Source organism: Arvicola amphibius, chromosome X (genome assembly GCF_903992535.2).
Source record: "Arvicola amphibius chromosome X, mArvAmp1.2, whole genome shotgun sequence".
Lineage (NCBI taxonomy): Eukaryota > Metazoa > Chordata > Mammalia > Rodentia > Cricetidae > Arvicola > Arvicola amphibius.
Window position 1 is genome coordinate 1,224,161 of NC_052065.1, and position 72,089 is coordinate 1,296,249.

General features: G+C 40.2%; 1 protein-coding gene and 1 pseudogene across 1 annotated transcript; both read right to left on the reverse strand.

Moving 5' to 3' along the window:
• Positions 1 to 3,843: 3,843 nt before the first annotated feature.
• LOC119805514 lies at positions 3,844 to 4,348 on the reverse strand (annotated as a pseudogene).
• Positions 4,349 to 24,409: 20,061 nt separating this feature from the next.
• LOC119804147 (claudin-34-like) lies at positions 24,410 to 25,039 on the reverse strand. The gene has a single exon (XM_038315654.1). It carries the CDS (start codon positions 25,037 to 25,039, stop codon positions 24,410 to 24,412), a length of 630 nt encoding a protein of 209 aa, XP_038171582.1.
• Positions 25,040 to 72,089: the final 47,050 nt, after the last annotated feature.

Sequence of the window (72,089 nt, forward strand, 5' to 3'; positions counted from 1 at the left end):
GCCTCTGCGTACAGCCTCGGCCTACATCCTCTGCCTAGAGCCTCTGCCTATTGCTTCTGCCTCTGCCTACTACCTCTGGATACAGCCTCTGCCTCTGCCTACCACCTCTGGATACAGCCTCTGCCACTGCCTACAACCTCTGTCTCTGAATACTGACTCTGCCTCTGCCTACAGACTCTGGCGTGGTCTAAAGCCTCTACCTACAGCCTCAGCCTCTTCCTCTGCCTACAGCCTCTGCCTATGGCCTCTGCCATCAGACTCTGCCTCTGCCTACACCCTCTGCCCACAGCCTGTGCCTCTGCCTTCAGCCTCATCCTACAGCCTTTCCCTCTGCATACAGCCCCTGGCTCTGCCTACAGCCTCTGCCTCTGCCTACAGCTTCTGACTACAATCTCTGCCTCTGCCTCTGCCTCTGCCTCTGACTACAGCCTCTGCCTTTAGCCTCTGCCTACAGCCAATGCCTACAGACTCTGCCTTCAGCCTCTCCCCCTGCCTCTGCCTACAGCCTCTGCCTACAGCCTCTGCCTCTGCCTACATCCTCTGCCTAATTACTCTGCTTCGGCCTATAGCCGCTGACTCTGCCTACAGCCTCTGCGGCTGCCAACAACCTCTGCCTCTGCCTAGAGAATCTGCCTAGAACCTCTGCCTTTTCCTACAGCCTCTGACTCTGCCTATAGCCTCTGTCTCTATCTATAGCCTCTGCCTACAGCCTCCACCTCTGCCTCTGCCTACAGCCTCTGCCTTGACTATAGAATCTTCCTTTGATTATAGGCTCAGAGGACTGCCTCTTCCTGTTCTTACAACCTCTGCCTATAGCATCTGGCTCTGGGTACAGCCTCTACTTCTGCATACAGCCTCTGACTACAGCCTCTGTCTCTTTACAGCATCAAGCTAGAGACCCAGCCTACAGCCTCTGCCTCTGCCTACAGCCTCTGCTTACAGCATCTGCCTCTGGCTACAGCCTCTGCCTACAGAATCTGCCTCTGCCTACAGCCACTGCCTACAGCCTCTGCCTCTGCCGTCAGCCTCATCCTACAGGCTCTCCCTCTGCCTACAGCCCCTGGCTCTGGCTACAGTCTCTGCCTCTGTCTACAGCTTCTGACTACAGTCTCTGCCTCTGCATCTGACTGCAGCCTCAGCCTATAGCCTCTGCCTATACCCACTGCCTACACCCTCTGCCTACAGCCTCTCCCTCTGCCTACAGCCTCTAACACTGCCTACAGCCTCTGCCTCTGCCTACATCTTCTGCCTAATTACTCTGCCTCTGCCTATAGCCGCTGCCGCTGCCTACAGGCTAGGCGGCTGCCAAGAGCCTCTGCCTCTGCCTACAGCCTCTGCCTAGAACCTCTGCCTCTTTCTACAGCCTCTGACTCTGCCTATAGCCTCAGTCTCTATCTATAACCTCTGCCTACAGCCTACACCTCTGCCTCTGCCTACAGCCTCTGTCTGCAGCCTCTGCCTCTGCCTACGGCCTCTGCCTAGAGGCTCTGCTTCTGCACACAGCCTTTGACTACAGCCTATTCCTCTGCCTACAGACCCTGCTTACAGTCTGTGCCGCTGCCTACAGCCCCTGCCTAAAGCCTCTCTCTCCTACTCTGCCTACTGCCTCTGCCTACATCCTCTGCCTACCACCTCTGCCTCTGCCTATACCCTCTGCCTACAGCCTCTGCCTACATCCTCTGTCTAAAGCCTCTGCATCTGCCTACAGCCTCTGACTACAGCCTGTGCCTCTGCATACAGCCTCTGCATACAGCCCCTGACTCTGCCCTAAGCCTCTGCCTCTGCCTACAACCTCTGCCTACAGCTACATCCTCTGCCTACCACCTCTGCCTCTGCATATAACCTCTTCCTCTGCCTACAGCCTCTGCCTACAGCCTCTGCCTCTGCCTACAGCCTGTGCCTCTAACCTGAGCCTCTGCCTCTGCCTACAGCCTCTGCCTCTTCCTAGAACCTCTACCTCTCCCAACAGCCTCTGACTCTGCCTACAGCCGCTGACTTTCCCTACAGCCTTTGCTTCTACCTATACCCTCTTCCTAAAGCCTCCACCTCTGCCTCTACCTACAGCCTTTGCCTTGACTACAGACTCTTCCTTTGACTATAGCCTCTAACGACAGCCTTTTCCTGTTCCTACAGCCTCTGTCCAAAGCATCTGCCTCTGCCTACAGCCTCTGCCTACAGCCTGTGCATCTGCTTACAGCCTCTGCCTACAGCCTATGCCTCTGCATCTGCCTACATCCTCTGCATACAGCCACTGCCTACAGCCTCTGCCTATGCCTACAGCCTTTGCATACAGACTCTGCCTCTGCCTACAGCCTCTGACTACAACCTCTGCCTCTGCCTCCAGCCTCTGCCTCCAGCCCCTGCCTCTGCCTATAGCCTGTGTTTACAACCTCCGCCTCTGCCTACAGCCTTGCCTCTGCCTACAGCCTCTGACTCTGGCTACAGCCTCTGCCTACAGCCTCTGCCTCTGCTTACTGCCTCTGCCTCTGCCTACAGCCTCTGCCTCTGCCCACAGCCTCTATCTACATCCTCTGCCTCTGCCTCTGCCTCTGCCTCTGCCTCTGCGTCTGCCTACAGTCTCTGCCTCTTCCTCTGCCTACAGTCTCTGCCTCTTCCTCTGCCTCTGCCTCTGCCTACAGCCTTTGCCTCTGTCTCTGCCTATCGCCTCTTCCTTCTCCGCTGGCAACTGAACTAATAACCTCTGGAAGTGCAGTCAGGGCACTTTACTGCTGAGCCATTCTCAAGTGCTCTTGGCTCACCCATTGAATGCCTAGTTAATCGCGGCAGCAGCAGCAGGTGTGACTTGTGGAATCTAGAAGCCTTCCATCTGAATCTGCGGTACTCAGCTTTGTTTCTCTGTTTTTTTCATCCAGGCCACAAACCCATGCAAGGATGACATGCTCCTCTTGGATGGGTTGTCCCTCCTCTGCTAACTCTACCTAGATACTTTCTTAAAGACACAGCCAGGGTCTTTTCTCCTAGGTCATGTCAAGTTGAGAATGCATACTATCAGAAGAATTTGCCTTGTAGGAACAAGGAGTCCTAGTTAGGGTCTCTACTGCTGTGACAAAAGACCATGACCAAAAGGCAAGTTGGGGAGGAAAGTGTTTATTTGGCTTACACTTTTGTACCGCTGCTCATCACTGGAGGAAGGCAGGACAGGAACTCAAATGGGGCAGGAACCTGGAAGCAGGAGTTGATGCAGAGGCCATGGAGGAGTCTGCTTACATGCTTGCTCCCAAGGCTTGCTCAGTCTGCTCTCTCTCTCTCTCTCTCTCTCTCTCTCTCTCTCTCTCTCTCTCTCTCTCTCTCTCTCTCTCTCTCTTCTTTCTTTATTTCTTTCTCTTTTTTGCCTTTATAGGAGGAAGTTTTATTGTTAATTATGTAGTTTAATAGTCTCTGAAAGAAAAACTGATTAGCTTAATCCAACATGATTTGTAGTTGGCAAAGTGTATTCTGACTGCTAAGGATTTCACTTGGGAATACTTAACCACCTAACACTTGGAACATAATCCAGAACAATGTATCACCCCTCCTTTTCACTTTAATGCCACACCTACATCCCTTCATTATTGAAATATCTTCATTAAATATGATTCCCTGAAGACAGGTTCCTTGGAGCATATAGCATGAGGTCAATGCACAAAAAGAAAACTAAAAATAAAACTCTGTATGATAATTTACTAATCTAAAGAAACCAAGCCTTCCAATATATTAAGAAATAAATCCAGTTCCAAATGCACTAGTAGGTCTATGTGAAGAGGCTCTGGTGGAGTAACTGAAAACAGCCAGTTATTCCAAGATACACAAGCAGGAACGGTGCACCGAGCCCAGCAGTGGCACTCAGAGTCCAAAAGTGTTCTCTCCGCTGTAGGCCACACACAAGAATCCATCTTCATCCTTTTTCTTCTGGTAAAGCTGCCCCATAGTTAGGCTGGACTTTGGGACTGTCTTGTCCACAAACAGGAAGATCGTCTTCTCAGAAGGAAGCTGAATCCTTTTCCTGATGATGCACATGAACTGAGCCATGGTGATGTCAGATGGAACCAAGTACCTCCTTTTGTCAGTGTCAACAATCTGAGTGCCCGAGACCTTTTCCACCATCACCGGAATCCCGTTGGGGTACTTCGCTCTGATCTTCGCAGATTCCACGCGTCTATGTTCCAGTGAGTAGTCCTCCTTAAACATCTACTTCATGGCGGTGGGAGGCATTGGGGGACCGGAGCTGTCGACTTTGGAGAAGCATCACAACAACAACAACGGAGGCGGCGACTGCAGGGAAGACTACTCAGCAGGCGGGACTTCCGCCGTCCTCCGCCTGCTTTCTTATAGAACCCAGGACCACCAGCCCAGGAACTGCACCACCACCATAGACTGGGCCCTCCTCCATTGACCACTAAATGAGACAATGCCTTCCAGCTGGATCGCAAGAGGGCATTTCCTCGGCTGAGGCTCCTTCCTCTGATGACTTTAGCTTGTCTTGTGCTGACACAAAAGAAACAAGAAGGGCAATGGTAAGAGATTAGTTACTTGTCCTGTTTGCTGCAACAAAATAGCCCATGAGAGCGCCTGAAGGAAAGGGTTACTTTAGTATACTGCTCCAGTAAACTGAGGCACATTAGGACAAAAAAGCAGGAAGTGGCTGTTCACACTGAGTCCAAACCATGAAGCAAAGAACATGGATGCATGTTGGCAGAGACTGCTCGTTTGTTCCTGGCTGCCCAGACTCAAAATACCACACAGAAATCTGTATCAATTGCAATATTGTTTGGCCAATAGCTGAAGCATATTTCTGGCTAACTCTTATATTTTAAATGAACCCATTTCCATTAATCTGTGTATTGCCACGTGGCTCTTGCTTACCGGCAAGATTCTGGTGTGTCTGTCTCCTGTGGGCAGCTACTTGGCTTCCCACTGACTCTGCCTACTTTCTCTCTATATAACTCTTCCACCCTGGCTACATTCTGTTAAGCTGCTGGCTGAAAGCAACCTCTTTATTAACCAATAAAAGCAACACATATACAGAAGGACTTCCCACACCAGATTGACTCTCTCTTTTAAGTCAGTCCAGGACCCTAGCCCATGCGATGAACCATTTCTACTTAGGGGAGTCTTCTACCTCAATAACCTAGTTTAGAAAATCCCTCATAAACGAAAGTGACCAAAGACTTGTGACCTTGATAAAACTGACAATATCAACCAGCAGAGAGGGAAACTTTAAAACCTGAGCATGACACTGGGGATCCTTGCAAACACTACTCTAAGGGAAGTAAGCCAGGCACATAGAGACTACGTTTTTTGTGGTGATTCCACTTACACTAGGTACCATCTGTCAAATCCATAGAATAAGGAAGTAGGACAGAATTTGCCCCAGGCAAGCAGAAGGAGAGGCCAGGGTATCAGTGTCTACTGAAAGCAAGGCCCCTGTCTGTGATGATGACTGCTTGGGAAATGACCAGTGGTTAACAACAATTGTATGGATGGCTGCAATGCTGCTTAGATATGCACTTAACAAGACACCAAAATGTTAAGTTTTTTACATATTTTTTGTTACATATACACAAAAAAGTATTCAAAATTTCAGTTGTCTTTTAATATAGATTAAACCACTAATAGATAAGTTTGACCTAAAAATATACCTGACTGAAGAGGCCATGACTTTGGTCTGGTCTGCCTGCAGGTCCATCACATAGTCTATAAACCATTGTATGGTGTTGTTTGGGCTCACAATTTCGCAATTACTTTCCTTTTAATACATGTCATTATCTGTGGTGGGTACACTATATATCAGTGAAAAGGCCTATCACGATTTATTTACCACCCCTCTGTTGTCTTTTTTTGTTAGAGACTCATTGTATTATGAAACACAACTGTAAACTTATTTTTCCATGAATCTTACTTTTTTTTTTTTTAATCTCATGAACTTTTACAGAAGGATCCAGATTTCATGGAGTAGAGGAGTCTGGGAAATAGTGGGGGAAGGAGACTCGCTGAAGGTTGCAAGGAATGGCACTAGAAATATAGCCAGGATGTTTCCTGGGAAAGGGGGATGCTTCATGGGAAAGGAGATGCAGATGGAAAGTATCGGGGAGGTGGGGTGATTATGGAGGACAGGAGTGGACTGTGGAGTTTGAGTAGGGGACAGGCACTGAAAGAAAGTACACCCAGTGGTGGCCGTAGTCACAGAAAGGTAACTGATGAGGGTCATGGGAAGGTCTGGGAATCAAGTGGCAAGTAGAGCGGGTTCTAAGCCCCCAAAGCAGCAGCGGTGGCACATTTGATGCCAGAGTGTGAACAGAGTGGTAGATGACCAGCCAGCAAGTGCCTGTGACCTGCATTCACCCTCAGCATCCCGGAAGAGGACTGGGCAAAGCAGGCCAAAGGGAAGACCACAGGCTGGGGACAAGCCTTGTGGGCTTGGTGGGAAGCAATACCCCCCTCTGCTCCCTTTGCTAGAGTTGCCCATTCCATACCTAATCAATGCTGCTGCCATCCTGATGGCTTTGTCATTGGTTAAACACTGGTAAATGTCACCATCACCACCACTTGGGGGAACAATCCTTACCAGTTCACCATGTGCCAACGAGTACTGTCAATGCTCTCGGGTTCTTCTGGCCTAATTTTTACAGCCGCCCTCATGGGCCTCCTCCCCTGTCGGCTGGTGATGGCTCAAGAGGGCACAGTCCCAAGGTTACACAGAGCGACCACACCTCTGTAGCCTGGGTTACACTGCTCCTTGGAAGTCTGTACCCCAAACAGCGCCACAACTCCTACGCCCCAGACCCAACTTGGGCAGCTTACTTCAACCTGAGCAACACACCCCATTTCTTCGGGGGTTTTATTCCTCTATCGTTACACAAGGAAGCCGAGCTGTGTGGTCTCCAATTTTCTCTCTGGGGTTAGGAAAAGGATCTGCAAGTGAGAAACTAGAATTCAGTGGGACTAGAAAGCAAAGTATGAGCTGGCCGGGGAAGGAGGAGAGGGTGTTAGGAGGAATTGCCAGCTAAGGTGTGGGGCAAAGATGCGTTCACTAGGTCCAAAAGCACAAGGTCCTGGATTCTCCCCTTTGGAGAAGGCACAGGCTGAGCCACGTGCGGCACTATACTCCATGTCCAGCAGATGGCAGTGTCCTCACTAATGCCGCTAGCCAGCATGAGCCCCCAGTCATAACATGCATTAATTTCTTTATTTACAGTGTATTTTCAAAATTGTATTTGGTAATTCTTTATTTAACCATTTAAATAATTGCACACATAATAAATGCTTTCAAAAGCAGTTTCAGAGGTTTATGATCTCACCAGCCACCAGAAATACACAGAGATTCTAATCCCTCCATATCCTAGCCACTTTCAATATTTTCAATATTTTCCTACCCCCAACTCCTCCCAGATCTTCCCCCTTTCCCACCCACCCTACTCCACACCTTCCTTCTCTATCTTAGAAAACAAACAGTAAAAAGAAAACACATTTTGAAATTTTGGTTTTGAAAAAGAAAAATTACAAAGCAAGCACAAGAAACACGCACACGAGTCATACACACACATGCATGAGTCACAAACACAAGTCACACACACACATGCACATATATTTATACATGAGTCTCACATACAATCACACACACATGCACACACACACATGCATGAGACACACACAGCAAGTCACACACAGGAGTGTCACACACACGAGTCTCTCTCACACACACAGGAGTTGCACACACATGCATACATAAAACAAAAACCTTGACAAATATAAAATTGGAAGTCATAATATACAAGTCACAGATCAGTAAGACAAAAAAAATGCTCAAACAAAGCAATTTGAGACAAAAAGTCTACAAAATTACCATGGAGTTCATTTTGTGCTGATATCCACTGTTGGCCATGCCCACCCTTAAATGTTGAGCCATCCAGCAGGCCAGGTTATTCATGGGTCTCGAGGAGGCATCACCTAGGAATAATGGGGGAAAAGGGAAAGGGAAAGGGAACCAAGCGCGTAAGGAAAGACAGAATCAGTCTGAGATGCGTCAAGGTTCCGTTTATTGCAAGCAGGGTTTTGTTTTTTATAGGGTAGATCTAGTAGGGAAAGGTAAGGTTAGAGGGGGGTGGAAAACTACTGAGCCCTAGGCCAAAGGGGAAGTAGGCTGAAAATACCATCAGAGGGAGGATCCGTCAGTTGCGTGGTTGACCGCAAGATGTGCTTAAGATAAGTACGTGCTGTTAACTCATGCAGGCTATCCCAAGCGGAAAGGCGCGGGGGATGAATCAGCCTGCTTGACCCGAGGGTCCTTTTCGGTCCCTCACAAAATGTAGTTAATAAACCCAATGAGGCTCCACTGGGGAAAACTAAGTTTTCCTTTCCAATGGATGTCAACTGGAGGTAGCTTCTTGGCGGTGGATGGGAGGTCCTGTTCACTCTTATCTCTCAGTGCTGGGACCCTGTGTGGCTTGACCCTGTGCAGTGCTGTGCATGCTGCCCCAGTCTCTGGGTTTGTCTGTGCTCAATCCTGCTGTGCCCTGAAGATGCTCTTTCCTCAGAGTCATCCATCCCCTCTGGCTCTTAGAATCTTTCTGTCTCCTCTTCTGCAGAGCTCCCTGAACACTCAGAGAAGGGTTTCAATTTATTTTATTTTATCTTGTATTTTGATTTCACAACAAATATTTTAATGTTAGTTTCCTTTGAAAATAGATTTTTCCCCTACGTAATGTATCCTGACTACAGTTTCCCCTCTACTCCTTCCAATTCCAACCCTCCCCTCCCATCCACATCCACCGCCTTTCTGTCTCTCAGTAGAGAACAAACAGGCTTCTAAGGGATAATAATAAACTATAATAAGACCAAACAAAAACTAACATCAGAAAAGGACAAACAAGCAGAAGGAAAAGATTCCAGGAAAAGACACAAGAAACAGATACAGACACGGTGACCCCCACTCGCACACTCAGGAACCCCAGAAAAAACACTGAACTGGAAGCCATGACATATACACAAAGCATCTGTAGGGTAAAAAGAGAAAGAGAGAATACACATAAAAAATAAGATTAAAGAAAAGCTCCAAGACAGCATTATGAGACAGGGAACCTCTGAAGACATTATTGAGGTAGTTTTCTGTTGGCATCTCCTGCTGGGCACGCAGCCTGCCCTTAAGAGTGGTTTGTTTCCCCAGTGAGACTCCCTTGGAGAAAACTAAATTTCCATTTGCAAATGGTTATCAATTGGAGATGGCTTCTGGGTTGGGATGTGGGCCTGTGTCCACTTCTCCTTTCAGCTCTGGGACCCCATCTGATGCAGACCTCTGCAGTCCCTGTGCCTGCTACCTTGTCTCTGTGAGTTCATGTGTGCATTGGTCTTGCTGATTTCCAGACTCTTCTTTCCTTCACCCCTCTGGCTCTTACCTTTCTTCTGCCTCCTCTTCCACAGGGTTCCCTGAGCCTCAAGGAGAGAGAGTTGATGGCGACACCCTGTTTAGAGCTGGTACCCTCCCCTTTATTAACTTCTCAGAAAGGTAGCAGCTGCCAGCCTTGAGCCAGCGGCATTCTTTTTTCCCACCACTAGAGGTGCTAAGTCAGATGGCACCTTTGGGTAGTGGCATTCTACCCTGCCTGGCTCCAATCAGGTGCCTCCTTTTGTCTTCACTCTGTCTCTTGTGGAGCTGCCCATCTCCATGACTGGGGATGTCTCCACAACTCGGGAAGAGATGCAGGGAGGACCAGTAAGGAAATGGCGAGGAAGCTGCTGTTTGCTTCCTTCTCATGTTCAAATAAAAGAAAAGTTTTATCTTTAAGATTAGTGTTTTGGGGGCTTGGGGAGATGACTCAGCGGTTAAGAGCACTGGCTGCTCTTCCAGAGGTCCTGAGTTCAATTCCTAGCCATTGTATAGTGGCTCACACCACCTGTGATGAGATCTTGTGCCTCTTCTGGTCTGCAGTGCAAACATATATGCAGGCTGAACTCTGTATACAAAATACATAAATAAATCTTGGGGCTGTATCTCTTTAAATGTGGGGTTTTTGTTGTTGTTGCTGTTGTTTTTTTTTTAGTTATCACTCTGAGAATTATATACATTTTCTAACTTTTGTAATTTAGATTTAACGCTGTAGCAGTCCATATAAAATATAGAAGTCTGTATGCTCTACAACTTTCTATAACTTCCATACCTTCCACGTATGTTCCGTGTATGTTCACATCTTACTTTCCACATACATAGATGCTTAAAAAGAAAAAGTTGGCCGGGCGGTGGTGGCGCACGCCTTTAATCCCAGCACTCGGGAGGCAGAGGCAGGCGGATCTCTGTGAGTTCGAGGCCAGCCTGGTCTACAAGAGCTAGTTCCAGGACAGGCTCTAAAAAAGCTGCAGAGAAACCCTGTCTCGAAAAAAACAAAAAGAAAAAAGAAAAAGAAAAAGTCGCTTTCTGCATCTCTGCACATTGATATCAACAGGCAGTTATCATTTCTACTGACTTTCTCCACTCTCAGAGAACAAACTTCCCTGGGGTAGGTTAGTTAGTTAGTTAGATAGTTAGTTAGTTAGTTAGTTAGTTAGTTAGATCAGCTATCAGATCAAGAACAGATTGGCTGCAGACAAATCCCTGAAGTTTCCTTCTTCCAAGATTCGATTTCACCTTTTTTCTTGGAAGTTCTTTTTCAGTTTATATCAATATAAAATTCTGGGTAGAATCTTTTCTTTAACCCTCTTAAAGTATGCCCTTGTTCTGGTGTCTTTTAGACTCTGTTGTGAAAATCCATGATGCTATCTCTACATAGAATGCCTTATTTTTTACTAGTTAACTTTATGACTTTTGTGTGTATTTGGTTTCAGATATTTAGTTATAAAGTGTCTAGGAACTTTTTGAAAAAAAAAATCCTTATTTTGCTTGGGAATGGCTGAGTATCTTAAATCTATACACACAGGTTTTTCAGCAAATTTGCCAAGTTTTCATCCTTTATTTCTTCAAATACCTTTTCTTCTCAATTTTTTCTTAGTCTTGGGTTCTAATTGTATGCCTTTTTGACCTTGACATTTTGGTAGTCTTATTATTAGTCAGAGCTCACCAGAGAAACAAAACAATAGGATCTGTCTAATCTATCTCTCTATCTCTATCTATCTATCTATCTATCTATCTATCTATCTATCTATCTATCTATCTATCATTTATCTGTTTGTCTGTCTATCTATCATTTGTCTTTCTGTCAATTTGAGAGAACTGCTTAAGGGTTGAAGGTCTCCCTGGCTCACAATTTGGAGGTCTCTTCTCCTGGTAGCCACCTCCATTGCGTCTCAACCTGTGGTGAAGTAAACATGTCATCATGGAATGCCATGGAATGCATAGTTCTTCAACTCTTAGCAAGGAAGCAGAGCTGTAACAAGAAGGGGTCAGAGCAAGAGACTGCTGACACACCACCAATTACCTTCTTCCTCTACCGAGACCTCACCTCCACCACTTTCCAACTGTCCATTTAAACTCTGAATCCATCAATGAATCAAACCATTAATTAGGTGATCTTTGGGAAAATCCACAGACATGCCCTGAAGTGTGCTTTACTTGGTAATATCCACCTTGTAACTGAACGGTGATTAACAATCAATCCAGGGCAGACACTAAAAGGACTTAACTTTGAATCCATGCCCCAAGAACCACAAGCCACGCCTAGAAGCCATGCCAGGAAGCAGAATATGAATGTCAGCTTAATAGGGTGCTCCTGGGAAGCTTTGCTTTTCTGCAGTGCTATGAATCAAACCCAAGGGTTTGGCACATAATAGACAAATACTCTACCACCTGGTTACACTTCCTAGCCATCAAACAGGAAGCAAATTTTCCCGTCTACACTTTTGTTCTCTGTGGTGTCTCAGTGGGTTGAATGGGACGCCCCCAATTGGCCAGGGCAATTTTCACATTCTTCCAACTAGAATGTTTTTCTCTTCCAGAAACACACCTCCACAGCACACTCAGAAACACTCCAGCAGGCCTTCTGGGGATGCATTTTTCTTAGGAGCATGGCTGGTGCCTGTGAGTTTCCTGCAAAAACACAGAAGTGTGCTGTGATATTTGCAAAGTATTTGTTAGAAAATAATAAGAAGCTGCTTAGTTTTCAGTATTTCTATCAAAGAAAAAGAAGTCTACTGTCCTTGTGTCAGAGGGTTAGGATTGGATGACTATTTTTGTTTGCATTTTCTGCCTCAAACAGAACAGTAAAAAGAGTCAAAATATTTCCTACCCTTTGGAGCAGTCTCTTGCTCACATTGGAGAAGTTGGGTGCCTGGGCTGAAGACATCCATACCCTTGCCACTTGGCCTGTAGGTTTGGCTTCTGGAGCTCTGGTCTCTTTTGTATTTTTTCATAAATAATAATGACAGGGATACAGTGGAGTTAATGGGGTTGGGTAGGCAACAAGGTTGGATCCAAGCTCTGTCCTGGGAAAAGGCAGCATCTCCAGCCTTGGCAAGTCATAGAATGAAGTCTAGGTTGTAGTCATGTGGCAGCGGGCTGTCCGCTTCCCACCACCTGGCTAGCTTTACACCCGAAATAATTACATGGAAACTGTATTCTTTTAAACACTGCTTGGCCCATTAGCTCTAGCCTCTTACTAGCTAATTCTCACGTCTTGATTAATTCATTTCTAATAATGTGTGTAGCACCATGAGGTGGTGGCTTACCGTGAAAGATTCAGCATATCTGACCTGGTGGCTGGCTTCATGGCGACTCTCCCAGAGAGGAGAGGCATGGTGATTGCCTCACTTCCCTCTTCCTCCCAGAATTCTGTTCTGTCTACTCCACCAACCTAAGGGCTGTCCTATCAAATGGCCCAAGGCAGTTTCTTTGTTAACCAATGAAATCAACACACACAGAAGACCCACCCACATCATTAAGGCAACATGGTAGCTTCAGTTTTCTACTCAGCTAATTCTATTTATTTTCTACAGATGAACTCACTCTTAAGAAAAGATTATGACTGAAAATAATGACAAAACTTTCATATAACTGGCCCTTGACAAGTAAGGTTTTCTTTTATCAGTAATTTTTGGATCCAGAGAGCCCTTTGCTGCTAACATTTTAAGGACATTTTGTAGGAAGATCTTTCATGATATCAAGCCATACACTTTTCTTCCTGTAACAGACACCTAGGACTAGCACAGTTCACTCTGTGGTAGAAGTGCCACTTCAGCTGTAAAAGTCAACATGTAAACAGCACCACCTGACAAAATGAGAACTCTCCAAGTCCATAGTACCGGAAAAGACTCTAAATACACTAACCTTGGTTTTTGGCTTCTGTAGTTCTGCTCCTGATCACATTGGGATTCCAAATACCCAGTGTATTTTCAGGCTGCCTAATAAAGGCTTTATATTGGCATAAACCCATGTCCAAACTGTCTTCTCTCATGGATACTCCAAAGCACTCGATCTAAAAGTCTGCAATGCGGTGAACATAAACCATACTATCATCAAGTCTCATGGGAAATGTTCTGTGTTGATAAACACTGTGCTCTATAGAAATAACATGAAAGATTTAGTAGGCAAAGGGAGTACAGGGCTTCCTTAACATTGGAAGCTGGAGGGGCTTCCTCAAATCACCTTTTCCCTTCACTTTGGAAGTCTCCATGGCCTCAGCATGCAGACATCTTTCTTATGCTTCTACAGGTGTTTTGTCTTTGTTCCCTGCTAGGTCAGCACTACTGCTGGGTTTTCATTCACTGACCCTTGTTTCTTTCTTCTTTCTGTCTTTCTTCCTTTTTGTTTTTTTTCTTTTTCTTTTTTGGTTTTGGAGACAGGGTTTCTCTGTGTAGTCCTGGCTGTCCTGAAACTAGCTCTGTAGACCAGACTGGTCTTGAACTCAGAGATTTGCCTGCCTCTTTCTCTGAAGTGCTGGAAATGAAAGGCATGTGCCATCACTGCCTGGCAACTGACCACTGTTTTTTATCCCAATCCTTAAGATCCCCTCTCTTTTGTGCTAAACCCTCTTCATCTGCCAGTTTAACTTTTCTCCATAGCTGATGTTCCTCCTGAATGAATTTGAATGGAATGGATGGATGATGTGATTTAAACATGGGCTGAAACTCAGGTAGAAATGTCACCTGCACTGTGAGACCTTAGTCAGACAGAACTTTAATTTGACATATTTATGAGGTGAAGAGGATTGAAATCTTCAGGGCAGAGCATCCATGATTAAGTACAGATGACTTTATAAAAGCAAAAGAGGCCCAAACATTGACATGGACCCCTGCCTCTCACCAAGATGTCCTGCCCTGGTTTGGAACTAGGCCAGCAGGGAGACCATTACTGGATTTAGTTTCCTGACTTTGAGCCCAAACAACCCTCTTTCTTTTATAATATACCCAGTCTGTGATATTATGTTTTCAGCAACAGAAAAAAAGATTAGGGCAATGAATAACATCTAAATCTTTTAAGTGATTACTTTCTCTCGTCCCATCCCATGCCCTCAACCCTATGCTACTGCATACCCTGTAGCTGTTCTTGTAGGATCATCACCTTACTCAGAACAGAACTTTAAAACACTCTCAAGAAGCCATGTAGCCCCGTCGGAGCCAGATGAATCTTTAACCAGTAAGCCACAACCATGTGGTGATACACAGATTAATAAAAATGGGTTAAATTAATATGTAAGAGTTAACCAATAAGAAGCTAGAGTTAATGGGCCAACAAGTAATTTTGTTAATACAGTTTATGTGTGATTATTCTGGGTCTGAGCTTCTGAGAAGCCGGAAACCAACGAACAGTCCTCCCTCCAATGCTACCCTCTGTCCTCCTTTGGCTTCCTGAATCCCAAAGCCAAGTAGCCATTGTCCCAAGGGAAAGTAATTCTTCCCATAAACTGTGGTCATTCCTCCTCTAGTCTCTGAGACTTGCTTATAATCCTTGGATTTGCCTTAGACTAGGCAAGGAGCTTTCAATACTAATTCTTTAAAACACTGCTTTCCATAGAATTAAATAAGACATCCTCTAGCTTTAAATGCTCACAGGGAATAAATACAGCATCTTTTTGGACAGACAATCGAGATTCCAACCCCACCCCATCCAAAGCAATGGAATATGTATTAGGTTTTGTTGATACTAGGAACTTTGTAGCCATTACTAGGATGATAAGACATAAATCCTAACTGTGTGAAGAAACTCTGGGTGTGCAGAGATATTTATTTGCTGACTGACAAATGACAGTGTGTCTATGAGCATAGGGATGGCTCAGCAGAAGGAAATATTCAGCCATGGGAGATGATTGGCACCTCCTTTTCTATATTTAGACTATGCCTTAGAGTTCATAGAAATGTATTACTTGTACTCCCCCCTTAGATCATTTCTCTCTCTCCCTTTCTCCATGCTCTACTCATTTATGTTTATGAATAAGAGCCACATGTGATTCATTCCTCAAGCTTAAGACTTATTTCTCATAACTTACACAAACACAAATCCCATTTTTAACTCATTAAGTTAAAGCGAGAGAGAGTGAGTTTGGAGGGGAAAAAGTAGAGCTTTTGTTTACATTTTTGATCCAGGGAATAATTTAAGCTATTAAACTAAATTGTACAAAAACATGAACAATCTTAGAGTTATTCAGAGATCCTGCACTTTGGAACAGAGGGGTGGACCAAAGTGCATACAGCTTTGGAGGGAGTTAAGAAGGGAAATATATGTTCAGAGTTCCTTGGTTAACACTGTCATTTTGGATGCTGAGTACCTGTCATCCTGTTCCAGGGGAGTCCTTCATCTCTTCTCCACTGGTGAAGAGTCCCCTCTCATGTGGAGTCCACAAAACTTTGACAGACACTCAGGCACCATGAATTCCAGAGACCATTTCTTTAGAAGAGCCAAAGAACCATCATGAAAGGAGGAAACAGGACAGTAACTGTGGGGAAGAAGCCTCATGTGAATCAGGTCAACTTTCAGGTCTCAGTTTCTTTGTACCTTTCCTTCCTGAGTGTCAACAGCTAAAATCCTACAGTTAAGAGTATCGCCAATGGCAACAGGTATTTCATTTTCTGTTTGTTATACAGTGAGTGGGATTTTAGAAGCAACTTCCCACAAAGATGGTTTGGTTTTTTGTTATCCTTGTTGCCTTGTTTTGTTTTGTTTTCTTTAACTTCCAAAAGTAAAATATTTAGAATTTTGTTGTTAGCTAAAATTCTTGGAACTGGAGCCACCAACCAGGAAATGCTTATTCATACTTGTAGGAAAGTCACATGTAGTGGCATTTCATTTGTATTTTAATTAATAAAGCTTGCCTGAGGATCAGAAAAGTAAAACAGTCACACTGGCCAGCCTTACAGACTGGGCAGCAATGGCACACATTTTTAATCCCAGTAGCCACACTAGCTTGCATAGAAACCAGGCGGTAGTGGTGCATGCCCTTAATCCCAGACCTAGAGGGGATTATAAATTGGGAGGAGATGGCTCTCTGTCTCAGTCTCATTCTGAGGTTAACTGGAGGCAGGATTGCTATTGTTGAACTGAGGTAAAGGTAAGAGCCAGTGGCTGATTGTTTTGCTTTTCTGGTCTTCAGGTTGAACCCAATATCTGTCTCTGAGTTTATATTAATTATGCTTCATTTTGGTATGCAAGTTTTGAGGTAAAAATGTATTAAAAAAGCCTTTTGCCTGAGACTTTTTAGCCACTGGCACAGGCCAGAGCTGGCATTGGAATTTCAGCTCTAGGAATTGGAACTCAAACCTAGCCACCTGGATCTGGGAGAAACATTTGTACTCCCAACTCCCATCAGTGCTGTGGGATAAAGCTCTTGTACCCTGTAAAGATTTGTCACTCATATTGGTTTAAGAAAACACTGACTGGCTAATAGCCAGGCAGGAAAAAATGATATCAAGCCATGTGGCTAAACATAGATAAGAACTATGGGTTAATTTAAATTGTAAGACCTAGTTAATAATAAGCCTAAGCTAATAAATCAAAAGGTTTATAATTAAAAAATAAATAAAACACTCTCAATACTCCTTATTCATGGTGATCTTATTCTTGCAATGACCACATATCTTTTCTTCTCCATTTCCTTGACCACCACCCAGTCCAGGCCCTCAACCCATGCCCTGGTGCCTGGTTTCCTGTGTCCTCCTTGCCTCTTGTCCCAAATTCTTGACTAAAGATGTTTAACCAACACACACAATGCTACCCTTCCTTAACTATACCTTTTTCTTTAGCAAGTTGTGATTTAGAAACCCAGAATTTAGAAAACGAAGGTCCTGGGTCCTGAAGGCCCTTATGGACAGATGATGATCAGATCTGGAATGACCAGCTTGGCTGTCATCCCTGCCCAGATCCAACACTCCCAGTTGGTTCACCCCAAAATCTGGGCATTGCAATGCTACTTCAATGAAGACATATTCCATGGAGAGGTAGGACGTACGGCAGAGGGATGCAGAACTAGAGATGCCATGGCAGTGACAGGTGTGGAGGAAGGATGCAATGAACAGGGGGTGTGGCTTTGATAAGCAGGACCTTTATTGTAGCATACAGCAGCCTGGAGCTAGCACAGGCTCTGCCCCAGAACATGCTGTCCAGCCACTCAGTCGCCCTGACTCAGAACAGTAGAAGGATGTCCAAGACAGAGAATTGTCTATTTTCTCGATTGAGCCTCCTTGAAAGCCCTCCCCAGTCTGTACTGCACCTGGAGGCCATGTTGGTATTCAAGATCCACACAAAAGCCCATGGCTCCTGCTGTCATCCTAAGAAGTGTTGATGCCCAGGATCTGTGTGGATGGTCATAGTCTGTGAATAATATGGAATCCTGAGCACAGGAAAATGGAGCTGTCTGTCTGGCATTTAGATCCATATTTGTTTGTTTGTTTGTTTTACAGTGAAATTATGAAAATATTCTTGATATAAGAAAAAGCAATGAAAATATGTTTATAAAAGAGTGTGTGTGTGCGTGTGTGTGTGTGTGTGTGTGTGTGTGTGTGTGTGTGAGTGTGTGTGTGCATGCCCACCCCTGCATGCTTGTGGAGGTTAGAGATGACTGGTGGGAGCAGTTCTCTCCACCATGGTGGTTACAGGGATTGTGTTCGCTTCAGCAAGCTTAGTAGCAAAAGCCTTTACCCTTATCAGCTGTGCCATCTTACCGGCTTCCTCCCCTCTTCCTCTACCCTTACCAGCTGTACCACCTTCCTGGCTTTCTCCCCCTCTTCGCATGAGAAGAAGGAATGAGATTCAGAGAATGAGATTCAAGGCCAGTACACTCTATGTTTACATTTGCCGTTTCCATCTTGTGTGTCTGTATTTGCAGGTGAACACATACCTAGGTGCACATTGGAGCTCAGAGGAGAACTTGAGGCAGTAGGTTTTCTCCTTCCACTGTGCAGGCTCCAGGATTTAAACCCAGGTCATCAGGCTTGGCAGCAAGTGCCCTTATCACCGAATCATCTCTCTGGCCCATGGCCAGTGAGGTGACCAGTATTTAAAATAGCACTTCTCAACTTTGGCATCATTGGCAGTTTAGGCCAAAAATTGTGGGGGGAGAGCATGGTAGGATGCTCAACAACATCCACCTTTATGCCTCTCCCTCCAGTTCTTGTAACCCAAAATGCCTCCTGTGGGGGACAAAAATGATCTTAGGTACATAAATACTTTTTAAATCTCACGTTTTTGACTCCAAAACCCTTGATCATCCACAATTGTTTTGCCGTCCACATACACCATATGATTTCTTTAAACATAAATGCAGAGGTGTGGTGGGCGGGGCCATGTGTGGCAGGTGAAGCTCAGTACAGAGTGTGGGGTCAGTACCCACTCCACCCAGATTAAGATAAGAAAGAACTGTAAGCAAGCTTTCTCTTTTTTATTTTAAATATTGTCTCCTTTCTCTTTTAAAAAACAAAGTTACATAATATTATTGGAAATTTGCCTAACCCTAATGATGAAGCCTGTCCACTGTCTGTCATTATATTGTCACCCTCTTTTGATGTTGTTTTTAATCTTTTAGGGTCTCTAGGGACCCATTCTCTCTCACACCTAATTATCCCTGGTTTCCTGGTCTCCCTAAGCTTTGCCATAATCCTTTTCCAAAGCAGGGACTATATCTCATGTGCTGATGAGGCCAAGGCCCCCGAGATGCCACCGTGTATATTTTGGCATGTTTGCTGACAATGCCAACTCCATTTTTCCAAGAAGCACACAGTTTACAGATGAGGTGTTTCTCCTGGATGCAAAGTCAGCCGTAGACTTATTTTCTTGCTTATTACTAATGTACGAGTAAGTACTTTAAAATGTATAACTACACCGGTTTCCATTCCACTGGAAAGAGAACTGACAGACACATGACAAAGTCACAGATACTCTGAAAAAGTCAAGCTTCTCTGAAAAACCAGAATAAACGATGTGCATTGACTCAAAGGACAGCAAGCACCATATACCTGGGATATCACCAATCCCAGCAGAGGGGCCTGGGAGTGAAAATACACACTGGTCTCCAAACTCATCATTTCCTAAATCAATATATTTAATTAGTTACATGCTAAAATGATATTTGGGGTATATTTTATTACATAAAATATATTATTAAATATTTACTTCTTTATGTTTATTTATTTTGAGACAGGGCCTTGCTGTGTAGCCTTGGCTGGTCTGGAACTAGCTATGTAAGTCATACAGCTCTGCCTGCTTCTACCTCCTGAGTGTTGGGGTTAAAGGCATGCATTTCTATGTCCAGTATGTTATTAAAATTCTAATCAGGACCAGTGAGATGGTTCAGCAGATAAAGAGGCTTGCAAGCAAGCCTGATAACCTGAATTTGATCTCCACATGGTGGAGGGAGAGACTGGACGACTGCATGCTGTAAGTCCACGCATGTGCCTGGCCTGACCCACATATGTCCCACACCACAAATTAAATATATTAATTTTAGACTTGAAAATAGAAAGATAGTAACTATATAGATTATTATGTTCTTATTTGATTGGTATTTTGCTGACTTACTGTGCTGTCCCTTACTATAACAAGATATTTGAGGCTGGGAACTTCATAAAGAAAAGGGGTTTCTTTAGCTCAGTCTCTGGCTTCATTGACTGACACCTGATAGCATCATACTGGGATCACAAGTGAGAGGAAGTGATACATGAGGGAGCTGGGAAGAGGGACTGGAGACTAACAAGGGTCCATAAAAGCTTTTCTATCTCTTCAGTGGGCATACCCCAATGATGGAGAACCTTCCAAGGACATGCCTTCGTAAGTCTCCACCCCTTTTAACATTGGCTCACTGGAGACTAAGTTTTCATTGCATGAGTCCTCACCAACATCACACATGTCTTGGGCATTCTTCTGGCGTCCTCATCAGCTCCCTGAGTTACACATTTCCAACAAGACATTCCTGTATTTCCTCAGAAGAATCCCTGAGAATCCCGCAGTTAGCACATAGCCAGGTCCTTAAAGATCTTGAAAATGCACCTGTTCAGCCTGCTCTTAAGAAGGCAGGAGCAAATGTTGCTACTAATGAGTCTTTGTGTGTAGACAAACACCAAGTTATAGAGACAATGTGCAGAGAGGAGTGCAGACCTCTGCCTGCTGCCCTTAAAAAGGTCTCCTTGTACAGTTGGTGTCTGCCAAGCATCTGGGAACCCAGGGGCAGGGAGGCAAACACTGAGAGAGCAGCCCTAAGTGCTTGCGTAAATGATATGCTTTATGCTGAACACATGCCTCTCTTCTGCATCTACTGTTTCGACGCCAGGCATTTTATTTGTTTGTTGTTTGTCTTTCAGTTCCAAACCCTAGCATAGGCTATAGAAATTTTGTCTTGGTTCATCATGACTTTGAGTACGGAGGGGCATGTCTCCAGTCATGAACAATGAAACATGACCAAACTTGGTCCGGACCTTCAGAACAAGTCTTTGGCTGGTAGGATGTGATTCAAAGGTTTATTTTTGCTTTTGTTTTGTTTATTTTTTCTGCCTCTGGATAGTACTATGGTAATTGCCATATCTGTGACACATCCAGACTGAAGAAATCCCCTGGGTGAAGTGGGCAGAGCAGGAAGACAGACTTGGGTCTTTGATGACATATTTGAGCTCTGATGTAAAACAGCATTAACATCATGATAGTGAGAGACTTCACACTATGTGTGTGTGATAGTCTACATGTAATTGGCCCCCATAATATCATAGGGAGTGGCCATTAGGAGGTGTGGCTTTGTTTGTTGGAGTTGGTATGGCCTTTTTGGAGGAAGTGTGCTGCTGTGGGGTGGGCTTTGAGGTGTCCTATGCTCAGGATACTGCCCAGTGTCTCAGTTGACTTCCTGCTGCCTTCTGGTCAAGATGTAGACAGAACCATGTCTTCTTGCACACTGCCATGTTTCCCGTTATGATGATAATGGACTGAATCTCAGAAACTGAAAGCAAGTCACCTCAATTAAATGTTTTCTCTATAAGAGTTGCCATGGTCAAACAGCAATAGAAACCTTAATTAAGCTGTCCTTTAAGTGCTTTTAAGTCAAATTTCTCTCTTTGCAGACCAACTAACTATCCTTGCAGAAAATGGGAAAACAATTATACTACCTGCCAAATGAATTTTGTTAATAGGTTTTTGTTTGTTTGTTTCGTTTTTGAGACAGGGTTTCTCTGTAGCTTTGGAACCTGGCCTGGAACTAACTCTTGTAGACCAGGCTGGCCTTGAACACACAGAGATCCACCTGCCACTGCCTCCCACCTTCTTAATAGTTTTGAGGAAAATGTATTTATGGATTTTTTCAAGAAACCATTTATGGAGTGCCTTTCACAGAAAGGAAGTACATTCAAACAGAATTTGTAATTCCAAAGGAAATATTAAATCAGCACCCGAGTAAATGTAATAGGAAGCACGTCAAGCCACATGAGAAGCTACGACAGAGTCGGTGTTAGCTGAGCTGTTACACAAATGCTGTTCTGAGCTCATATGCTTCAGGATACAGTTGTTCCAAAGCCCTCGGCAGAGTCACTTTCGTGTCCTATTGTCCAGAGTTGGGCAGTCACCACCAAAGTAAAACACCCACCATGACAGAGTGGGGCTCTACAAGAAACCAGAATGTGGTTTGAAAGATCTGGGTCTTTTGGAGAGGCCCTAATGTCATGCTCATCAAAGTAATGACTGCTTATGATTTGGGAGTGCTGTGGGTGAAGGTCATGGCTGGGCAGTCCAGAGAAGCATGTTCAGCCATCTTGACCTGAATGGACTTCATCCGACTTCCCTTCACTCTCAGCTGGGAGGTGTGTTGGCATCGAAGAAGAAGCAGCTCTGTGATGGGGTAAACAAGCAGGTTTTCTGACATCCAGAAGCTCACTGTATGATTAGATATGTTGCCATGCGGTGTGGGAGAGGACAGCATAGGCCACAGGATGCCACATTATACCAACGGTGCCAGGCTCCCGGAAAAAGCAATTTCAGCTCTGTAGACACATTGTGTCTTCTAAATCAGCTATTTCATTCTCGGAATTTCTCTAAGAGGAACTAGTAGAAAATTTATTAAAGTAGAGATCCTTAGCTGCTGGCACTGCACTTTCAAACCAATCAGTACCTATGAGTTAACTACTGTGAATTCCATTTTAATAATGAAGTTTTTCCCATTTAAATAAATAACCATTATATTAATCATAATTCCAAACTGGTGTGGGATTGTTTGTGACTTATGCCTTCATATAGCAGCATTATTTGTAATAGCCGGAACCTGGATACAACCTAGATGCCCCTCAATGGAAGAATGGATACAGAAAGTGTGGAATATATATGCACTAGATTACTACTTAGCGGGAAAAAACACTGACATCTTGAATTTGCATGCAAATGTATGGAATTAGAAAACACTATCCTGAGTGAGGTAACCCAGACCCAAAAAGATGAATATGGTATGTACTCATTCATTAGTGGATTCTAGCCATAGAATTGAGCCTATATTTCATGATCCTAGAGAAGCTAAATAAGAAGGTGAACCTAAGAAAAACATATATTTATCCTTCTGGATATTGGAAGTAGACAGCATTACCAGGCAAAAATTGAGAGCTTGGGGGTGGGGGTAGAATAGGGGTAAGGGGAGATTGGGAGAGAGAAGTGAGAAGGGGAGGATGGAGAGAGCTTAGGGGAATGGGAGAGTTGGGATAGAGGACGAGTGGATATGGAATCAGGGAAGTATATATCTTAATTAAGGAGCCATTTGAAGGTAGGCAAGAGACTGGACTCTAGAGCAGTTCCCAGGTATCCAAGGAGATGTCCCCAGCTTGCTCCTTGAGCAGCTGAGGAGAGGGGGCCTGAACTGGCCCTTTACTATAGCGCCACTGATGATTATCTTGCATATCACCATAGAACCTTCATCTGACATTGGATGGAAATAGAGACAGAGACCCACATTGGAGCATTGGACTGAACTCCCAAGGTCCAAATGAGGAGAAGAAGGAGAGAGAACGTGAGCAAGGAAGTCAGGACCGTGAGGGGTGCATCCATTCACCGAAACAATGGGACTGATCTAATGGGAGCTCACCAAGGCCAACTGGACTGGGACTGATGGAGCGTGTGATCAAACCAGACTCTCTGAACGTGGCTGATGAGGAGGGCTGACTGAGAAGCCAGGGACAATGGCACTGGGTTTTGATTCTACTGTATGTACTGGCTTTGTGGGAACCTAGTCAGCTTGGATCCTGACTTTCCTAGACCTGGATGGATGGGGGAGGAACTTGGACTTCCCACAGGGCAGGGAACCCTGACTGCTCCTTGGACTGGAGAGGGAGGAGGGGGAGAGGAGGGAAAGGGAAATGGGAGGAGGCGTGAGTGAAAATTTGTAAAATTATATTATTTAATTTAAAAAAGGGGGGAAAAAGGTGTGCATTACCACTGCCTGGCAAAATAATGAAATTTTTAAGTAAATGGATAGAACTAAGAAATAATCATCACGAGGTAACAGAAAGTAAAATATTGTATGAATTATTTTTTGTATATGTGGATATTAGCTGATAAGTCATCATTAAGAAGGCTACAATCCATAGAACCAAAGGATAGCTACAAAATAGTGGACCATGGAGGAGGGATAAATTTCCCTAGGAAGAGACTTAGAGTAGATAGATATAGATAGATAAGAGGGCAGAGGGAAACAGTCCAGATTCTGTTTTTATCCTTGTATTCAAGAACAATGTGAGAGATTAATGTACTCTGAGACTCATTTCAATATATATTAAGTTTATTATTTACTTTTGTTGACAGCAAATAAAACACAAATTTTATATGACAATTCAAATATGATTTTATTTAATGAAAGCCCATTATACAAATAATGAATTGAGGAAAAAACATGCAAAAAAGATAAGAGGAGGCCAATTTGAGTATTTTTTGTAACAGGCCACATTTGGCATCACTTTGAGATTGTTCAAAATTTATGTAGACACAGTGACAAATGCTTGCTATCTTTGCTGGATTTTCAAGGTGGTGTAAGATAAAAATTTACTTTTAAATTTTAGAATGGGGTGTTTTGCCAATGGCTAAATTTGAAGAAAGGCAAATTGTGCCACTTATTAGAAAGAAAATTGCAGCTATAGTTGCCAGAACCATGGCACTACCAATCTTCTGAGTATCTGGGTGAGAAGGCATATTGAAAGATGGTGGAAAGGCAATCCCCCATTTACGCATGGTGGATATGTAATTGAGCAAAACAGCAAGGTAAAGAAAGCTGCTAGCAATGATGTTCAGAATCCCCGAAAGGCTGAATGGATTGCAGGTGGCATTCCTCCACACTCTTCCCATACACCGACTACAAAAAGCAATAATGGTGGTAATTTTCCCAAAGAGCCCCAGAAAGCTAGCCACCAGCAGCAGGTGCTGATTTATGCGAATGTACAATGGAATGAAGGAGTCACGGTAGTTGTATTGGTGACATACTCTCATGTTGCCGGAGTTGTTGCCATTGTGGAGAACACAGGCTTTCCATATACCCACAAAAGCCATTGTAGGCTTGGAAATCATAGGGTCTTCATAGTACCACACTCGCCACTGAGGGAGCCCCATTGAGATGCAGCAAAGTAGGCAGGCCACTGTGGTCAAAGCCAAACCTCCCATTTGGCGATTGTGTGTTTTCAACATGATGCTGACAGTGAATACTTGAGAACTGCAAAAATATACAGAACAATATGAAGATAGTTACTCAGGGCAAGGACAGTGTACTCAGGTTTAAAGTACTAAGGGGAAAGTTTTATGTTTGAGAGTGTGAGCCTTACATGGAGATCTGCTGACTTGGATGTGGAATGAGAAAAGCCTGAGAAGACCTCTGTGTCAATCTGTTCAGGCGGGTAGATAATCTAATCCATACACCCTCTACACTGTGTAATTCTGGAGTTGCCACAAACTTCTGGAAATCCCACTGCCTTTCCTATCCAAGGGCTAGTATGAGAGGTATGAGACCCTACATCTGATCAGTTGCATGATATCTTCAAGGGACACCCATGATTAGCAAGTGTGAGAAGTTTTTCCTAGTAAATTGCTTCATCATTCATTGCTCTTAGATCTTCGGATTAGCTCAAAGCTTTACCTGTTATGAATATCACCATATGAATGAGCATGGTGCAGGAAACTTTGTGTGCATACATTGTGTTGTCATTTCTTTTGAATAGATACTAAGGCATTCAACTTGGAGAAGACATGGTGTCAAGTTCATACAGAACTATTTCGCACCAGTTGTATGAGCTTTACATACCTAGAAGTAAATCTGGAAATTTTCAGCTTCTTTATAACTTCCTTCACATTGGCTGAGTACAATACAACAGCACATCAATGCTGAAAGATAATAAATGAATGGAAACTTATAACGTAATAGACAATTAATTTACTCTGCTATATGTAATGTGAAACATATTATACATTATCTTTTAAAAAACCTATTTCACTGGAATAGTTAAAATACATCAATTACTAAAAAAAAATTGTGAACATGGATAATGCTTACCCCTAGACAATTATAAAATACAAAGAGACTGTAAGTACATTCATAGTTTTATGATTAGTTTTGATTGTCTAGTTGAAATGATATAAGAATGATCAGAGAAGGAAGTCTAAATGAGGAATTGTATGGATTCAGTTGGTACCAAGCTATGTGGCTAATATATACTAGAATGGGCTAATATAAGTTATAAGAGATAATCAAGCCTCAAAGGATACTTCAGTCAGGACATGATCATAACTCTAAATTTTCTTTAGATCCCCATAAGATTATCAGAGCCCCCAAACAGCTGGAAGTAGCCTGAAATACAATGCCAACATTCCCCCAAAATGGACTATGGATATTTTCCTTTGTTTTAAAGAAAAGAGGGGAAAGTAGTGCAGGAGAATTGTCTGTATTCTGTCAATTATGTTTTTAATAAATGCTGATTGGCCAGTAGACATGCAGAAAGTATAGGCAGGACAACCAGACAGGAAGTAGAGGTAGGTCAATGAGAACAGGAGAATTCTGGGAAGGAGGAATCCCATTCCTCCACAGTCCTGCCGATCCTCCTAAGAAGGAAGATGTGACCTGCCCCGCTGAAAAAGTTACCAAGCTATTTGGCTAATATATACTAGAATGGGCTAATATAAGTTATGTGTTAATAAGAAGACTGAGCTAATGGGCCAATCAGTTTATAACTTAAAAAACATATTGGGTAGATATTAAATGTGATAAATTTGAGTCCTTGGAATCAGGGTGGTCTGTCTTTCTTTTAAGCTAAAATTCTGTCACATTGTTTCTCTCATTGATCTTTTCGGTTTGCTTTTTTTTCCTTATATTAGACAGGATCTTACAAAGTAAGCCAAATTTTTCTCCAACTTCATATGTAGTCCAAATGAAACATGAAACAACCCTTCCTCAAATTCTGAGTGCTGAAGTTATATGCTTGTCTACCATACATAATGTGTAAGAATTTTTTATGGTGATGACACTTGCAATATGAGTGTGAGTGTGTGTGTGTGTGTGTGTGTGTGTGTGTGTGTGTGTGTGTGTGTGTGTGTGTGTGTGTGTGTCTGTTAAAGGAAGATAGGTAGATTCCCAGGACTATTGCATGCTACTACTGAAATGTTCTACCATGAATCTATACCCTAATAATCTGAAGAATTTTTTTTCACAGGATGTGTTTTCAGGCAGTATTTACGTGAGTCCTTTCATTGTGCCCCAATAAGAAAATTTAAGATTATATTTCAAGGTGGGCCAAATAGAACTCAGGTCCATGAAGTCAACACTCTACTACATCTGGAGGGATAATTTAACAACCAGAAACAAGGATCAAAAGGCATTTCCTCTTTTATTGATCAAGAAGGAGTATTTAGAGGCAACATGGGTTAAGCTTATAATAATCCCCTGTAAATATCATAGATTACACTTGTAGCATGATTTCTAGATGGTACTTATTAAATATGGTCTCTCTAGTAGTCAATGTGGGTATATATGTAAATATATTCTCTAATTGAGAAAAAGATAAAAAGACAAAAGCCACATGTAGGGAGAAATACTTAAAGGACATTTCCCCTAACTCGATCAAATGGAGGACTCAGGATGTTAGAAATGAGGAGAGAAGATATAACCTTTTCTCTGAAACCTGCTCTCAAATTAAGGCTCAAATTATCAGTGTAGCCTTGGGTGCAGACAAATGACAGGAGTGGTTAATGGCGAAAAGAGAGAGTGAGGCTAGAGAAGTCATCCAAATCAGTCTCTGGAAAAGGTATGGGGGAGTGTTTAGGCTTTCTTAGTATTACTTTGGTCAGTAGCATAAGGTGAAGGATTGTTAAAGCTGGAAGCCAAGAATCTCATTATTATAGCCATAACTTTTCTATAAAGGGCCTTATTAATAACCATCATTCTTTTCGGCCTGATAATCCTAAGTGCATTTTTCTGTGTTGCTGAATATTAAATCTGGGGCATCATGGATACTAGAAAAGCACTCTGCTACTGAACATGATTTTGAAAGGTGAACAAGCTTGTCTTATTTCCAAGAGTAGTTCTTGAATACATTTTTTTTTTGCTTGGGATTTTTTCTTGTGAAATGACCCCATTAAATAGGCCTAAATTCTCTCAAGATCATTCTGGAGTCCAGAATGCACTTCAAGTTGTGATCCTCTAGATTTGTCCTGTACCTGGATACTAGGATATACTTATAAGAATAGAACTTAGAATAAAATAAATAGTAATTCTTGAATTATTCATGAACTGCCTATACTCTCCATGGTTGGTGAGGTAAAGGAGTATCGATGCTTTTCTTTTTAAACAAAAAAAGCTCCAATCAGAGATTCTACTGAAAACAGTTTTAAAAACCTGCTGTGTTTCCCTGGGCCCTTCCTTCTCTCTATAACCCTAAATTATTCAAAAGCTTCTTGTATGTGGTCACCCTCAGAGAGTTCGGAATGGAGTTATAGAATTTCCTAAGATAGAAGGTGGAACAGCCCTGTGCATGTGAAGGAGATGAGAAGAACCAGAAGTACTCAGCACATAATAAGAGAATGATGAGCTCTATGCAAGAGATTTGGAGTTCACAAACATGGCTTTCACAAGTAACATACTAGTAGAACAAACTAACAGCTTTAGGGGGCAGAGAGGGACAAGTAAACATCAAAGTTAAAAATCCAAGTACCACATTTACTAAGCACTCTTTCACACAATATTGGCATCTTGCTGTTGAAACACCATAACTTAGATCTTCTCTACTGGTTATCATTTAGCTATGACCATTATATGTCAGAGGAAAACTAAAGAGGAGTATGAACCTTTCATTTATATCACATTTTTAGATATTTCAATCTATAGACTTTGACTTATTTTCAGGGATGAAAAACAGAATAGCTCTGTGATGGTATTAGGTGACTATGGCTACTTAACTTATAATGGAAAGGAGTAAAAGACAAAGTAGGATCTTAGGGTGAGGAGAAATCCTCAGAGGCATGCCTTTTGATCCCTCCCTCCAAATGTCCTAAAATAGCACCATCAAGTAGAGTGCAAGGATTTAATATATGAACATTTTCTGGAAACAAGTCATAACCATACTGAAACATGGTAAATAGGAGACTAACTGTACTGATTATAGATTATTCCTAATTATGTCCTTGAGAAGGACAGAAATTCTCACAGAAGTGGCAACATGAAGGAGCCCTGAGAATATTACGCTAAGTAAAATAAGCCAGTCAAAATATGGTGGTTTGAATGAGAATTGACACCATAGTCCCATATGCTTGAATGCTTGGTCCTAAATTAGTGGAACTGTTTGGGATACATTGGGAGACATTGTCTTGTTGGAGGAAGTATGGAATTGTTGAAGAAGATGTATTACTTGGGGTATGATTTCAGGTTTAAAAAGTATATGACAAGCCCAGTATCACACACATTCTCCCTCTACCTGAAATTTCAAATCAGATATGAATTCTTAGCTACTGTTCCAATACAATACCTATCTGCTTCCTGTCATGATAATCATTGAATAGCCATCTAAAATTGAAATCAAGCTTCTAGCTAAGAGTTTTCTTCTATAAGACCCACCTTGGTCATAGTCTTCTAATTCTGTGTTCTAATGTTCTTCACAGTGTTAGAACAGTAACTAGAAGAGAAGTTCAGGCATTTTCCTTACCATTTTACAATTTTGCCTTACCAGTTTTTTGGAAAAATATGAAAAACTTGGATTTGGATTAGAAAAGTGGTTAAATGAGTTAACTGAGCTCCTAGTAGGAGCTTTGGAGATAGTAGTGCTGAGAGCATTGTGGGATATATAGGATTGGGCCAAAGCTTCAGAAGATATCAAATAGTAGCCATTCAAATAACCTTTTTGAAAAACATATGCAAAGAATATGGCATCTTTCCACCATTCTCCTAAAAATTTGCCAGAGGCTAAACTGAAGAGTTTTGAATTAAAGTCACTGACATTGGAGATTTATGACAGCTTAGTATTGACTAAAAATCATGGTCATTAGTGATCTATGTTATGCAGATCTACAATTTAGAAAAACAAGGAAAATAGAAATATAGAAATTATAGTTAGAATGTAAAAAAATACCAGAAAATGTAATGTTGGAGCCAAGTCCTGTTCTCAAACAGATGAGAAGTTTAAAGAAAAGCCTGATTAAAATGGAGTAAAAGAATGCTGCCCTCAAGGAAAGACTCCATCCAGCTAAGCTCCTAAGTTTAGACAGGAATCAGAGGAAAGCTTAACCAGAAAAGAAAGCCATCGGTAAATGAAATCTTATGAAAACTTAATTCAAGGAATGGGCCTAGATCAAGACCCAGCAAACAGTATAACTTGGAAATATCAACCACATGGTTTACGGTTTAGAGTCAAGATGGATACTTCCATGGTGGTTAAGAAAAGCCACCAAGGCAGGCTCTATGGCAGACAAGTCCCTGAATGGATGCCCAGAAGAGCCATTTTGTGAAGATGTGAAAGTGAAACCTGGTATTCATTGGAGACCCCAATGTGCTGGAAATGAAAAGCCATGACATACCTGCCATGACGAGCTGCAGACCAAGTAGGAAACCAGCACAAGGCAGAGAAATGTATTATAGTCAGCAAAGCTGGAATGGAAGAGTCATCTATATCCTTTGCCATAGGACATAGAGAGACATGAGTTGGAATTTTCCTGATGGCTTTTTGTCTTGGATTGGTCCTCTATTTCCTCACTGTGCCCCTTTTTTATGATTTAGAATGGTAACGTATATTTTGTGACAAATAATGTATATATTCATAGTAACAGATTTAGTTTTTGATTTTATATGTGATTTCAGTTAAGAGATGAGTCTCAGGGGAGACTTTGGACTTTGAGACAGTATTGAGACTGTGAAGGGACAACAGGAACTTTGGAAGCTGGATGGAATGCATTTTTCATTACAATAGTGCTACAAAGCCTAAGAGACCAGGGAGTAGAATGTGGAATGTGAACAAGAAGTACCCTCATAGATTCACAAGTATAAATATTTTGTCCCTAGATAGTGGGATTGTTTGAGAAGGATGAGAAAGAGTGGGACTGTAGGAGGAAATGAGTCACTGTAGTGGGCTTTGAGGTTTAAAAAGCCCATACCAGCTCTCTCCCTCCCTCCCTCCCTCCCTCCCTCCCTCCCTCCCTCCCTCCCTCCCTCCGTCCCTCCCTCTCTCCCTCCCTCCCTTTCCCCCCCCCCTCTCTCTCCTCTCTGTGTCTGCAATTAGTGGATCAGATGTGAGTTCTCAGCTATGGCTATGGATTCATTGCTTCCTGACATGATATTACAGACTAACCCTCTATTACTGTAGGCAACTCTCTAATTCAATGCTTACATTCATGAGAGTTTCTTTGACCACAATGTCTCCACAGTAATTGACAGTAAATAAGACAGGAATTATCTCAAATATCATGGGATTATAGTAAGGAAGCCTCTAAGGGTTAAAACCTACAGAGTTGAAAACCGTAACAATGTTACTATGGTCCAGCTCAGGGAGAAATAAGACCTGATGTTTGATAAGTATAGAATTTAAAGAAGATGGAAAGTCTGAATGGTTTCACAACACAGCAATGGATGATTTTTCTGCTGTGTAACTATACACTGAAAATGATTGGTAAATTTTGATATGAATGAGTTTTAACCTCATTATGCAGACCAAGCAGTAAAGATGTAGATGAGTAGAAGCTCTACTAACCAGAGATGCTGCTGTCAAGTGAACTGATGGAAGCTGACGTGACAGGAAAGCCAGTTACATAGGTCAGTAGAGCAGACAAGAAACCGGCTCCTCTCACTTGTCCTTTGAGGCTCTTTGCTGGCTTCACAGTGAGTTCTGTGCACTTGAGCTATTGTTGGCTACTGCTAGTTCTGAGAATTCTACTGTGTCATCAAGTTCCAAGTGTCAACTTGATCTCACTTATCTGTTTTCTTTCATTAATGTTTGAGTCTTGACACTGTTGATAGGGTGTGGGGAAGAACTGCGGTATGGCCTGTGCTTTTTGTGATGGATTTCCTTTTCAACATTTGCAGTTTTTGGTGTTTAGTAATGGGATTTCCTGTTCATGGTCATTATGCACCATCAATTCTGCCATCAGATGTTTTCTGTTTTCTCTTTCTTTGAAGTATAGTTTCTATCCTCTGTCATTGGAGGTGGTGGCATTTGAGAAAATTCGTATTCATGTAGAGTTTGATTTTATGTTGGAAATATATGATTTGTTTCTTGAATTTACATTGGGTTACAGTTAAGAGTTTGCCTTGAGTATCAGGAAAAACTATAGGTTTTGAGACCCTGTTGGGACCGTAAAGAACTATAAGAAATTTTGAAGTTGAGTGGAATGCATTTTGCTTCATTTTATTGCTACAAAGCTTATAGAGGCCAGGGAGTGGAATTCAGCCATGTGGATGAGAAGGGTCACCATAGGTTCATGTAGAAATGCTTTGTCCTTAGTTAGTGGAAAACCAGACTTGACATCAACACTCAAAGAATGCATCTGATTAATTCAGCAGAGATGTGTACAGAGTTCCAGGTGTATCCTACATCCAATGATATTATAGCTGCAATGAAGGGGGAAACTCCTCAAGCACATTTACAAATTACAATGTGTAAACAATTATAGTTTGTGATGCAGTGTACTATATTGCAACTTGTACTATATTAAAAAGTTTTCATATTGAAAGTTTTCCATATTGGTTAGTAAAAAGATGCTACAAGCCACAACATTATATACTAATTACTCGCCAATCTTTTCATGAGGTCCATCTATCAGAGCAATGTGCTTTGTATAAAGGATTAAGCCATACTGCAAGGTATATTAGAATTATTACCTTGTCAATAAAGTGACTGTTTGTTGCTGTAAGACTTCTTACTGTAACTATTCTCCTGCTCGTAAAAAATTGGTATTTATCTCCCACAGTTCAGTACTATTTGAGCTATATGTGAAGACAGTCACACAGTCAAGAAACATGCTTCCCACTACTAGGTCTTTGTTCCTTTCTCCTATGTAAACATAGAGATTGACCTTACTACAAATATCTTTGTTGACATGCATTTAGTCAGCATTTAGGGTCCAGGGAAAAGCATTCCATTTAAGACATTTCTAGATATCCAAGGACATATAATTACTTTTTTTCCCAAAGCTATTGATTTCATAGCTTCTCAGATAGACAGAAAAAAAAAACATGCATGCTCTGGTTTTGACTCACTTATAGATAAGGAAAGTGATGACCTAAAATTAACCTTGCATTAAAAAATTCCTAATACCTCATCTCACCTTCAACTCAGTTTACTGATGATTTAAATCAGGATATTTACTGCTTGTGTTTTACTCTCTAGAAGAATAATTAACCATCTATTTACATCCCAGAAGAAGACAAACCTCCGTTGGTGCCTCTGATAAGCACCAAATTTATCAGAGCTTGCAAACATTGAAGCTTACTAACATTTGACAAAAATGCTAATGGGCCAAGTTCCATAAACTTCCCTTGTATGTTTATATAAGTTGCCTGGTTACCTATGCCTGCAAGATTTTGTGGGTCTTAATAGCTGGGTAAGAACAAAGAAAGTTAACAGAAGTGGGAACAGAAGCTAAGGCAGAAGTTAGAGGAGAAACATCCCAGAAATTAGCAGAAGTAGGAAAATGAAAAAGAAGAAAAAAAGAAAAAGAGTGTAGCAGAGAATTGAAATGGAATTGGGATTGAGATAGAGAATTAGAGCTAAAAGTTAGACAGTTAAGATAGAAAAATTACCCTCTCTTTATTTTTTTAGCTTTTTAAAATTTTTTTTTCCATTCAAAAATGTACACTTCCTCCCCTCCTCCCATTCCTCTCCCACTCCCTCACCCCCTCCCCCTCCCACCTTAAAAGAGGACAGGGAACCCTGCCCTGTGGGAAGTCCAAGGCCCTCCCCTCCTCCATCCAGGCCTAGGAAGCTTTGCATCCAAATAGACTAGAGTCCCAAAACGCTAGTACATGCACTAGAAACAAGTCCCAGTGCCTTTATCAATGGCTTTTCAGTCAGCCCCCATTGTCAGCCACAATCAGAGAGTCTGGTTCGATCACATGCTCATTCAGTCCCGATCCAGCTGGATTTGGTGAGCTCCAATTAGAACAGGCACACTGTCTCAGTGGGTGGACCAACCCTTTGTGGTCCTGACTTCCTTGCTCATCTTCTCCCTCCTTCTGCTCTTCAACTGAACCTTGGGGGCTCAGTCCATTGCTCTGATGCGGGTCTCTGTCTCTATCTCCATCTGTCACTGGATGAAGATTCTATGGTGATATTCGAGACAATCATCAGTGTGATAGTGGGGCAAGGACAGTTCAGGCACCCTCAGCTCTGCTGCCCAAGGACCTAGCTGGGGACATCCCCGAGGACACCTGGGATCTCCTCATATGGTATGTACTCACTCATTGGTGGACTCTAGCCATAAACAAAGGACATTGAGGCTTTAGTTCACAAGCATAGAGAAGCTAAGTAATAAGGTGAACCCAAAGAAAATCATATATAGATCCTCCTAGAAATTGGAAGCAAACAAGATCGCCAGGCAAAAGTTGGGAGCATGGGGGTGGGGATAGGAGTGGGGGGGGGGATGGGAGAAGAGGAGAGAGGGAGAGAGAAGGGAGAAAGGAAAGACTGAAGAGAGCTTGGGGGAGTGGGAGTGTGGAGATGGAGGGCGGGCAGATATAGGAGCAGGGAAGAAGATATCTACATTAAGGGAGCTATTTTAGGGTTGGCAAATTCCCCCTCTTAGGATTGGAAGGGTAAAGGGGGAGGGGGACTGGAGGAGTGGGAGGAAAATGGGAGGGGGAGGAAGTGGGAGTTTTGATTGGTATTATTTATAAAGAAAAAACACAATAAAAAGAAAAATTTAAAATAGAAAAGGAAATACCAATAAAGAGACATACTGAGGAAAAATTGCCTTTTGATTGTTTTCCATCAGATACACTAAGTTATTTTCCTTCACTGTCTGTTGCACCTTAACTGGACTTTGTAGGGGCCAGACATGTTGGTAGCCTAAAATGACCACGATAAAAGTAGATATTCAAAGTGTGTCCCTGTGTAGTTGGAAAGATGGCTTATAGATCAGAAGCATTTGCCTCTCTTCTAGAGGATGCAAATTTAGTTCCAAACACCCATGTCACATGGCACACAACTACCTATGACTTCTGCTCTTAGATACCCAATTCTTGCCTCTGGTTTCTGAAGGTATATTTACATACATGGCACACACCCCTATCATCACACATATATACACATAGTCTAAAAATTTGGGGGCTAGAGAAATATCTTAGTGGTCAATAGCATTTACTGCCCTTCCTTGGTATCTTATCTCTATTTCAAGAGTAACCTGTTGGAATAATCTTTTACACATTGTAAAGACATGTCTCTGTTTTCCATCAACTGTCTAAGATTCTGATTGGTTCAATAAAGAGCTGAATTATAGCTAGGCAGGAAGAAGATAGGTGGGAATTCTGGACTGAGAACAACTCAGGGAAAAAAAAATCTGAAGTGGGGAGTTTACTAGGCAGCCGCTGAGGAAGTAAGATGTATGGTCCTAAGAAGAGGTAATAAGCCACACAGGAGAATATAGGTTAATATAAATGGGTTAATTTAAGTTTTAAGAGCTGTATTGGAAAAATCCTAAGCTAGGTCAAGCTTTCATAATTAATAAAGAGTCTTTGTCATTATTTGGGAGCTGGCAGTTCAAACAAAGTTTGACTATAGGATCCAACACCCCTCAAAAGTGTCTGGAGTAAGTGGTGCATAGATATGCTTAGTCAACAAACCAAATCAAAGAAAAATGTATATATAAATGATAACCTTAAGAAAACATCATATTAGTATAACCCTGCTTTTAGTTTTAGGATAAAGAAAAGACACAGGTAGAAATGAGAGGATTGACAGGAAGTGATGGATTAAATAGCAATATAATATTTTCTCTATCTTCGTTCATGATTTTTGAGACAGTCTCACAAGTTAATTTGAGGTTGTGACTTTCCTCAGAGGGTTGTGAATTCAGGCATGTGCCTCCCTGCTTTTCTTGGGTTATGAGTTAAACAGAAACAATACATCCAAAATAAAAATAAACTTAATAATGTTATCTGCCAAATCTGTAGTGACACTGACACATGAGTATTTCTGATGTCATTTGGGTAGATATATTGTCAGGGAATACTAGGCATTCATTATTGAAGATGATGAATTCTCCCTTTGGAGATGGGGACATCATCCATTCTACAATCGTTATGCTTTTCATAGTGGAGAAAGCACCACTTCTTTGAAACCCACCAAGGGTATGCTGATATGGAATACCTTTCTGGTTTTTTTGTGAATATGTTTTTATTACCTTTGGTTAATAAAGAAGCTGATTTGGCCAACAACCAGGCAGAATAGAGCCAGACAGAAAATCCAAGCGAAGATAAAGGGGGAACAATCGAGGGAAATGCCAGAACTCACTGGAAAAGTAAGATGTGAGGTAACAAGCCATGAGTGTTGAGGTAAAATATAAAATAATATAAATGGGTTAATTTTAAAGTAAAAGCTAGTTAATAATAAGCTTGAGTTAAAAGGTCAAACAGTTTGTAATTAATATTAAGCCTCAGAATGGTTATGTGGAAACTGACCAGTAGGAGAGAAGCCTCCAGTGGAAGTTTGCTTTTCTATTTCCCTGGGTTTCCACAAGTTTGGCAAGGAGGGGCTCCTTAGACTCTCTTTGGGAGGAATGAGAAGTTGAGGGGAGGATATCTATACAGATGAAACAAAATGTTGAAGTTAGTGTTCTTTAAAATATGTTCATGACATAGTAGAAAATGAATGTCATCAAATTCATTCCAGTAAAAACCAGGTAAGTAATCACTATTGTTTTGGAGCCATAATTCCCTGTTCAATATTCTATTCTGTCCTGGCAAAGTAAAGGAATCCCAGGAGTAAATGCTCAGTAATGCTGTGTTCCCTCAGAAATTGATTTATAGACACTGATACTAAAATTATGTAATAGTCTTATGTCAACAATATTCTTGAGCCAACAGCAATTAAAGAACAAATTTTTTAAAATCAACTAGCCAGTGACTGAGACTATTTCTTAATGAAAAAACATAGCACAATCAGTAAATTAATGTTATGTAATAAAACAAAATTTCTTGGAAGAGTTACTTGTTCACTTTCTGTCACAGAACACCTTGGTCTGTTTTCAATCCTTGGGAAACTTTTAAAGATATCATAATAATATTGTATACAGTCCCTAGAAGTATTTTATTTTTGAAGCTATTTAAGATGTAATTTAATTTTCAAATTCCAGGATGTACTTTGATATCCAAATGAATACTACAAAAATAGAAACAATGCTACTTATCAAAACACAACAGCAGCTACAATTGTCATTACTATGTAATCTCTAGTTTCCTGAGTATCTGGCTGGAAAGATATATTAAATGATGATGAGAAAGTCATCACCTCCCTATATGACAGTGTGGTAATTACAATTTTTACAGAAGAGTATGGCACAGTCAACAGCAGCCATGTGTATAATCTTTGAATGAACTAATGGATTGTAAGTGGCATAATTCTTAGCATCCCCTTGTACATGTTCACAAATGGTAAAATGCTTGAAACTTTCCCAACCAGCCCAAGGATGTTGGCAGACAGCACTAGGATAAATGAAGAAAAGTATTATAATCATAGTAGGTGTACCACATACTATGTGGTTATTGGAATTGTTTCCATAGTGGTGAATGAAGCTTTCCACATTAATACAAAGATGGTCCTAAGACAGACAAGCATGGTATCATGCCAAAACTATAGTTACTACTATAGGATGCACATGGAGATAAACAAAGGACTCACGCTACTAAGAACAAAGTGACATCTGTGATTTTGTTGAGGAAGAACATGGTGTCAAAAAACATTGAGGAAAAGGTAGAGGACTATATCAGGATCTTTGGACCTATGACAGTGTACCTTGAAGGAGCAGTTTCAGAAGAGAAGAATTGATTATGTTTGAGAAGGTTGGACTTGTCACAGAGATCCTCTGATGAGAGTAAATCTGAGAAAACTCTAAGAGCCTGAGGCAACATTACTGACATCCTGACAATTTGCATATGTTACTACTGCTTCCACTTCTGCCTATTGGTCCAAACACGCTATTAGTATTGCCAGAATATTTAGCCACAGAGAGCTATCGATGCACCATTTGTCATACAAAAAAATGGTAAACTACTTCATGTCTTATAATTCGATAACTATATTTATGGTAAGTACACACCATGAGTTATATGCCAACATTAATTACACAAGTGGGTCATATATACAATGTATGACATTTTGGGCTCAACACTACATTTTCATGAGTGATTTCTTTTGGATTTGGTTTTATATAGACAGTGTGATTATGTCTTCAGAATTGGCTTTGACTATGTTCTTATGCTGCCAAATCCTCCTGCCTCTTCTGGACAAGAGCTATAACATGCCATTAGTAAAATAATGTTTTCAGAGTCTTCCCATACTGGAGCATGTATGTGAAGTTTTTCCCTTTCATATAAACTAATGTTCCAGGCTATGGTCCACTATGTATTCTTGCTCATTACTCAGTTTTCAACATTTGGAGTAGCTCTAAGCTTTGCATAACATGACTGTGTTGTATAAATAGAAAAGGCATATATTAAATTTTGTGTTAAATATGATTTCATTTCTATTTGGTTGATCAAAGCTAGCAGAATTGTGTACTTGAAGCCACAATATAAGAATGCTCAAACTTCTGTATAGCTTTTCTTACATTGCAATTTTTAATTATTTTTATATTTATTAAAAATTTCTACCTCCTCCTATCCTCTCATTTCCCTCCAACTCCCCCCACTTCCCATCCCCCTCACTCTCCAGTCCAAAGAGAGGTCAGGGTGCCCTGCCCTGTGGGAAGTCCAAGCCCCCCCATCCAAGTCTAGGAAGATATGCATCCAAACAGACTAGCCTCCCAAAAAGCCAGTACATTCAGTAGAATCAAAACCCGTTGTCATTATCATTGTCTTCTCAGTCCGCCCTCATTGACAGCCACATTCAGAGAGTTCGGTTTGATCACATGCTAGTTTAGTCAGCTGGCCTTGGTAAAATCCCATTAGATCAGACCCACCATCTCTGTGGGTTGACACACCCCTCGTGGTCCTGACTTCCTTGCTCATGTTCTCCCTCCTTCTGATCTTCATCTAGACCTTGGGAGCTCAGTCCAGTGCTCCAATGTGGGTCTCTGTCTCTATCTCCATCCATTGCCAGATGAAGATTCTACGGTGATATGCACGATATTCATTGGTGTGGCTATAGGAGAAGGCCAGTTTAGGCACCCTCTCCTCTGTAGCCCAAGGACCTAGCTGGGAAAATCCCCTTGGACACCTGGGATCCTCTCTAGAGCCAAGTCTCTTGCCAACCCTAGAATGGCTCCCTTAGTTAAGATATCTTCTTCCCTGCTCCCATATCCACCCTTCCTCCATCTCAACCATCCCACTCCCCCAAGCTCTCCCCAATCCTCCCCTTCTCCCTTCTCTCTCCCTATCTCCCCTTATCCCCACCCCACCCCCACTCCCACCCTTGTGTTCCCGACTTTTGCCCAGCGATCTTGTCTACTTCCAATATCCAGGAGGATAAATATATGTTTTTCTTTGGGTTCACCTTCTTATTTAGCTGAATTATAGGCTTATGTCCTTTGTTTATGACTAGAATCCACTTATGAGTGATTACATACTTACATTGCATTTTTAAAACCATTTTTAGAGACAGAGTATCACCAAGTTGTCTAAGTATGTCTTGAAATCACTATGTCACTTATTCTGGCCTGAAATTAGCAATCCTTCTTTTGCCTCTTGAGTAACTAGAATGATAAGCATATTACACTGTGTATTGTCATTTTATTGTTAATATCAACTTTTATGTAGTCCCCCAGGGTCTGGACTTTCTTGTATAATCTAGTATGGCTTGGAATTCACAATCACCTTGAATTATTATCCTAAGTGTTCAAATCCCAGACATGAGTGACCGTACCAAATTTTTCTTTCTTTCTTTCTTTCTTTCTTTCTTTCTTTCTTTCTTTCTTTCTTTCTTTCTTTCTTTCCTTCCTTCCTTCCTTCCTTCCTTTCTAAATATCATTGTTATTATATATAACTCAGAGGAAGTTGTTTGAAATTTTTTGAATATACTTGCCTAGAACAAAATAGTTTGGATAATGTAATCATGGCTGTGAACTAAATTGAAAGGCTATTCATTAAGTTGTTAAGTTGAATTTTAATAGAGATGGAAGAATTTTCATTTCTTTTTTAAAGTTTTTAGTTTGTGAAATTATCTCATACACAGGAACAACATAAAATTTTATAATAAAGTTTAAACTAGCATCAAATAAATATCTATACTCTAGCTCCTCTTTAAAATTACATTTTAAAGGTTTGGGTTGGATTTTAATAGCACAATTTGTACTCATACAGAATACCAGTTAATTTCTAATGACCCATATCAGGGAGTTCATAACTACCTGTAACTTCAGCTCCAAGCAAGCTGCAAAGGGACCATTGTACTGAAGAACTTGCCACATGTCAAAGGAGACTGTACAGCAACCTAATGAACATAGACTCATAGACTAAAAAATAATCAGTAAAATAATTGCAAAGAGAATAAAGACATACATCCAAATGGTTATGCACCATGACCAAGTGGGCTTTATTCCTGAAATGCAGTGGTGGTTCAATATATGCAAATCAATATATAGAACTTAAGACAAGAATCACATAATCAACTCAATCGATGCAGGAAAAAGGTTTTGAAAGATCCACATGACTTCATGATAAAAGTGTTAAAGAATGTCGCAATCAAGGGAATTTATTTCAATATGATAAAAATTATATGCAAGCAATCCACAGCCAAAATCATCCTAAATGAAAAAAAAATAAGCTTGAAGAAATCCAACTGAAGTCAAGAACAGGACAGTGATTTCCACTATCCTCACACCTTTTCAACATTAGAGTTGAAGTACTAGCTGGAAAAATAAGGCAACAAAAGACAATTAAAGTGATATAATTAGAGAAAGAAAAACTCAATGAACATATCACTATTTGCAGATAATAAGATAAATATACAAAAATTATAAAAATTATGCTAGAAAACTTCTCAAAATCATGAATTCAACAATCTGATAGGATACACAACTGGCACATTCCTATTTGCAGCAACCTCAGAGAAAATAATATGTTTGTGAATAAAACTACCTGTGATTGTGAAGGACCCCCACAATGAAAGATTTAAACCTGTGAAAGATATAGATGATATTATAAAATGAAAAGACATCCCATGCTTGTGTTTTGGTAGAATTAATGTGGCAAAAATATCATTTTATCAAAACCTATTGAAATATTCAGTGCAATTCCTATCAATATCCCATGTTCTCTCAGAAATAAAAGAAAAAACTATTTTAAAGTCTACATAAAACTACATACAAAAAATGAAGAAAACAAAATAAATGCCTGAGGGATTACAATTCTAGATGTAAAGATATATTACAGATCCATAGTAATTAAGACAATGTGGTATTGGCACAAAAACAGACATGTAGAACAATTGAACCAAATCAAAGATCCAAATGTTACTCTACTTTATATGAAAACACAAAAAAATCCAAGATAGCTAAAATAGTATTGAATAATAAGAGAAATGCTGGGGGTATCTTCGACACAGACTTCAAGCTTTATTACAGAACTATTGTATTGAAAACAGCATTATATTGGCATAAAAAGAGGCCTATTGTTTAATGGAATTGAAGTAAAGACCCATACATTAGTCCAAATGTCTAGGAACACATGATTTTTGACAAAGAAGTAAAAATACACAAGGAAAAAATTGACAGCATCCTAAACCAACTGTCCTGCTCACACTGCAGACAGAGCATACAAAACTGCATGTTGAAGGATTCAAATGTATCCATCCATATTTACTAACCTGTTCAAAACTCAACTCCAAATGGATGAAGAATCGCAACATAAGACAAAATGCCCTGAATCTGATACAAGAGAAAGAGGGAGGTAGAGTTGAACACATTCACACATGAAAGGATATATTAATAGGATACTGATAGTACAGACATTAAAACCAACAGTTAATTAGTGGGACCTCATAAAGCTGAAAAGCTTCAGTATGACAAAGAATATCATGATTCAAGCAAAGTAGCAGGCTATGGTATGGGAACATATCTTTACCAATCATAGATTTGATAGAGGGTTAATATTTATGTTATATAAATGACCACAAAAATATGAACATCAACAAACTATCCAATTAAAATGGAGTACAGAACTTATCAAAGAGTTCTCAAAAGATGAAACACAGATGGCTGAGAAACAAAGAAATGTTCAACATTTTTAGCCACCAGAGAAATTCAAATTAAAACTACTTTGAGATTTTATCTTATTCCAGTCAGAATGACCAAGATTTAAAAATATATATAGTGCATGGTAACGAGGAATCTGGAAAAAGGGAACACTTATTCATTGCCATTGTGGGTGTAAACTGGTAAAGCCACTATGGAAATCTGTGTGTCAGTTCCTCAGGAAACTGGGCATAGATCTACCTCAACATCTAGCTATGCCAATCTTGAGCATATTCTGAAAGTGTTCTATAACTTGCTACAGAGGTATTTGTGCATTCATGCTTATTGTTGCTATGATCATAATAGCCAGAAAATGGAAAAATCTCTATGTCTTATCTATTGATGAATGGTTAATTAAAGTATGGTACACTTGCACAATGGAATATTGACCAGTTTTTAAGAAAAATGAAGATTTAAAATTTGCAGGTAAATGGTTAGAGCTAGATAAAAATCATCCTGAATAAAGTAACCTGAACCCCAAAAGACAAATATTACTTGCTTTCTCGTATATGTTGATATTATCTGCTAAGCTTTTGATATGTGTAATATCTGAATATTCAGAGGTTACTCTTGTTACAATGGTTCCTCTTCACACCCTGATGCTAGGGTCCTATTTGCTGAATACACCAAACTAGGTCATGGTCCATAGGAGAAATCTGACTATTATTCTGCTAAAGGTAATGTGGTGGTTTGAATGAGAATGTTCCCATAGGCTCATATGTTTGAAAGCTTAATTTCCAGGTGAAGGATGATTTTGCAATGATTAGGAGGTATGACCATGTCAAAGGAGATGATTCACTAAGGGTGAGCTTTGAGGTGTCAAAAGCCTGTGCCAGGTGTAGTCTTGTTCTTTCTTTGTGACATGCTGTGGATCAGATTTAAGCTTTCAGTTACTGTTCCAGCACTTTGGCTACCTGCTTGCTGCCTGCCTCCCCATCCTGATGGTCATGGAGTCACCTTCTGAAATTATAATTTAGCCCAAATCAAATGCTTTGTTTATATGTTGACCTGGTTATGATGTATTTTTCCCAGCCACAGAATAGTAACTAAGACAGAAATGTAGCAATAAAATATCTCTTAATGACACATTGCTATACCCTTATGAGAAAAGCTTTTTTGTCCATAGGATAATTAACACAGAGAGTCAAAACTGGAAAAATTTGCAAAGTGTGGGAGTGAGACCTAAAAGCACTCAGTCCTAAACAGGATGTTTTTATCAAACTCTTCCCTTCAGCACTCAGGAATCTATGTGGAAGAGGAGGCAGAAAGATTGTAAGAACCAAAGGTACTGGACAACACCAAAGAAATAGTGTCCTTCAGTTATAACAGGACTTATACATGTATGAAGTCACAGAGACTGTGACTGCATGCACAGGACCTGCATGGGTTCAAAGCAGACAAACCCCACTGAGAAAGGGAAGTAGAAACAAAGCACTATTACCAAAAAAAGATGCTATTTTTTAATTAATACATACTGGGAAAGGGAAAATTGGCTTTTTTCAGTAGAGTGTCATTGGCTACATAAACCCCACTCTAGGGCAGGCCATTTACCCAGAAGTATTTGGGCAACACAAAACAGACTTTATCATGCTTTGGTGATCCTTTTTTGCTTCATTTTGTTTTATTTGGGCATTTTTTTTGATTTTGGGATATTTGTTGGTTGGTTTATATTTTCATTTTTGTTTTATTTTTGAGAGACAGAAAGAGAAAGAGAGGTGGAAGTTTAAGCAGAGAGGCAGACAGAGGGAGGGACAGAGAGACACGGAAAGAGAGGGAGAGAAGAAGAAAGGAAACATGAAGTTATGTAGGTAGGAAGGTGAGGAAGATCTGGGAGGTGTTAGGGAGGAGAATGAATATGGTCAAAATGTCATCTATGAAAATTATTTAATTTAAAAACATGATACATACATATACAAGCATACATACATAGATAGATCAACAAATAGATGATACATAGTTTAAACAGAGATTAGATGATAGAAGTGAAGAAAATAGGCAGAAACAAGTCTATCAGATGGTACCAAGGAAATTTATTGAAGAGCCATTACCAGTAGCAGGGTGATTTTACACAGTGTAGAATTATGAGTCACAACAGATGCCTTAGTACTAGATATCAGGAACACTGCCTTTTTCAGTGGAACAGGCAAAAATGTCACCGACATTGCTGAAAGTCCTTTTGCTCAGACCACAGACTAGGATAAAACACCTGTCCTGTGAGAAAAAGATCTGTGGAAATTTATGAGAATCATGCCAACCCTGTCTTTCTTCAGAAAGAAACCATAAACATGGATATAGAGCTATAGCACTGAATATGTTTTGCCCTAGGCATTGAGGGCAGGGGAACTGGTACCATATAGCAAATGGTATCTCTTCTCTTGCTTACTGTAGTTTAAAAAGAGGGGAAATTTGGAGCAGATTATTCCTTTGTAGTAAGAGGTCATTTGTTTCTGGCTGCTTAATCCCAAAAAATCATATTATTTGCAATACTCTTTGGCCAATACCTTAAGTGTATTTTTGGCTAACTCATATCTCTTTTTTTTCTTTTTTAAAATTTATTTTATTGAACTATACATTTTTTCTTCTTCCCTCCCTTCTTCTCCCCTCCCCTTCAACCGACTCCTATTACCCTTTAATGACTGAGCCATCCCTCCAGACCCTAAGTCATATCTTAAATTAACGCGTCTCCATTGATCTGTGTATCACCACGAGGTTGTGACTTACCAGGTAAAGTTCTGGTTTCTGTCTCCAGTCGGGCTACATGGCTTCTCACTGACTCCACCTTCTTTCTCCCAGCATTCACTATAGTTTTCTCTGCCTAGCTCTACTCTACCCTATCATAGGCAAGGCAGATTCTTTATTCATTAACCAATAAAAGTAACACATATACAGAAGGACCTCCCATATCATTGCTAAGTTTTTTCCAGGAGGCTCTCATTTTGGGGGACTATTTCTTCAGTCAGATCAACAAGTTGATAGTCCTATTTCAGGATCTTCATGACTAGCTCTCATGATTGCAAGTAATGACTGTTTATCTCCTTGGCCTTTCTGGAACCATGTAGTAGGGCTGTGTGGACTGGAGTTCTGGCAGGTTTCTTCATGAAGACCATTGGAATCATGACATGTGGGCATGCAGAATGAGGAGTAACATTGTTCTGCTACTTCAGTGACTTGATCTGCTCTCTCTTCAGCTATGTTTTCAATTCAAGCAGCTCTGAAGTGCTTGTCAGGCTGTGTCAGTTCTCTGACTGGCTCTTCAAATGCATGGTTTTGGTGGAACCATTTTCACAATGGTGTTGTCCATCACCTGCTGTACTCTCCTAAGGTAAGAACTTTCTTCTGAAATAGTAATGTACACCATTTCTCACTGCTCATTTAAACTATAGTGTACCATCTTCCCAGGAAATATGACACAAAGACCCACTGTCAGCCAGCCAAATGAAGACAAGGTAAACATTGGCAATCATTCTCCTTGTGAAACACACACTAGCCATTGTTCACTTATTTGCAGCTGCTTCTCTCTCCTGTCTTATAGCAGATTCTGTGTATGGGCTTGGCTACTGGATTCCAAGATATTGGGAGGTACTCATGAGTCTATGTGACAGACATATAATAACTGTGTTCCTTTTCTCATAACTTCCAAAAAGCCGAGATCACAATTTTTTCCCCCAAAGGCAAGATTGTCTGCTCTCCTCCCACACAGAAATGAAACATCATGATCACAAATACATACCACCCATTATACTTCATGGAGTATGGAACCTCCACTTTCTTCTCAAACCTACAAGGAACACCAGTGCTGATACACAGCACCGAATTCCCCTCAGAGTTCTTGCCATGCTGTCTTCCAATAACCCTTTTTTTTCTCATTTTTTTTATTCAAGATTTCCATCTCCTCCCCTTCTCCTCCCCCTTCCCTCCCCTCCCTTCCACCCATACCCCCACTCCACCCCTCTCCAAAGACAAAGAGCCATCAGGGTTCCCTTCACTATGTTATACCAAAGGACAATTGTTCTTAGTGTACACCCTGACCCACAGTTCAAGGGGTTCATCTGATAACTCCTCACATATATGGCCTTCGCTTGCCTATCAAACCAAATCAATCTTTATGTCATACCTAGAGACAGATGGGGATGCTACCCAAACTCTGTGAGGATTCACTAAGAAATGTTTGTGTATTTTTTCTTATGTTAATATGTCTTACTTAGGATCAAAGGTAGGGTCGTCAGCTTGAAGGGCACAGTGAACTCATTCGTTCTGTGGGAGTTTATTGATTCACATAGGACATACATTAAAGGCTCCCCCCCCAAGTTTGGTGGGGTAGCTCAAATCTGGAATTCCAAGACTTTGGAGGCTGTGATAAGAGGGAGTTTACAGTGTGCTTGAGGTCCAGGTCAGCTAAGAATATGCATTGGGATAATGTCTAAAACAAAAGAAAACAAGGAAGTATTTTCATAAAGACTTATATGAGATGTGAAAAATTAATGAATCTAGAGCCCTTTCAGGGTGCCTAGTTTTATTGTAGCACAAGTTTTCTTAATCTGTAGCTCAATCTTGCCTCAAACAACCTCCTCTCCCACGGACAAATGTGTTAAGGTTGCTGAGTGTGTCCCTCTGTCCAGTTAATGTAAGTTTAGAAGGGAGGTTTTTATGCCCTTGTGGAAAAACTTCATTAGCTTAAATGTGAACAAAAGACACAGCGACACCCTCCTGAGAGGCTAGAATATAGCTGAGTGAGACAACCTGTGGTTAACTTACTGCAGGTTAACTTCCAAGTTTACTACAGGCTTATTCCAGGCATGACTTCCACCTGTGCCTTGGGAAATCATCAGTTATCAGGTCCTTTGACTTTTAGAAGTACTTTTGTGGGTTAGGATGTGTCAGACAAGTGTGAAATTCCTCACTCTATTTTGTGCTCTCCCCTGAACTGACAAAGATGGGACAATATAGCTACATTCTCAGCTGTGTGGGTCATAGTAACTGTAAACGGTCTTTTGGATGTGTATGTTAAAAAAAAAAACAAAAGTTCATGCATGCTTGTATACACAGAGGCACACAAAACAGAAGCAACCTTGTAGCATAACGGTAGAGTAAGTGCTTGCCAGGCACAAAGCTTTGGAGTCTACAGCCAGGACTGAAAATAAACAAATAAAATTTAAGAACATGTTTTTGTTTGGATTTGTAAAGAAAGAAGATGTCTTGGCACCCTATGTAGTAAAAGCTTAAGCTGGAAGAGTCAGAGCAATTTAGGATGTGTCTGGTTCTGCCTAAGGCAATAGTGCCAGTTAAAAAGCAGGAGGTGAGCAGTAAAAAACAAATAAAAATCTATGCTTAGTCATCCTCTCTTTAAAGATCAGACAGGAAGATCACCTTAAATCAGAATGAGCCTCATAATAGACATTGTTGAAATTTCATACTTATGGGCATGTATATAGACAGATACATACACAGAGTCAAATAAACAAGAGATAGATAGATAGATAGATAGAATAATTAAACATATCGCTACCTTAATTGCCAAACACCACTGACACCTTTTTTCTTTCTTTCTTTTTTTTTTTTTTTGGTTTTTCGAGACAGGGTTTCTCTGCAGCTTTTTTAGAGCCTGTCCTGGAACTAGCTCTTGTAGACCAGGCTGGCCTCGAACTCAGAGATCCGCCTGCCTCTGCCTCCCGAGTGCTGGGATTAAAGGCGTGCAGCACCACCGCCCGGCTACCACTGACACCTTCGTGAGAGGTTAGAATATAACTCACTGGTATAGTAAGTAGTTATTCTAGTCCAGATATGGCTTCTCTCAATGCTAAAACAGTATTGCTATCAAAATGACTCTGAGTTATCATCTTACACCAGTCAGAATGGCTAAAATCAAAACCACCAACAACAGTTTATGCTGGAGACAATGTGGAGTAAGGGGAACACTCCTCCATTGCTGGTGGGAATGCAAACTTATACAAGCACTCTGGAAATTAGTATGGCACTTTCTCAGAGAACTGAGAATCAATTTACCTCAAGACCCAACAATAACACTCTTTGGCATATACCCAAAGGATGCTCAATCACACCACAAGGACATTTGTTCAACTATCATAGCAGCATTATTTGTAATAGCCAGAAACTGGAAACAACCTAGATGTCCCTCCACCAAAGAATGCATAAATAAAATGTCTTATACACAATAGAGTGCTACTCAGTGGTAAAAACAAACAAACAAAAAACAATGACATCTTAAAATTTGCATGCAAATGGATGGAACTAAAAAAAAACCATCATGAGTGAGATAACCCAGACATAGATGAACATGGTATGTACTCATAAGTGTATACTAGCTATAAAGCAAAGGATAACAAGTCTATAGTCCATTACCAGAGAAAAAGCTAAGTAACAAGGTGAACCATAAGAAAAACATATATAGATCCACCTGGCCTGGAAAGTCTAAATAGACAAGATTATCTGAAAAATTGACAGCATAGGGGTGGGGAGAATGGAGCATGGAAGGGGAAGAGGAGCGGAGAAGTATAGAGGGGAGGAGAACTTGAGAGAATGGGATAGTCGAGATGGAGGAAGGACAGAGAGCAAAGAAAGTAATATTTTGGTTGAGGGAGCCATTATGGGGTTAGCAAGAAACCTGGCACTAGAGAAATTACCAGGAATCCACAGGATGACCCCAGCTAAGACCCTAAGTAATAGTGGAGAGGGTGTCCAAACTGGTCCTTCCCTGTTGTCAGATTGATGAATATCTTAAATGTCACCTGCCGAGCACCGTGCCCCCATGTCTGTGCTCTGTGCGCTAGAACCCAGTTCGCGAGCTTCGGGAAAGGGGCTGGAGGTTGAGAATGCACACGCAGAGACAGACTGACAGGCAGACCTTTAAACACTGATACCAAAAGCCCCTCTTTATTAACACCATGTAGGCTTAAATACACTGCAGTCAATGGTCAACAGGTGAAAATCCCATCCTCTGATCCTCTAAACTAGGCACAGCTTCTAGTAACTTCAATTAGAAGGTTCTAGGGGGAAAAGCAGCTGAAGGCCAGGACTCATTAGTCTCAACATCCAGCTGAAGGCCAGAACTCATTAGTCCCAACAGTCACCATAGAAACTTCATCCAGCAACTGATGGAAACAGAGGCAAAGACTCATACCGGAGCATTTTGGAGCTCCCAAAGTTCAATTGAAGACTGGGAAGAGTAAGAATATGAGCAAAGAGGTCAAGACCATGATGGGGACAGCCACTAAAATAGTTTACCTGAGCTAATGGGAGCTCACCAATTCTGATCGGACAGGGAAGGAAACAGCATAGGAACAAACTAGTGCATCTGAATGTGGGTGATAGTTATATGGCTGGGTTAGAGTGTGAGGCCACTGGCAGGGGTGCCAGGATTTATCCCTACTGCTTGTACTTGGCTTTTTGGGAACCCATTTTCTTTGGATGGATACCTTGCTCAGCCTAGATATAGTAGGGAGGGCTTTGGACTTTTCCCAAAGCAATGTGCCTTACACTCTCTGAGGAGTGGATGGGGTGGGGTGGGGGTATGTGGAGGGAATGGGAGGAGAGGAGGGAGTGGGAACTGGGATTGGTATGTAAAATGAAAAAAGTTAGTTTTCTTTTTGAAAAAAATTAAATTTAAAATAAACAGTATTGCTGCCTAAGGTGGGTCTTCTTTATAAGAAAGTCTCTTTGATGTTAGAAATGCTTTTGTGGGATACGATGGGTCAAGTAAGTGTTTGTAATAGTCTCCATTCAAATACCTTCTTCAGTGCCCTCAGGTAATATGAAATGCAACATCTAATGATATGTTCAAAATCTTCCTCCTGATGCAAGTTGTCTGAAATAGTTCACAGAAAAGGTAGGTTTTGCTTGTTTGAGATTGATGAAATTAAGTAAGCTGCAGTTCACTGGACCTTCATTGTAATTGCTATTCTCTGGGTACTTAGAGTATGCCATGCTCTGAGCTGAGAACTTAACAGACCCTAATTATCCCAGTCTTCTTCCTGCCAGACCTTGAGACAGAGGCTGCTGCTGCTGCTGCTTTTTCCTAGGACCCTCTAGCCTAAATTGGATTTGGTGTCTTGCCCGAGTCTCCTTGCATGCCTGCTCTGGGCTGACCTCTGCTGGTTCCCTTGCAATCAAGAGTTATATATTCATGTTCATATTCATAAGAAAACTTGCATTCTCATTTTGGTTCATACATCTTAGCTTCATTTTCATTCATATCCTACTTGCTATGTGTTCTGCTGCATGAATCATGCTTAGGAATCATATTTGTGGGTTTCACAGTTGGCTAGAAGCTTTCATTCAAAAGCAGAGAGTGAATTGTATTTGATAATTTCGCAATGCAGTTCTATGACTTTTTTCCTAATCATTTTTTCCAGTCTTTGTAATGGAAGAAAGGGCCTAAACCATGGTAGATAAACATTCCACTATTAACCTACAAATATACATCTCTGCATCATAAAATAAAAAGCAAAAAACTGCATATATGTGTGTAAATTTGTGTTAAGTGATACATGAATTGTATGAATTTGCTTTTATTTCTGCATATGTAGAGGCCACAGATTGACTTCACGTGTATTCTTCTAATTCTCCTCATCTGAATTGTTGGAATACAGTGTCTTTCTGAACATAAATCTTTCTGTTTTTGCTAGATTGCCTGACCAGAAAGGCCAAGGATATGCCCATCTCTATTCCCTCTGTTTTTTTTTTTTGTTTTGTTTTGTTTTGTTTTTCGAGACAGAGTTTCTCTGTGGCTTTGGAGCCTGTCCTGAAACTAGCTCTTGTAGACCAGGCTGGCCTCGAACTCACAGAGATCCGTCTGCCTCTGCCTCCCGAGTGCTGGGATTAAAGGCATGTGCCACCACCGCCTGGCTATTCCCTCTGTACTAATGATACATTTCAATGACAAAATTCCTAGCTTTTTTGTGGATGTTATGAATTCAAATGTAGGTCTTCAAGCTAACACAGCATGAACATTGTCTACTGAACCATCTTTCAGCCCCTCTTTCTATTTGTATTTATTTGTCTTTGAATTTTTAAAATAATTTTCTTATTCAGGCTACCCCTGAACTCTCTCTGTATCCCAGGTAGGCTTCAGATGATTGATTCTATTGCCTGAGCCTCCCAAGAATTCAAGATTACAGTGATGTGGTACTATATTCAGTACAATTCCTTCTTATTTTAATATTTTCTTTTAAATTTTGAGACAGGATGTTGTCAGGGACCATTGTCCTAAAGATGATAGCAGGGGCCATTGTCCTAAGGATGTTTGCAGAGATCCCCACATCCTAACCATCTTGAGAACTGTTTGTTAAGGGAACCACAAAAAGAATGTTAATCAGGTCTTTTATGATGTATCCTATGTGCTAGGTATCTCTCAGTCATCAGTTAGGTGAAATAATTTTTGGGGGGTATTTTTGGCAACCTTTTGGGGGGACTTGGTCTATCAAACCATATTGGACTAGAAGCAATCTACAGGTTTTCATCTTTTGTGAAAACAAAAGAAGAATCTCTTTTTTAAAGCACCATATTCTTAGACCCAAATTTTGAAGTCAAGATACCTTTACAGTATACATGCTTTTTTAGCTTAGCAGCCCAAACAATGAAAAGTCTCTCTGTACTTAGCTCCTCTACAGTCAAAAAAAATTAAGGAAAACTATATATATATATATATATATATATATATATATATATATATATATATAAAATCTAGACTCTGTGAATTTTTTATTTTTATGTGGCTTATTTTTGACTCCTTAATTTATGACTATCTCTACTGTTTCTTTAAAGACTTTATCCTTTTTTAAGTATTAACTCTATTTTATAACTTTTTATACTTTTTTTAAGCCTACATACATTTATTTAAAGCTTTCTCAGGTTTTACGTGCATTTAGCTATCACACGTTGGAGCACCAGTTTGTAGGATAGCCCACTTGTTTGTCCTGACTGCCTTAGCCCCGAAAAAATCACATGGAACCTATATTTATGAAATCACTGTTTGGCCCTGTAGCTCTAACTTTTTATTGGCTAATTGTTATAACTTATTTTAATTCATTTTTATTAATCTGTGTATTGCCATGTGGCAGTGGCTTACCGGCAAAGCATGTCTATCTCTGGCCGTTGATCCATGGCATCCCTCTGACTCATTCTTTTTTCCAGCATTCAGTTCTGTCTTTCCCACCTACCTATGTTCTACCCTATCAACAGGCCAAGGCAGTTTCTTTATTCATTAGTCAAGAAAAGCAACACACAGAGGGGACTCTTACATCAGCCATGTATTTTAGGACTAGGATAAAAACTGTTCTAAATGGGAATGTGGTCTTTTCTTCAAGAACAGGAGGCAATATCTCTTTTCTTGGGAGTGGTAGTATAAGCAAACCCCCATCCCAGTTTCAACATGATTATTGGGTGGAAATCTTTATTTGCCTGTGTGAGGTCAAAGCCACTTTTTCCTAAATATTAGAGCCCATATTCTTAAAAGCTGCCACCTTAAAAAACAAGTTGTAGGCACTGTCTGGGAAGTCAGTTATGCTAATAAAAACCTGATGTTGCCATCACTTTAGGACAGCAGTTCTTAACCTGTGGGTTACATCCTTTTGGGGGGATAAAGTTTAGATATCCTGCATGTCAGATATTTCTGCTACAATTCATAACAGTTGCAAAATCACAGTTAGGATGTTACAATGAGTTAAATTTATGTTGGAGGTCACCACAATATGTATTAAACGGTATTAAATTAAATACAACTATATTAAACAGTAACCGAATCTGTATTAAATGGGTGTACCATTAGGAAGGTTGAAAATCACTGCTCTAGGAGGTTTCACGACACAGCAGAATATCAGTTTTATTACTAAGTCTTTCATAAAGATTTTCAGTCAGTCTTACCAATGTTATGTGGTAGTTTTCAAATCCTACTGAGGGGTGTTCACATTCCATTGAGGGAGAACTCACATCCATATCCCAGGGGTGTGTGAGAGCATCAGACCCAGAGAATGTGAAGATGCTATCCTCAGAGAAGTGACAAGAGAAGAAATCCAGACACTTTTACTAGAAGAGTCAAACAGCTCCCATCAAGAGAATGGCACCAGGCCTTGGAGTCTGTCCAGGTGCTCTTGGTCAAACTTTTATAGGCTCCTACAGTCTTCCTCCTTCCTTAATCTCTCCCCCAACCAGAGACCCCAGCAGTTAGTAGTTTGTAAAAGTTGAAATGTCCTGAGAGGAGAAGTTGTACAAACCTGGGAGCAAGGATCATTCCGTAGAGTGACTCATTCTTGTTTTCCTGGCTGGACTAAGTTCTCCTAACTGTCCTTTAATATCCTAGCCTCTGTGGGTATGCACACAGTATACACATTTACCTGTAGACACTCACATATAAACATAAAAAGAAACTTTTGAAAAACGTTAGTCCGTGAAATGGTTTGTGTGTGTGTTGGGTATAGAGTTTTTGCTTAATAGTCTATTGGAAGAATTAGAGGATGCTTCTCCTCAAGGCACAGAGATCTATTCAGAAGAGGAAATAGAAAGTTTGTAAGAGCCAGAGGAAATGAATAACTGTAAGGAAGAGCATCTTCCAACACAACAAGATATATATATATAATTTTTTTCACAAAAACTGGCAGCATGGGTCAGTGAGCTGCTTGACCAGCAAGTAGACCTGATTATCTTCCAGAAGATCCATCATTCATTGGGCCTGCCTGCAGCATGGTAGGCCCTTTGTCAGCGAGCTGCTTGGCCAGCAAGGAGACCTGGTTGTCTAACAGAAGATCCATCATTCATTGGGGTGAGTGAGTGCCTGAACCGCAGCAGCAGCCCAGAGAGGGACCATGGACATTCCCCAACCGCCCCCTACACTTCCTGGTCTTCCTGCAGGGGCTATTCTCCCCGGATACTGCCTCTCTCTTCCTATCCCTTCCCAGCTTGCACCCAGTACCCCAGTTCATCCTCCCGTCTTCCGAGCCATAAAATCCCACAGCTCAGCCTGTTTGGGCACTGGGACTGGTAATTGAGTGCACCCAGGTGGGTGGGAGGTCCTCTATTTCAATAGCTTGCCTGCAGCAAGGTAGGCCTTTTGCCTGTGAGCTGCCTGTCCAGCAAGGAGAATTGAACTTCTAAAAGAAGACCCATAGGGGATTATTCAGAGGAAGAAATGGGCAGGCGCCAATGCAATAATTCCTGCAACAATTTGAAAAACAACATGAAAGCACCAGAACACAGCAAACTTACAACAGGAGGACTTGAACACACCAATCAAGAAGAAGTAGAAAAAAAATTGACTTTATGAAAGTAATAAAGTCCCCTAAACAGGAGGCGAAAAACTCTCTTAAAGAAATGGATGAGAAGAATAACAAAAAGTTTAAAGAATTGAGTAAATCCATAAAGGATATCCTAGGAAACCAAGAAAAAACAACAAACAGATAATGGAAACAGTGCAAGACTTGAAAACTGAAATGGAGGCAAAAAAGAAAACATGAGCCGAGGGCCGACTGGATATGGAAAATCTACGTAAACAAATAGAGACTACAGAACAAGCATAACCAACAGAATACAAGAGATAAGAGAAAGAATCTCAGATTCTGAAGATACCATAGAGAAAATAAATGCACTGATCAAAGAAAACAGCAAATCCAACAAATTCTCATCACGAAACATTCAGGAAATCTGGCACACAATAAAAAGACCAAACCTGAGAATAATAGGGGTAGAAGAAGGAGAAGAATTACAGATCAATGGTCCAGAAAATATATTTAATAAAATTATAGAAGAAAACTTCGCCAACCTAAAGAAAGATATTCCTATGAAGGTTCAAGAAGCTTACAGATCACCAAATAGACTGGATCAAAAAAATCCTCTCACTATATTATAATCAAAACACAAAACATACAGAATAAAGAAAGAATATTAAGAGCTACAAAGGAAAAAGGTCAAGTAACATATAAAGGTAAACCTATCAGACTTACACCTGACTTCTCTATGGAAACCATGAAAGCCAGAAGGTCCAGATAGATGTTCTGCAGAAACTAAGAGACCATGGAGGCAAGCCCAGATTACTATACCCAGACAAGCTTTTATTCACTATAAATGGAGAAAACAAAATATTCCAAGATAAAAACAAATTTAAACAATATGGAGCCACAAATCCAGCCTTACAGAAAGTAATAGAAGGAAATTCACAAACCAAGGGGTCCAGCATTGCCCAAAATAACTCAGAGATCAAGCGACCCTTCACCAGCACATCTCAAAGAAAGGAAACACACAATCTCTACTACCAAAAAAACAAAAACAAAAACAAAAATGATGACCGGAGTTAACAACCACTGGTCATTAATATCACTTAATATCAATGGACTCAATTCACCTATAAAAAGGCACAGGCTAAGAGATTGAATATGAAAACAGGATCCAACATTCTGCTGTTTACAAGAAACACACCTCAACCACAAAGACAGACATCTACTCAGAGTAAAGGGTTGGGAAAAGGTTTATCAAGCAAATGGACCTAAGAAACAAGCGGGTGTATCCATACTAATTTTTAACAAAGCTGACTTCAAGCTAAAATCAATCAGAAGAAATGGAAAGGGACACTTTATACTCACAACAGGAAAAATCCATCAGAATGAAGTCTCAATTCTGAATACCTATGCCCCTAATGTAAAAGCACCCACTTATGTAAAAGAAACGTTACTAGAACTCAAGGCAGCCATCAAGCCACACACACTGATAGTGGGAGACTTCAACACTCCTCTCTCACCAATGGACAGGTCAATCAGACAGAAACCTAACAGAGAATTAAGAAACTTAATGGAGGTAATGAACCAAATGGACTTAACAGACATCTATAGAGCATTCCACCCAAATAGGAAAAAATATACATTCTTTTCTGCGGCTCATGGAACCTTTTCGAAAATTGACCACATACTCGGTAACAAAGCAAACTTCCACAGTTACAAAAACATATTAGTAACCACCTGTATCTTATCAGATCACCATGGATTAAAATTAGAATTCAACAACAATGCTACCCCCAGAAAGCCTACAAACTCATGGAAACTGAACAGTCAACTACTGAACCACACCTGGGTCAAGGAAGAAATAAAGAAATTAAAGCCTTCCTTGAATTTAATGAAAATAAAGACACAACATACTCAAACCTATGAGACACAATGAAAGCAGTGCTAAGAGGAAAGTTCATAGCACTAAGTGCCCACAAAAAAAAAAAAAAAAAAAAAAAAAAAAAAAAAAAAAACGGAGAAAGCACACATAAGCAGACTTAACAGCACACCTGAAAGCTCTAGAAAAGAAAGAAGCAAACTCACCTAGGAGGAGTAGAAGACTGGAAATAATCAAACTGAGGGCAGAAATCAACAAAATAGAAACACAGAAAACAATCCAAAGACTCAATGAAACAAAAAGCTGGTTCTTGGAGAAAATCAACAAGATTGACAAACCCCTATCCAAACTAATAAAGGCAGAGAGAGAACAAGCAAATTCATAAGATCAGTAATGAAAAAGGGGACATAACCACAGACACAGAAGAAATTCAGAGAATCATTAGATCTTACTACAAAAGCCTGTATGCCACAAAATTGGAAAATGTACAAGAAATTGACATTTTTTTTAGATAAGTAACATATACCAAGTTAAACCAGGACCAGGTGAAAAATCTAAATAGTCCTGTTAGTCTCAAAGAATTAGAAACTGTTATCAGAAACCTCCCTACCAAAAAAAGCCCAGGACCAGATGGTTTCAATGCAGAATTCTACCAGAACTTCCAAGAAGACCTGATACCTATACTCCTTAAGGTACTTCATAATATAGAAACACAAGAGTCACTGCCAAATTCCTTTTATGAAGATACAGTTACCCTGATACCAAAACCACACAAAGACTCAACCAAGAAAGAGAATTACAGGCCAATCTCACTCATGAACATCAACGCAAAAATTCTCAATATAATACTGGCAAACCGAATCTAAGAACACATTAGAAAAATTATCCACTATGATCAAGTAGGCTTCATCCCAGAGATGCAGGGCTGGTTCAACATACGAAAATCTATCAATGTAATCCATCATATAAATAAACTGAAGGAAAAAAACATATGATCATCTCATTAGATGCTGAAAAAGCACTTGAAAAAATTTAACACCCCTTTATGATAAAGGTCTTGGAAAGATTAGGGATACAAGGGTCATTCCTAAATATAATAAATGCTATTTACAGCAAGCCAACAGCTAACATCAAATTAAACGGAGAGAAACTCAAGGCTATCCCACTAAATTCAGGAACACGACAACGCTGTCCACTCTCTCCTTATCTCTTCAATATAGTGCTTGAAGTTCTAGCAATAGCAATAAGACAACACAAGGGGATCAAGGGGATTCGAATTGGAAAGGAAGAAGTTAAACTTTTGTTATTTGCAGATGATATGATAGTGTACATAAGCGACCGCAAAAACTCCACCAAAGAACTCCTAGAGCTGATATACTCATTTAGTAACATGGCCGGATACATCAACTCCAAAAAATCAGTTGCCCTCCTATATACAAAGGATAAGGAAGCAGCGAAGGAAATCAGAGAAGTGTCACCTTTCATGATAGCCACAAATAGCATAAAGTATCTTGGGGTAACTCTAACCAAGGAAGTGAAAGATCTATTTGAGAAGAACTTTAAATCTTTGAAGAAAGAAATTGAAGAGGATACCAGAAAATGGAAGGATTTCCCTTGCTCTTGGATTGGGAGGATCAACATAGTAAAAATGGCAATTCTACCAAAGGCAACCTATAGATTCAATGCAATCCCCATAAAGGTCCCATCAAAATTCTTCACAAATCTTGAGAGGACATTAATCAACTTTATATGGAAGAACAAGAAACCCAGGATAGGCAAAACATTCTTATACAATAAAGGAACTTCTGGAGGCATTACCATCCCTGACTTCAAACTCTATTACAGAGCTACAGTATTGAAAACAGCTTGGTACTGGCATAAAAACAGAGAAGTCGACCAATGGAATTGAATAGAAGACCCGGATCTTAACCCACAAACCTATGAACACCTGATTTTTGATAAAGGAGCTAAAAGTACACAATGGAAGAAAGAAAGCATCTTCAACAAATGGTGCTGGCATAACTGGATGTCAACCTGTAGAAGAATGAAAGTAGATCCATATCTATCACCATGCACAAAACTCAAGTCCAAATTGATTAAAGACCTCAATATCAATCTGAACACACTGAACCTGTTAGAGGAGAAAGTGGGAAGTACTCTACAACATTTGGGCACAGGAGACTGCTTCCTACGTATAACCCCAGCAGCACAGACATTAAGGGCAACATTGAATAAATGGGACCTCCTGAAGCTGAGCAGCTTCTGTAAAGCAAAGGACACTGTCACTAAGACAAAAAGGCATCCTACTGACTGGGAAAAGATCTTCACCAACACTGCAACAGACAAAGGTCTGATCTCCAAAATATTTAAGGAACTCAAGAGACTAGACTTTAAAATGCTAATTAACCCAATTAAAAAATGGGGCACTGAACTGAAAAGAGAATTCTCAACCAAAGAAGTTTGAATGGCCAAACCACATTTAAAGGCATGTTCAACCTCCTTAGCAATCAGGGAAATGCAAATCAAAACAACTTTCATATACCATCTTACAACTGTCAGATTGGCTAAAATCAAAAACACCAATGATAGCCTTTGCTGGAGAGGATGTGGAGTAAGGGGTACACTCATCCATTGCTGGTGGGCATGCAAACTTGTGCAACCACTTTGGAAAGCAGTGTGGAGGTTTCTCAGGAAATTTGGGATCAACCTAACCCAGGACCCAGCAATTCCACTCTTGGGAATATACCCAAGAGATGCCCTATCATATTACAAAAGCATTTGTTCAGCTATGTTCATAGCATCATTATTTGTAATAGCCAGAACCTGGAAACAACCTAGATGCCCTTCAGTGGAAGAATGGATGAAGAAACTGTGGAATATATACATATTAGTGTACTACTCAGCGGTCAAAAAACAATGACATCTTGAATTTTGCATGCAAATGGATGGAAATAGAAAACACCATCCTGAGTGAGGTAACCCAGGCCCAAAAAGATAAACATGGGATGTACTCACTCATAATTGGTTTCTAGCCATAAATAAAGGACATTGAGTCTATAATTCATGATCCCAGAGAAGCTAAATAAGAAAGTGAACCCAAAGAAAAGCATAGTTATCCTCCTGGATATTGGAAGTAGACAAGATTGCCGGGCAAAAATTTGGAACTTGGGGGTGGGGTGGGATGTGGGTAAGGGGGTATGGGGAGAAAAAAGTTTGAAGTGGAGGATGGGGAGAGCTTGGGGGAACGGGATGGTTGGGATATTGAAAGGGTGGATTGGGAACAGGGAAATAAATAAATATCTTGATTAATCGAGCCATTCTAGGGTTGGTAGAGAATTGACTCTAGAGGGGTTCCCAGCTGTCCAGGAAGATGCCCCCAGCTAGTTCCTTGGGCAGCTGAAGAGAGGTAGCCATAAATGGCCAGATCCTATAACCATACTCATGAATATTTTGCATATCACCATAGAACCTTCATCTGGCGATGGATGGAGATAGAGACAGAGCCCCACATTGGAGCACCGGACTGAGCTCCCAAGGTCCTAATGAGGAGCAAAAGGAGGGAGATCATGAGCAATGAATTCAGGACCGTGAGGTGTGCATTCACCGATTGAGACTGTGGGACAGAACTAACAGGAGATCACCAAGTCCAGTTGGAATGGGACTGATGGAACATGCAACTAAACTGGACTCTCTGAATGTGGCTGATGGTGGAGGATGACTGAGAAACCAAGGACAATTGCGATGAGCTTGGACTCTACGGCATGGACAGGCTTTGTGTGAGCCTTGTCAGTTTGGTTGCTCACCTTCCTGGACCTGGGTGGAGTTGGGAGGTCCTTGGACTTAACATAGTGAAGGGAACCCTGATGGCTCTTTGGCCTGGAGTATGGGTGGAAGGGAGGGAAGGGAAGGGGGGAGGAGGGTGGGAGGAGATGGAAATTTTTAATAAATAAAAGAGGAAAAAAACTGGCAGCATGCTCAGGGCCTGTGCAGGTCTAAGTTAGACAAGAGATGGGAATGATTCAAGTGTCCCATATACCTGATGGGCCCACATTATATTAGGAACTTTTGACTGTCTTTCTACTTGAGTCCAACATTAGTTTCTTTCTTTTTCTAACAGATAAAACAGAAATTATTGTTTGTGTTTTATTTTGGACTCTCATAAAAACATACTTGAAATTTTTGTCTGTAGTTGGTACACCTTGAAATTTACCACCCTTTTAGTTGGATCTCACATAGAGCTGTTTGGGCTCCTTTTGAGGTATTTTGACAACTGTCATTTGGTGACTAACTTAGAATTTCAGAGTTCTGAGATTTGTGTTTGCATTGAATCATTAGATTTTTTTAATACGCTAAAAAAGTAAATCCAACAACCAGTTGAATTGTTTGGCTACATGTCTTATGACAAGCAAAAGTGAAAATATTTTAGGTTTATTTTATAATCTCATTAAGTTTTTGTGACAGAAACAAAAATTTTAATGAGATCTTTATTGTGACTTGCATAGTTATGAAAACTGTTAACTTTCATATTATTTTGGTATGACCCTAAGGTAATTCTAGCTGAATTAGACTTTGTAAACCCAGCATGGTTTATAAACAACATGAAACAGGAACAAAAATCTTTCCCTTGAGTTCTCAAAAATAACAAAGGAAATAACTTCTGGTTATTTCATTACTGCATTTTTATACTTACTATAAACTAAAATTATTATTTGAAAAAATTCTAATTTAAAAAACCTGTGTATGTGCATATATGAATGAGCATGTTTTAGATAGTCATTTTGGGATTACATTAATATTTGTATGAGCTGCTGCTTTTGTGTGAATTTTTTCTCATTTAAAAAAGTGTTTAGCAAAAGTGGATGGATGTTGTAGTTGTCTACTCCTTCTTTTCCCGTCCACCCAGACTTCTGAAATAATCACACAGAAACTATATTATTTAAATCACTGCTTGGCCCATTAGCTCTAGCTTCTTATTGGCTAACTCTTACATCTTAATTTAATTCATCTCCATTAATCTGTGCATCACCATGAGGTCATGGCCTACCAAAAAGTATTGGCGTGTCTGTCTCCAGCAGCAGCTCCATGGCTTCTCCTTGACTCTGCCTTTCTTTCTCCCTGCATTCAGTTTAGTTTTCCTATCTCTGCTCTTCCTTATCAACAGGCCAAGGCAGTTTCTTCATTAACCAATGGTATTTACAGCATTCAGAGGGGAGTCCCACATCACCTCCTCTTTTCTTTTTAAATAAAAAAATGAAGGTAATAAAATTACATATAACAAAATAGATATCAAGCAAGAATTATAGTTACAATATTTATATCTACTTTATCTTTTATCATAACTAAGTTAAACTATAATTATAACCATCAATTCTTCAACTCCATCAAAGACTACAGAAGGATATCATATTACCTAAGTAAATAGGAGGTGCATTGTAAGCAACTTCCAAAACTCTAGAATTGACAGAGACATCTTGCTACCTGGACAGTCACACAAAGTTCTTCTGTATCATTGTGGTATTCATCTTCAGCCTACAGACACATAGTATCTGGCAGACTTTTCCATGAAGCAAAAACTTTTCCAGCGACAGTTCAGCCTATTTTGACAGTTTGTCAGTCACATTTTTCTGTGTCCTGAGAAAGTCTAGCTGACACTTTCATGAAGCAGGAACCACAAAGGATGATCACAACTTTAGGCAAGTTCAGCAGTCATTTCTCTGTGGGTCCTGCATGTCCAGTTCATCAAACAGTCCAGGCAAGGGCAGTGTCTTGCCTAAATGGCTAGCAAACTTCATAAGGAGCATCTTCATTGCCCATCTTCCTCTTGAAGTAGATTAGAGCTGCAAGCGTAAGGACATGGAAAAATTTAAGAAAACTTTTGCTTGATTAGTAGCTAATAAGGGCACCATGTTCAAATGCAGGACATCTAGGGCTGGTTGAAAATAGGATGTCTAACTAGGACACTGAGCTCACCACAAAGTGCTCCTGGCATCCTGGCATCAGAACACCTGCTAACACCTAGCTCTGTGGTTTATCAGGGAGCAGAAAAGTCGACCGTTTTGGGGAGGGCTTTGGGGATGGGGGCCTGCTAAACATAACCACTTTGGGGAGGGGGCTTGGCAGAGATAAGGCACACCTGCTGTTATGTAAGACTAACTCCTTTGACCCAAAATGAACCTGGCTGAATAGAGCTCCGAATAAACCTTGCTTTTGCATTCTGGACTTACTTGACTGGGTCCTGGTCGTCTCTCTGGGGGTTGCAACTTGGGCACAACACCAGGAGCAGATGTGACTCATGTAATGAAAAGTCCTAAGTTCTTAAAACATTTTAAATGCCATATTCTGAAGGTCTCTGAAAGATTTGAAAAGTACCTATCTAACTGAAATATATCCTTATATATCTAGAAAACCTAAGCAACATGACTACACACTTGACTATTATATATATTACATTTTTAAATGAGCTACACAAACAAAATACCTTAATCAAGAGCAGAAGTATACATATAACAAAATTGACCTTAATTTTTACCAATAGAGCAAGATCCATACCAATGCAAATCTCCATATCATATGCCATTTTAAATGTAAAAATATTTATAAACAATATTTGAGAATTTGGGAATAGCTTTCTGCAAACTGCTTCCTGCTGCTGTTTATTGGGCAAAGTAGTTTTTAAAGGGTGTTCAAGGTCACCTTTCAAAGGATCTTGGTCCATCAAACCATATTAGTCTGGAATGAATCCACAGTTTCTTATCCTCTGTGGAAACAAAAGCAGAACCTATTTCCAAAATAACAAATACTTAAATCCAAATTTGCAAGTCAAGATACCTTTAAAGAATATTTGTTTGTTACTTAGCTTCTTCCCATTCAAAAAATTCAAGGAAAATGCAATAATATACATAATCCAGACTATCTGTGTATAGTCCGTATTTACATGGCTTATGTATTTTTACTCTATTATTTTGAATATTTATTTTATTATCTATTCTTCTTTAATCTATGACTCTGTCTCTTTAAAGACTTTAACTCTTTATACTCTTTTTCTTCTCTCCCCCAAACCTATGTACATTTTTTAAACACAGTGTCTCATTTAGAGGTCTTTTGATCTGAATTTATCTTTATTGTTTATCTGTAATTCTTTACTGATCAGAAGTGCTTGTTAAAATGCTAAGCCCTTCTTATGAACTTAAGCCGCACCATTGCTAGGGGAAATACTGCACTTCTGCTTGCCCCACCCACTCCAGCAAGGCAGAGCTGTTTGTTGCCTCTGAGAACCATGCTCATGGTCCCATTTTCAGGTACACAGTCTGTCTATGTTGCCATTAAGCAAGTTGTAGCACTCTGTTCACAAAACCCATTTAAATGTTCCATAGCCAGACCTCCAGAAAGAGTGAGAGCTCACGCTGGCAGCATGGCCCAGAAAGCCAGAATTTCAAAATGGCATGGCTTTTTTTCAGCTACTCCTGAATCAGGAAAACCTCTCTTAATGGAGCCATGCTTCTGTTTGCTTCTAGCAAATAGAGCCCACACAAGAAAATACCATTACCAAACCATGCTTAACTCTGTTCTTTGTGTATAGAATTCCTTTTTAAGCTTTCTTGGGTTTTATGTGGATTTTAGTTTCCTACCTTGGTACCAATTTATTGTAGGGAGACTGCTTGTTGGGTCCCAGCAGCTCAACACCAAAATAATTGCATAGAAACTATATTACTGCTTGATCCGTTAGCTCTAGCTTCTTAATGGTTAACTCTTACATCTTAATTTTATCCATCTCCACTAACCTGTGCATCACCACAAGGTTGTGGCTTACCAGCAAATTTTCAGCATGTCTGTGTGGCAGCTCCATGGCTTCTCCTTCACTCTTCCCTTCTTTCTCCCTGCATTCAGTTTAGTTTTCCCTGCCTTGCTCTACTCTGCCCTATCAACAGACCCAAGGCAGTTTCTTTATTAATCAATGGTATTCACAGCATACAGAGGGGAATCCCATATCAAATGGGGGAGAGGAGAGGTTTGGGGAGGGTCTGGAAGGATAGGAGGGAGGGGATACTGTGGTCAGGACGTAAAAACAAATATACATGTTAATTAATTCAGGGTTATATATGAATTACTTCAGTCAGGCCTAACTAGAGTGTTAATGCATTACAATGTTAATTTTTTACAATATATGCATATGCATATACGTGTGTGTGTACATATATGTATATATGAGAGATTTCCATGCTGTGGTATTAGTCATTCAACAATGGCTCCTAACAGAAGGTCAAGAATCTAGTAATTGTTTAGTCCCCGACATTGGATGTCTTAGCCATCCCAGCGTGGTGCTTGTGTCCAAGTAAATGCCTATAGGACTGAAAATCTTTAGTCTACATTGCAATTCTAAAGAAGAAGATTCAATGGTGAATGAAGGAATGATTCAAAAACAAGATATATAATCATTCCAGAAACAGTTAGGACAAGCATGGAAAAGGCCAAAAATTCTTTTTTCCATGTCTTTTTATGTGACTGTGACCAGAAGGCATGGGAATATGATGCCTCGAGAAGTTCTTTTATTGGGTTTTCTGCCTTTCCATATGAAGGTGAGTACAGTTCTTTCAAGGTTGTTGAACAATTTTGCTGGAATATTGATAGGCATAGCATTGAATCTGTAGATTGCTTTTGGTAAGATTGCCATTTTTACTATGTTAATTCTACCTAGCAGAGAGCACGGGAGATCTTTCCCCTTCCTGGTGTCTTCTTCAATTTCTTTCTTCAAAGATTTAAAGTTCTTGTCATACAAGACTTCCACTCGTTTGGTTAGAGTAACTCTGAGATATTTTATGTGATTTTTGGCTATTGTGAAGGATGATGTTTCTCTGATTTCTTTCTCAGTCCTTTTATCATCTGAGTACAGGAGGGCTTTTTTGAGTTAATCTTGTATCCTGCTTCATTACTGAAAGTGTTTTTATGAGTTCTAGAAGTTCCTCGGTAGAATTTTTGGGGTTGCTTATCTATACTATCATGTCATCAGCAAATAGTGAGAGTTTGACTTCTTCTTTATTGATTTGTATCCCCTTCATCTCCTTTTGGTGTCTTATTGCTCTAGCTAAGATCTCAAGATCTATCTTAAATAGGTATGGAGAGAGTGGACAACCTTGTCTTGTTCCTGATTTCAGTAGGATCACTTTAACTTTCTCTCCATTTAGTTTGAAGTTGGCTGTTGGCTTGCTTTATATTGCCTTTATTTTGTACAGGTATGTTCCTTGTATCACTTCTCTCTCCAAGACCTTTTTCATGAAGTGATTTTGTATTTTCTCAAAAGCTTTTTTGGTATCTAATGAGATGATCATATGGTTTTTATTTTTCAGTTTGGCTACATGGTGGATTTCATTGACAGATTTTCAAATGTTGTATAATCCCTGCATCTCTGGGATAAAGCCAACATGATCATGGTAGATGATAGTTCAGATGTGTTCTTTGATCTGATTTTCCAGTATTTTATTGAATATTTTTGCATCAATGTTCATTAGTGAGACTGGTCTGTAATTCTCTTTATTCGTAATGTCTTTCAGTGGTTTGGGTATCAGGGTAGTTGTTACCTCATAAATCCAGTTTAGCAATGTTCCTTCTGTTTCCATTGTGTCAAATCATTTGAGGAGTATTAGTATTAGTTCTGCTTTGAAAATCTTGTAGAATTTTGATCTGAAACCATCTGGTCCTGAGCTTTTTTGTTGTGAGATTTTGATGACTGTTTCTATTTCTTCAGCAGTTATAGGTCTGTTTAATTTTTTATCTGGCCTTGATTTAATTTTAGTAAACAATGTTTATCCAGAAAGCTGTTCATTTCCTTTAAGTTTTCCAATTTTGTGGAGTACAGGTTTTTGAAATATGATCTGGGGATTTTCTGCATTTCCTCTGTGTCTGATGTTATGGACCTCTTTTCATTTCTGATTTTCTAATTTCGATATTCTCTCTCTGCCTTTTGGTTAGTTTGGATAAAAGTTTGTCTATTTTGTTGATTTTCTGGAAGAACCAACTCTTTGTCTCATTGATTCTTTGTATTGTTTTCTTTGTTGCTCTTTTGTTGATTTCAGCTCTCAATTTTATTATTTCCTGCCATATAGTTCTCTTGGGTGAGTTCGTTTCTTTTTTTCTAAAGTTTTCAAATGTTCTGTTAATTCACTAGTGTGGGATTTTTCCAGCTTCCTTATGTAGGCATTTAGTACTATGAACTTTCCTCTTAACACTGCTTTCATTGTGTTTCATAAATTTGGGAATTTTGTGTGGTCATTTTCATTGAATTTTAGTAAGTCTTTAATTTCTCTATTTATTCCTTGACCCATTGATGATTCAGGTGAGCATTGTTTAATTTCCATGTGTCTGTGGGCTTTCTGGAATTAGTATTGCTGTTGACTTCTAGTTTTCAACCATGGTGATCTGATAAGATACATGGGGTTATTCCATTTTTTGTATTTGTTGAGTATTGTTTTGTTACTGAGTATGTGGTCAATTTTTTGAGAAGGTTCCATGAGATGCTGAGAAGAAGGTATATTCTTTTCTGTTTGGATGGAATAGTCTATAGATATCTGTTAAGTCCAATTGAGTCATAACATCTGTTAGTTCCCTTATTTCTCTGTTCATGTTTTGTTTGACTGGATTGTTCAGTGGTGAAAGTGGAGTGTTGAAATCTCCCACTATTAGTGTGTTGGGGTTTAATGTATGGTTTAAGGTTTAGAATTGTTTCTTTTACATATGAGGGTGCCTTTGTATTTGGGGGCATAGATGTTCAGTATTGAGATTTCCTCTTGATGGATTTTTCCGGTGACTAATATGAAATATCTTTTTGTGTCTTTTGATGGATTTTTGTTTAAAATCTATTTTGTTAGATATTAAGATAGCTACACCTGCTTGTTTCTTAGGTCCATTTGATTGGAATATTTTTCCCAACTCTTTATTCTGAGACGATGCCTGTTTTTGAGGTTGATAAGAGTTTCTTGTATGCAGAAGAAGGATGGATTCTGTTTTCATATCCAATCTGTTATCCTGTGCCTTTTTAAAGGTGAGTTGAGTCCAGTCCACTTATATTAAGGGATATAAATGACCAGTGATTCCTATCTCCTATTAATTCAGTTTTTATTGTTGGTGATATTAATTTGTGTGTTTTCCCCTTCTTTGGGATTTGGTGCTATGAGACCATCAATTGTCTGTGTATATATTGATGTAGCAAACATCCTTGAGTTGGAGTTTTCCTTCTAGTATTTTGTGTAGGTCTGGGTTTGTGGCTAGGTATTGGTTAAATCTTGTTTTGTTTTGAAATATCTTGTTTTGTCCTTCTATGGTGATTGAAAGTTTTGCTGGGTTTAGCAGTCTGATATGGCATCCATGTTCTCTTAATGTATGCATAACATTTGACCATGACCTTATGTTTTTCATTTTCTCTAATGAAAATTCAGGTATAGTTTTGATAGGTCTGCCTTCATATGCTACTTGGCCTTTTTCCTTTGCAGCTCTTAATATTCTTTCTTTACTCTGTATGTTTAATGTTTTGATTATTATGTGGCAAGGGGACTTTCTTTCTTTGATCCAGTCTATTTGGTGTTCTGTAAGCATCTTGTATCTCCATAGGCATGTCTTTCTTTAGGTTGGGGAAGTTTTCTTCTATGATTTTGTTGAATACATTTTCTGTGCTTTTTAGTTGAAATTCTTCTCTTTCTTCTATACCTTCTATATCTATTATTTTTAGGTTTGGCCTTTTCATAGTGCCCCATATTTCCTGGATATTTTGGGTTAAGGTTTTGTTAGCTTTAAAGTTTTCTTTGACGAGTCTATTTCCTCTCTTGTATCTTCCGCGCCTAAGATTCTCTCTTCCATCTCTTGTATTCTGCTGTTTATGCTTGCATTTGTGGTTACTGATCATTTTTTCATGGTTTCTGTTTCTATAAATCCCTCAGCTTCTGTTTTATTTATTGTCTTTCTGTCAGTTTTCGGGTCTTGAATAGTTTCTTTCATATGTTTGATTGCTTTTTTGTTTTCTTTAAGGGATTTGCCAATGTCTTCCAAGTTTTTGTTTGTCTTTTCCTTTATTTCCATGAGGGAAATTCTCATTTCCTCTTTAAGAATTTCAAACATTCTCCTGAAGTTACTTTTAGGTCATTTTCTTCTGCTTCATTAATATTTGGTTTTTCAAGTCTTGCTATTGTAGGGTCTTCAGGTTTTACTGGTGTCATGTTCCTCTTTGTGGTATTGCATGTGTTCTTATCTTTTCTACTCATCTTTTCCTCTAATAGGTGTGTTTGGGGTTGTTAGTGATTCGGTTGATTAATAGTCTAGTTGCCCGTGAATCCAAGGCTCAGATGGTTGTTCCCCATAGTACAGTTAGTGCCATGGTTCTAGTTACCCCTTTGGTCACTCTGTGTTTCTGGAGGTCGCTCAGCACTCTGGGGCTTTGCTCTACTCCCTTGGAATTTGCTGTCTCAGGCCTGCTCTAGCCTAGGTTGTTGGCTTTGATCTGTTTCTCTAAATCCTGTTCTGTATCTGCTCATGCAGAAGTCCCTGGCTTGGAGTTGATCTTGCAAAGGTCTCTGGCTCTGGTCCACTCCAACAGAGTTCCCAGGCTCTGGTGTGCCCAGACCTGCAGAGGATTTGGCTCAGGCTTACTCCCTCAGAGGTCCCAGACTCGTGCTCAGACTTGGACCCACAGGTTTTTGGTTCCTATTCCTTTTGACCTGACCAACGCCCAGCCCCACAGAGGTCCTGGCTCAAGCCTACTTCTTCTAAAGTCCCACACTCAAGCCTGGACTTGCAGAGATCTCTGGTTCCTGCCTACTCTCTTGGATATCCCAGATTCATACTCAGACTTGCAAGGGACCTGGCTCAGGCCTAGTTCCTCAGAAATCCTACACTCACACCCAGACACTCAGTGGTCCTGGTTTAGGTCTACTCCCTTGAAGGTCCCATATTCACATCTGGACCCTCAGCAGTCTCTGTATCTGGCTCTCTTACTCAGCAGTTGTTCCCTTGTACCTGTTCCTGTGGAGTTCCCTATCTCAGGTCTTCTCTCACCCAGGTCGCTGGCTCAGTCCTGGTCCGCCAATGTCCCTGAAGTGGATCTGTTCCTGCTGCCATGGAGCTTGCTTTTTCAGCTCCACTCCAGCTTAAGTAGCTGGTTCAGTCCCACTCCTGTGGAATTTGTTGCTTCAGGCCATCTTCAGGCCAGCTCCAGCCTAAGGTGCAGTTCATTGCCTCCAGCCTGCTTTGGTCTAGGTTACCTGCTTTGAGCTGTTTCTGTAAATCCAGGTCTGGATCTGCTCCTGCAGAGGTGCCTGGCTTAGAGGTGGTCCTGCAAAGGTCTCTGGCTCCAGTCTACTCCCATGGAGTTCCCAGGCTCAGGTATGCCCAGATCCGCAGAGGATGTGGCTCATTCTTATTCCTTCAGAGGTTCCAGACTCATGCTCAGACCCAGACCAGCAGAGGTTTCTGGTTTCTACCTATACCCTTTGATGTACCAGGCCAATGCCAGGATTCACAGAGGTCCTGGCTCAAGTCTACTCCCTCTGAGGTCCCAGACTCATGCCTGGACATACAGAGATCTCTCTACACTTCTTCATTGTGTAGTTTTTTAGACAATATACTTTGAAATATTAACTCTGGATACTGAATCGTAGAAAAGCGTAATTATGGGACTTCCACAACATTTACCATGTTTTAAAACAATTATTTGTTCAAACAATGAACTTCTAGAAAGCTTACTGCAAGTATGTTTATTTAAAACATTGATTGGAAACATAAAATCTTGTCCAGTTATAAAATTTTGCCTTGACTACATAAATTTTGATGAGGGATTTTCTTCCACAAGGGTCTAGAAGAAACTTTTACTCTATTAATTTTAGTAGTCTGTCACAACAGAAAATGTGAGCAGAAAATGCTTTGATTACAAGTTCAGAAGTTTTCCAAACTGATTTTTGCTGAGCAAACAAATATGAAATATAATGTGAAAGAAGTTAAGTTCAGAAAGCTTCATTTTGTCTTATAATTCAATGGGATATACTTAATTATTCTGTCAAACAAAGTGCAATATGGGTGGGAGTATCTTAAATTCATTTTCCTGTGGCTGTGACCAAATTTCTTAACACAAGCATTTGTTTTACTTCATGGTTATAGACCACATGCTATCATAACAAGAAGTCCCTGTGGCAGGAGCTTGATAAAACCAGCAACATTACTACCACAATTAAGAGCTCCGAAGGATGAGTAAGTGAATGTTGCATTGCACATGGCTCAATTTTTCTACTCTTCATACAGTTCAGGAGCTCCTGTTTAGGGAATGAATGTCATCCATGGTGGGCCAGAGCTCTTCTCATCTCAATTATCACATGCACGTGTCATATGCACATATATTTATATTTAAATCTGGACTCCATATCTAAGAGAATACATATAATGAATTTTTGTATCAATGGTTTTTTCTGTCTGAGTCAAGATTATTACTAAGTAACATGATCTCTAGTTTGATCTATTATTCTGAAAACTGCATTATCTCATTCCTCTTTCTAGACAGATAAAATTTATATCTGTATGTCTATTAGTAAGACACTCAGCTAAGTTTCTTCACTTCAATGTAGTGTACAGTGTTATAATAGACATGGATCTGCCAGTATCTCTGTGGAATGCCAACTTATTTTCCACTAAGCACTTAAAATAAACTTGAAAAATGTGGTAAAATTAAGTTATGGACCCACCAGTCAAAGGAAATGGTAAATATGAGAAAGATATGAAACACCCAGGAAATCTGTAACACTCTGAGAAGATAACACTTATGAATAGTAAGTATATAGAGAGAAGAAACCTAGGTTAAAAGCACAAAAATCTTTTTAAAAAATTAGACCTCCAAAAGTAGTACCAAGTGAGCGGTAAATGAGACCATTCACAATAAAAAAATATAAAATCATTCTTGAGGCAATCACATAACAGTGTGCTGTCAACACCATTGAGCAATGTCAGAGATCTAACAACAGTATCAATGAAAACCTTTAATGATAAGTTACTCTGAAGTTTATAGAAAAAGTTTAAGAATGAGAGTATTTAGCCCTATTGAAAAAGTGCTTCCTTATCATGAATGAAATGCATGAATGTCTGGAATACATTCTCCAGTACCACTTCAAAATCTAGTGTGTGATAGCAAATACACAAAAGCCTAACACTTAGGAAATGGAGGATGGAAGACGAGAAATTCAAAATCATCTTTAGCTATACATCCAATTTGAGGCCAGCCTATGAACCATGAGGCTATGTTAATAATTTTGTAAAGAGACTTTGAGATTTAAGAACAGGAGTTTAAGCATAGATTGAAAGACAGTCATATTTGTCACTTATGCTACCTGGTATGGCAGCCACAAACAGTACCTCGTGTAGAAGATTATGTGTTTGATTTTTATTGGTACACACATATGAAAAACAAGTGATATATTATTATTGTACTATATGGTGCATATCTACAGCAAACTTCTCAATTTCAGCACTATCAATATTTGGGGTAAACACTCCTTGCTTACAGACACCATCTTGTGCATTGCACAATGCTCAAGAGTTTATTCAGCTCCCACCCCAAAGATGTTCATAACATTTTCTCAATAGGGTAACAAAAACTATTTCTACTAATAACCACATATCATAGTTTATGGAGATCATGAAAAAAGAAGAGCGCAATGAATATATGCATTATACTTCCTATGTTGATCTCTCCTTTTATATTGTT

What these genes read in the sequence shown, in the direction of transcription:
- LOC119804147 (XM_038315654.1), bottom strand. Translation starts at nt 25,039, where the DNA reads ATGTTGAAAACACACAATCGCCAAATGGGAGGTTTGGCTTTGACCACA.